The following is a 68760-nucleotide window of genomic DNA, read 5'->3' as shown; positions in this document are numbered from 1 at the left end:
AGGGAGGAGAGATAGGTGGATGGGGGAAGCAAAGAATGAAGAAAAAAGACAAAGGAAGAAATCCCTGGGTGGAGGAAGGGAGGTTAAGTAATAGTAAGCCAAGTTATGGAGCAGAATTTAATGAGTCAGCAGGGATAGGAAAGATGTGTGTATTGGGGTATGTGTGTGTTTGAATATATGTAGGTATGTATATATCTACATATGTATACATAAATGTATTTTTTTCTTAATTGTAGTTAAATTGGTGGGGGGGATGAAAGGGAAATATATATGTGCATGTGTGTGTATGTATATATCTACATATGTATATATAAATATATCCTTTTTAAACTATAGTCTGTTTGGGGTGGGGATGGGGATGAAAGGGGGAAAAATAATAAAGTAAAAAAGGTGTGAAGCAGAGAACAAAAAATTTTACAAGGAAGTAAAGAAAAGATGGACACTCATGAATATAATTTCTCCTACTAATATATATATTTAAATTGGTATTTGCTGTTATATATCTTTAATCCTTTCTGATATTCTGCTGGGCAAATGATAATGTTCTTTTTTCTTTTGGTTCATTTTGTTTTGTATTGCTTTTCTGTTTCTCTCTTTTTTTTATTCTGCTTCTTCAAATAAAATAAAATTGGAAAAAACATCAATCAATTAACTTTTACAAAAGGGATATTTACTGAGAAGCTATAGCAAGAAAACAGGTACAACACATCCTGCTTTAAGGGAGCACAACTTTCTCCCTTACACTACCATGATTTCTGGGGAGAGTGGGTTCAAAAAATTTTTTTGCTATCAAGCATTCTCCTCAAATCTTTCCCTTATTTCAATAAGTAAAGCTAAAAGCCTTGGTATTTAAGCCACTGTTTGGTTAAGTCAAGCAGTTTGCTAGATGTTTTATCCCTTTCCAGGCTTAACTTACCTGCAAACTTGGTTATGGATTCTAATTCCTGGACTTGTGGTAATCTCCTGACTTTTCAATGCTTATAGAATTACAGCTTAGTTGTTTCCATATTTTATTCTCCTTTACCTATGTCAGGAAAAAAATACATAAAATAGGGATAGAAGAAATGGCAGAAACGTGTTCTCTTGGCTACTTGTTGACCCAGGTTCAGAGAATAGGTGATTGCCATTGTCTCTTCCTCTCAGCAATGAGATAGCCATGCATTTTTACTTTCATGCTTGCCAGCTTTGGGTGAAAAATGCAGAAGGCCCCGATCCAAACTGGAGACTTATGGCATCTCACAAGTTTGACCCCTGAGAAGACCGATGACTAACTTGCACCTGTGGGAATATTTGGTATGCATTCTCAATTCTGGCTCAATTGCCAGCCAGAGAGACATGTAGTAAACAGACTGGAAAGTCATAGAATGCTTGTGCATGTTTGGAAGTAGACAGCTAGACCTGTTCATTCCACATTATTAAGCATTTCCAGAAATAGGCCTGCCAAATACACATACTCTTAGGACTCAGCTTTTTTGGCCAGTGCCACATTATGTCAGTTAAAATCTATTTTAAAAAAGGAGAAGAAATTACTCTCTCTAAATCTCCACTCATTGCCAGTACTTTTGTGACTCCCTTCCTTCTATGTTTCAAATTCTAATGTGAAGTGACCTGTTTCCTTCAAAGTTCTCATCACTTTTACAACTCATTTCCCCTTGTTGGTTAGAATTATGTCCAGAATAGCAGTTCTATTCATTGCTTCCATTACCTCTTAAAGAATTAAATTATCATTAAGTGAACTAAGAATTTATTAATTACTCTGCTTTTGTCAAGGAGATAATTCTAGCAGATGTCCATATAATTGAAGTTCCTTATAACTACCATATCTTGCCTCTTTGCTGGGATTATGATCTATTTCCTGAACTGATTATTTTCTTTTTTTCCCCGTGCTCCATAATATACTTTGATGTCAATAAAATTTCTGTTTTATGTTTCTTTTCAACCTTCACCCAAATGCTTTCTACTCTGTTACTCCATTCTAATACTATCCCATTGCTTTCTCTTACCTATCCTGTTTCTGATAAATAAGATCTTTCCTTATTCAAAAGTATATGTTTTCATCTCATTTTCATGTGTATATGTATGAGTGTGAGTGTGTGTGTGTGTGTGTGTGTGTGTGTGTATGTATGTGTGTGGGCTCATTGACATCATTTCCTCCAGATCAGAGAGACTTTATATGTGAACTCACCAAACCCAGTAAATTGCAGAAGACCTTTTAATTAGGGATGATTAAATCCTTGGATATAAAAATCTATTGGAATAAAGTGAATCCTGGATCAATAAATATAGGTTTAATTAGTTGCCTAAGGAAGACGTCCCTATTTGAAAAAAATGCTGGAAAAATTGAAAACAGTTTGGGGGAACTTAGATTTAGATCAACATCTTGTACCATATTCCACAGTAAGTTCAATATATATATATGACATGAATTTAAAGTATCACACCATAAAAATATTGGTTGTTTTGTGAAAAATTTATGAAAATACATCAGCAAGAATTACATGGGATAATAGTATATAGATCAATTGCAATCTGTACTAGTCAAGTAATATCAATATTGATATTGATATCAACATCAATATCAAAATATCAATATCTGTGAGATAAAGAATCCATTCAAATATTCCAAATATTGAACAAAATAAATTAATCATGGATAATACCTATGTCTAGTAGGTACTAAATACATGCTTGTTGAATGAAAGGCTTTTTAATCTGATCTTTTTTTGAGTGTCTATGAATCTCATTTAGGAGACTATAAAGTTCTAGAGTTTGATATAATTGTGGTACAATGCTATACATAAATAGCACAGTGCCTGGCACATGATGAATACTTAATAAATGCTTATTGACTAAGTTTTGGGGCTACCAAAAAAGACAAAATTGTGGTCTCTGCATTAAAGAAGCTCACAGCTGAAAGGAGGAGACAATATGCAAGTAACTATGTACATTATTAATAGGGAGGAAGAGAACAAGTGTTTATTGAGCACTTATTATGTACCAGGCACTATGCTAAGTGTTTTACAAAGTAAGCATCAATGGTGGGACTTGGGAGGAGAGAAATTACTGTGACTGATGAAACAAGTATTTATTTAGCTGCTGATATGTCCTAGGCTCTACGAGCGCAGAGATCTTCAAACTACAGCCCACCGGCCAGATGCGGCAGCTGAGGACGATTATCCCCCTCACCCAGGACTATGAACTTTCTTTATTTAAAGGCCCACAAAACAAAGTTTTATTTTTACTATAATCCAGCCCTCCAGCAGTCTGAGGGACAGTGAACTAGCCCTATTTTAAAAGTTTGAGGACCCCTGCAAGGATTCAAAGACAAAAAACAAATAAACAATCTCTGCCTTCAAGGAGTTTGCCATTAGTAATAATAAAAAATAAAAAGCATCAATAAAAGATTTAAAAATAAATTAATAGATTTTAAAAAATTGTGGGGGTCAAACTAAAAGACCTCTGGGACTCTTTTTAACTCCAGAATTCTGTGACTGTCAATTCTCAACTTGTAGGTAAGCTGAACCTTTTCTAATCACTAGCTCATTTACAAAGATTATCTCATTTGATCCTCACCACAACCTTAGGAGCTATTTTTGTAATTGTTGTTTGTAGTTTAGTTGTTTTTCAGTCATGTCTGACGTTTCATGACCCTTTTGAGGTTTTCTTGGCAAGGTACCAGAGTGCTATTCTCATTTTACAGATGAGGAATCTAGGCAAACAGAGACTGAATTATTTGTTCAAGGTCAGACAGCTAGTAGGTGTTTGTAGTTATTTGTAAACTCAGTTCTTCCTGACTGCAGACTCCATCCATTGTGCCACTAAGCTGCCTAGAGAATTAATTTTTTAAAAAATTTTAATAGCCTTTTTTATTTACAGGTTATATGTATGGGTAACTTTACAGCATTGACAATTGCCAAATCTCTTGTTCCAATTTTTCCCCTCCTTCCCCCCATTCCCTTTCCCAGATGGCAGGATGACCAGTAGATGTTAAATATATTAAAATATAAATTAGATACACAATAAGTATACGTGACCAAACCATTATTTTGCTGTACAAAAAGAATCAGACTCTGAAATATTGTACAATTAGCCTCAAAAATGCAGGTGGGCAAAAATATAGGGATTGGGAATTCAATGTAATGGTTTTTAGTCATCTCCCAGAGTTCTTTCTCTGGGCGTAGCTGGTTCAGTTCATTACTGCTCCATTGGAAATGATTTGGTTGATCTCATTGCTGAAGATGGCCTGGTCCATCAGAACTGGTCATCATATAGTATTGTTGTTGAAGTATATAAGGATCTCCTGGTCCTGCTCATTTCACTCAGCATCAGTTCGTGTAAGTCTCTCCAGGCCTTTCTGAAATCATCCTGTTGGTCATTTCTTACAGAACAATAATATTCCATAACATTCATATACCATAATTTACCCAACCATTCTCCAATTGATGGGCATTCACTCATTTTCCAGTTTCTGGCCACTACAAACAGGGCTGCCACAGACATTTTGGCACATACAGGTCCCTTTTCCTTCTTTATGATCTCTTTGGGATATAAGCCCAGTAGTAACACTGCTGGATCAAAGGGTATGCACAGTTTGATAACTTTTTGAGCATAGTTCCAAACTACTCTCCAAAATGGCTGGATGTGTTCACAATTCCACCAACAATGTATTAGTGTCCCTGTTTTCCCACAACCCCTCCAACATTCCGCATTATATTTCCCTGTCATTCTAGCCAGTCTGACAGGAGTGTAGTGGTATCTCAGAGTTGTCTTAATTTGCATTTCTAGAGAATTAATTTTTAACTTTATACTTTGATCATCACTCTTTACTTAGATCTTATCCTATCTTTAAAAAAAAAAAATCCCAGAATGGACATCTATGATCTTGTCAATGAAAGATATTTCTTCTCCACATTTTGCTATATCTGCATTCTCATCACTCTTGTCAGTCAGGCTTTGGTCACATCTTCCAATTCTAGCTCACTTCTGTCATCATGTGGTAGTTCACAAATCATTCTGAGAGAAGTATAATTTATAATATCCAGTTTGAGCTAGAGATAAGACAAGGTTCAAGTTGCCCATAGTTTTGGAATTGACAGTCACAGAATGCTGGAGCTAGAAGGGGTCTCAGAGGTCTTTTAGTTTGATATCCCCTCCAATTTAATTTAATTTTTTTTGCAAAGAAAAAATTTTATTTTAAAAACATTTTTAATATTTTTTTTTGTATTTTAAAAATACACGCAAAGATAGTTTTCGACATTCACCCTTGCAAAACCTTATGTTTTAAATTTTCTCCTTCTTTCCCCCTCACCTCCTGCCCTAGACAATGAGTAATACAACATAGGTCAAACATAGGCATTTCTTGTTTACATATTTCCACAATTATCATGCTACACACACAAAAAAGATCATGGATGTGGCTCTTTTCAACAATGAGATCGTTCAGGTCAGTTCCGATGATCTTATGATAAAGAGAGTTATCTGCATCCAGAGGGAGGACTGTGGGGACTGAGTGTGGTTCACAACATAGCATTTTCATTCTTTTTGTTGTTACTTGCTTGCATTTTGTTTTTTCTTCTCATTTTTTTTCTTTTTGATATGATTTTTCTTGGGCAGCATGATAATTGGAAACATGTATAGAAGAATTATACATGTTTAACATATCTTGGATTACTTGCTGTCTAGGAGAGGAGATGGGGAAGAGAGAGAAAAAATTTGAAACACAAGGTTTTGCAAAGTGAATGTTGAAAATTATCCATGCATATGTTTTGAAAATAAAAAGCTTTAATAAAAAAATTTAAAAAGAAATATCAGAACAAATAAGGAAAAAATGAGAAAGAAAAAAAGCAAGCAAATAACAACAAAGGTGAAAATACTATCTTGTAATCCACATTCAGTCCCCATAGTTCTCTTCCTGAATGTAGATGACTTTCTCCATCACAAGTCCCCCAATTTAATTTAAAATCTTTTATTGATGCTTTTTTATATTACTGATGATATACTCCTTGAGGGTAGAGATTGTTTGTTTTTTTGTCTTTGAATCCTTATTGTCTGGGACATATTAGACATTAAATAAATGCTTGTTTGATCAGTCACAGTAATTTCTTTTTTTTTATTTTTTTATTTAATAGCCTTTTATTTACAGGATATATACATGGGTAACTTTACAGCATTAACAATTGCCAAACCTCTTGTTCCAGTTTTTCACCTCTTACCCCCCCCACCCCCTCCCCTAGATGGCAGGATGACCAGTAGATGTTAAATATATTAAAATATAACTTAGATACACAATAAGTATACATGACCAAAACATTATTTTGCTGTACAAAAAGAATCAGACTCTGAATTATTGTACAATTAGCTTGTGAAGGAAATCAGAAATGCATGTGAGTCACAGTAATTTCTCAATATAACCTCCTACTCCTGACTATTGAACCTTACTTTCTCTTTTAACAAGCAAAACATTAACGTTAATTACTTAACGTAAAACTGGCAATGACCTCATCTGATGGTGTATGTAGCATTTCTCACTTTTAAATTCCCAATTTTTCTATTGAGAGCAGAGTGTACAGTTATCCTTTAATATCACTAGGTTTAGGGGCATGGAATCGCTGCCCATCCCCTTTCCCTCCATAAAATTTTTGGCCTTCCCTTCATGCAGGAAAAGAAGTTTGAATTATTATGGTATTAAAAGATGAAATATGTTGACATTATACAATACTATACATATATTTTATGTATTTATGAATTTCTAAACTTTTTCTTTGTCATCTATGGCTTCTGCAAAACTCCCCCAAAATTCCCATTTAATTTCTTATGCACAACTCATAATGTATCAAAACCTCAACGGAGTAAGTATATGGAAGGAATAATTGGATTCAACTGGTTTCAGCTCTCTAGTTTTAATTTTTGACACCTCAAATGGGAGTGTCTTTTATCTTCATGTCTTCTTCTATCTTCTTGTTTAATCTGGTTACAGGTTAATTTGACTTTAGCTAGCTGTGAATATTTTTTGTCTATGAAATTATCATTCTGTATATTATTTTCCTGGATCCACCTTATTTCACTCTGCATTGCTTCACATTAGCATTCCTGCTTTCTCCAAATTCCTTATATTTGTGTTTTCATTTAGCAAAACAATATTTCATTACATACATATATAAAATTTGTTTAGTCATTCTACAATCAACAAGTACCTATTTTGTTTTCAGGGGGTTTAATTCAAAAGAATTGCTATGGAAGCTTTGCTACAGAAGTTGAAGATCACATAGATAACAACCTCCCCATTATAGAGAGGAACAAGTTGAGATCTAGACCGTAAAGAATTTTGCCCACACTGATACACACCAGCAGTTCTGTAATTTGAATTCATGTGTCTTTTCATTGCACCAGATCTTTAATGGCCTGAGGTCAAAGTTAACTTGCATTCCAGATATGTTTTTCCTCCTTAAGCTTAAGAAAGGGACCATTTTCCTTGTCTTTTTCTATGGTTCCTATTATTCATTGTAGGGGAATCAGACATGGGGTAATAGAGAATTATTTACACTCATTATTGTTACTTCTGAGGTTTCTTCTCCACCCAGGTGAGTCAATAACATGCAAAGGCAGAATGGTACAATTGGCAAGTTGTGCTAGAGTCCTCTTCCTCTTTTTTCTTATTGTCTCCCTCAGATGTGACAAGTCATTAAAACCTAATGTGTTAAATGAAATGGACTGACATCCAGCATAACCTAGACAATAGACATTTTTAATTTGATATATTTTTTCCATGTGGCCAATATCTTTTTAGTGTAATGAATTTTCTTGGGACAGGCCCTATAAAGTTCTGGGACTTGATATAAGCAGCATGATGTAATTTACAAAAAGAAATATTTGGGAAACTTTATTCTTTGAACATTTATCTTCCTTTTTAATATACCATTAATAACTGTTTCCTTTTTCAGGGAATCATGTATGATCTTTTCATATGCATGAATGACTCCTTGTCAAAGAGATTTTAGTCTGTTTTACTCTACCAAGTCAAATGCTTTCTAATTTTTATATTCAAACCACAGAACACAACCAGATCTCATATTCCTTTTGCTTTTCATTCAGTTGTATGAAAGAAGTAGTGTACTCTAATAAATTGCTTGTGAAAACCTATCTCTTCCCTTCTCATATTTTTCTTTGGTATATATATAAATCATTCTCATGAAAATTTTATAAAATGAAGAAAACAGGTATATGAGTCAATAGTTATTGGTGCCCTCTGAATCATATTTGGGGCACAATAATTTGTGATTTTTTCCCCATCCTTTTAATAGATTTACCTTCCAGAGATAGGTTTCAATATTTTTAATATATTGCTTCCAACCCAGATTTCTTTGGTGTCTACTTTGCTGGAATAGCTCTTCTCAACCTTTAAATTATCAAGTGTTATTTGTATTTTTAGGTGAGTGTGAGAGACTGAGGTACTGATGATAGCGATTCCACTATTATAAATGATGAAAATAAATCATTATAGAGATTTTATAGTAAAGTACTAGAAGTAGAATGGGAACCCCTCAGTTGGAGAATAATTGATGAATTATGGCATATAAATGTTATTATCCCATAAGTATTTTTTATAGGATATAATACCATTCTATAAGGTAGTGGTATCACACTCAAATAGAAATAGATCCCTGTAGGATCTATTGTTGATTTCATGTTGATTTAGAAAACAAACACCTGTGTTGCATTGTATTTTTAATTTATTTTGTTAAACATTTTCCAATTATATTTAATCTGATTCACTGCACTTAGGAATTTTTCTGCCACTGGTAGCATTCTAGTTGTAGGTTTGATTCCTCTGTAGTGCAAGAAATGACAAAAGGCATGGTTTTGGAGAAATAGAGGGAGATTTGTATGAACTGTTGCAGTGAAATGATATGGAAGAATAATTTATATAATTACAAGTATAACATTATAAAAATAACTTTAAAAGATTTAAGAACTCTGCATCATTACATGTTGGAATCCTTACAAAGTGTTAACTCATTAGAGTTGATGGAGACGATAATTATCTAATTTAGCATGGTTCAGTATGATCGATCTGATCTTAAGAGGAGATGTTATGGGCCAGAACTTGAAACAAGGTACTAAGTGAAACTGATGGAAATGATGCTTGTGTTCACACCTTTAGAGAGCTCATATAAGCAAGAAGCTCTTAGGGCCAGAGAGCATTCTGGGAGATACAGAAGCCCACAAGCCTTCTCTCGGAGGCAAGACAGATTCATTCCAACTTTCACCTTGGTGCTGGCTGGAGAATGAGTTGAGCTAGAGGCAAAAGACTAGCAACGAGAGCTCTCGGAACCAAGGAAAGCTGAGGCCTCTAAGAAAGCTAACCGGGCTTGGAAAGAGATAAGAAATAAACGTTTGGATTTTATCAGCTGGCTGTATTTGAGGTGATTATTACTTTGAACTGAAACTGAGGCTGCCTCCAGAAAACCTCCCCAAGAAACCTGCTCCCAGAGAGAACGATTATATTATACAAAAGAAAAGAACACCACAATTACATTGTTCAGAGAATGCAGAATAAAGCATGCTTCCTGCTTCCCAACAAAGAAGTGAAGAGACAAACTCAAACTGGCACAATAATAACTTTTTTTTTTTTTTTTTTTTTTTTTTTTTTTTTTTTTTTTTTTTTTTTTTTTTTAGTGGGGGAGGATATGGTCAATGTAGAAATTTGTTTTACTTGAGATGCATATTTGTTTCAAGTGTTTTTTCTTCTTCCTTCCCTCTCTCCTTCTCCCTCCTCCCTCCCTCCCTCCTTCCTTTCCTTCCTCCCTTCTTCCTTTCCTACCTTTCTTTCTTCCCCTCTCCCTTATTTCCTCCCTCCCTCCCTTCCTTCCTTTCTCATGGAAGAAGAGAATGATTCCCTCTCTTTCAAAAAATATATCAAAAAGAACTATTAAAGTTTTGTTTTTTTTTTTTTTTTTTTAGCACAAATAGCAGAAGGCAGGGCAAGAGGGAACAGAAAAGCTGGGCATTTTTTAAGGTTACATGTTGAATTTATTATATACTTTAAAAGAAAAGCAAGCTGGACACAAGAAATTATTGATTTTATCTTTAATACATTCTGTTCTACTATATATATGTAAGTGAGCATTTTATTTGATGTGGAGTTCAGAATTTTCTAAAAAGAGGGAAAAATGTACAGAGGTAGGAAGGAGACTGGATAGAAGCAACAATGTCACTTCAGCAAAACTAATCAAGATATCAAAAAAAACTGTTTCTTTTCTTTTTTATACTTGATTATAAGGGGTGGATCTTTTGGAGAGGGAGGAATACACTGGAATAAAATATCAACAAAATTTAATTTTAAAGAAAAAACATAGTAAATTGAAATGCTGCCATTTTCCAAAAAGCTAAAATAATATAGTCAGCAATACACAGCAATTTTAGGAGATACATTTTGTGGGCTCCAGTTGAGTGCAGCACATTAGCAGAATGATTTACAGTAAGTGGTGTAAAGATATAATAAAAATGTATGGTCAGAATGTAAGGGGGAGGGAAGTCATGTAATAGGATTGAAGAAAAACAGAAGAACCACTTGAGAGGGAAGTCTCAAAGCATGTTGAATAGATTTTTTTATGGAGAATTTAGGGGAGGACCTGGGCAAGAATTAAAAAAGATTTGATATAATCTGAAATATGTACTGATCTTTAACATACTAGAGACTATGATAAAAGCTTAATTTAATTTTGCCATTTGTATTCCTTATTTTACTTTTATGATTATCTCAGAGTTTTAAAAATGGTGGTGGGGGAGGGGATATGGAATGAGAAGTTACTCTGAGCAGAACTAGGAATGGGAGGGTGGAATCGTGGAGGAGAGAAGTGGAGCGTGTGTATGAGCACGGCTGCGGCATCAAGCAGGAGCTGGGAGCCAGCCCAGACAGCTCAGAGAGTACCGTAATTACCCAGGGAGCAGGAACTCAATCCACACAAATCTTGGACCTAATTACTTTTCCTAGGATGGGACAGTTGGCTAATAACAATTCATGGCCCTCATCCTAAGGACCTAAGTGGCCCCATTCTGTGCTAAGAACTGGATTATAGGGACCTCTGTCATCAAACATGACTTGCAAGGATTTTAGGATCTGCCCTTAGAGATCTTTCTTTTCTAAATAGGTGGGTAAACCCATGGATGGGCTCAGGATTCACTTAATGAATACAACTGCTAGTTATTTTACTAAAGACTTTGGAAAAAAAAAAAACCAACCAGACCTAAACATACTTATTATCGTGGGGACAATTGACTTTGTTCACCATATTCCAGTGGAGTCAGAGGATCTGATTTTGCATATTAATTCATGCCATTTTTGAACAAGTCACACTGTTTCTTTTTTTTTTTTTTTTGTAAAATGAAGGTGTTTGGACCCTTTAGGATTCCTTCTAGCTCTAAAATGTGATCCAGTGAAATTAAGAGCACAAACATTAGTGGATAGAGTGCAGGATTTGAAATAAAAGACCTGCACTCGAATTCTATTTCTGATAATACTGTGGGGAAGTATTTTTCTATTTCTTCCTCTGTAAATAGAGGAGGCTGTACTAAATCTCTAAGGTCCCTTCCAGTTCTAAATCTATGATCCCATAACCCATACCTCTTTTCTATTTGTATATCTAAAATTATGAAAAATTGTCTCTGTATAATTATGTTTGTTTCTGCACCAGTAGTATCTCTACATATGAGAATATGTGGGTGTACCCATGTGTTAAGGAATATTATCTTTCTGAGGTTTGTGAAGGTGTAAGCATGATCCACCACAAATGTGTGAACACCAGTGTTTGCTCCAGGGAATCTGGAACACATTTGGCCCTTGAGGTTTAATGCTGGGCATCTCTTGCTTTTGGCCCTCAGTCACTGATGAGATTGTCAGATGTGCTTTTTGCCTCATTCATGAAAAAGTAAGGCAGTAAAACATTCAGGAAACATGGTAATTTGGTTATTACTTTTGGAGATGAGTGTGAATCCCAGGCTCTGGAAAGATCGGTGTGCACACTAGGAAAGTTTAGCCAGGACACTCTGGGATAACTGATAGAAATGATAACACTCCTGCTGGCTTTGGGTACCACTTCTAAGGAACGAACCGACCAATGTGCCATCTTGGAGGGATCTTTAGGAGACAATGATTTTCTCATTAAGTTTCCCCATCCAGCTGTCACGTTATTTTTTGGGGGGAGGGAGGCTGGATTTATCAAGTGCCTTAGAGGATGGTCCTCCTTTTCCAGGAGGAACAGAGTGAAAGAAAAAGAGAGGGAGAATAGTAGAGAAGAAAGAAAACTAGATTTGGAATTAGAAGGCTTGGATCTCAGCTCTGTTACTACACGGGTGACTTTGGGGGCCCTCATCCGGCTCTAAAGCTACAATTGCTGACTGGAAAAGACTGGCTAGAGGGGAAGACCGCTCTGGCTTGGGTCCCTCAGGGACTAACTTTCCTCATTTGACCAGACCTTTTGGAACCGGGCAAGGGTCGGAGGGCACTGGATTTTTTCTAGCTCATCTTGCAAGGCCCTGCTCGGGGCGAAATCTTGGGGGGTCTGGCTCTGGCGGCCCGGCTCTGCCCCCTGCTCGCTGCTCCCCGCTCCAAGGAATACGGGCGGGGCCGGGCAGCCTGCCCGGGAGGGAGGGAAAGCAGGGAGGGGGGCTTTACGTGGCCGCTGCTCCATGCGGGCGGGAGGCGGAGCTGGCGAGAGGAGGAAGCCCAGCGAGCCCAGGCTGGCGGGGCCGAAGCTGCCAGCCGCCGCCGCCGCCGCCAGGGAGAAGCCGCGTCGGCTCAGGTGAGTCGCTCTCGGGAGCCGGGCTCTGAGGGACGAGCGCGGCCCCTCGCTGATGGGGCGCGCCGGTCCCGGGCCCGCGCTCCCCCCGCCCTTGCCTCGACCCCCTGTGATGCCGGCGCCCCCAGGGGGCCTGCTGTCCTCCAGCCAGAGATGATCTCACTGCCGAGGCTCTTGGCCCGGCTTCCCGGACGGAGCCCACGAAACCGAGCGGCCGGCCGGCCCGGGATCTCCCAGCACTGCCTCAGCCCGGACCCGCTGAGCCGGAGGCTCCTGGCCGCACCTCGGCCCCTCGCTCAGACCCGGGGTCTCTGCGGGACCGGGGGCTGCTGCCTGTCCCCAGCCTTTCCGGGTTGCTCTGCGGGGGGGCTCCCCTGCAGCGGCAGTATTCCCGGTCTTCACTTCTGCCGATCTCCCTCGTTCCTGCCCGCGGGCGCAAGAGGTGGCGAGATACGTGGGCACCTTTTCCTTTTAGAGCGGAGGATGCTCGAAGGCTGGTCCTCCTCCCGCACCTCCACCAGAGGCATCCTCCCGCCGCAGCTTTGGAACCACGTATCCCTGTCCCGCCTGCACGTGTAACTGGGCTCTTGTCCAGCTGCAGGCTGCGTGAGTCTGTGCCCTCCTGACTGCAGGAAGGACCGTGGGGTGCAGCGAGTGGTCAGAACAGAATCAGACTTAGAGGCTCGAGTTGGAGCAAGTCAGTGAACTCCTTCGGGAGTTAAACCCCTCCCCTGTCACAAAAACAAGGGGCTTCCGAAGCTGGAAGTCTATGTAGAAATACCCCAGCAGGGGTGGGGGCTTTCTAGTGGGTTCTCCACATTTGGAAGCAACTTTCCCATTAAATAACTATGGGTTTGGAGATGAAATTCTTTTGTAGAGAAACACCCAGAACTGAAGCTGTCCCCCCTCATTTGTGGGGGTATTTCAATGATGAGTGGAACCCCTCGTCACTTTATTTGAAGTACCTTGTTCTTGTTGGAGGCTAGTGCCACAGGGAAGGAAGAGGTAGGGAGTTATCTGCACACAAACTTAGGTAGATGTAGGTTTTTTTCTTCCTGGGGTTGGAAGGAGGAAGAATGGGGTGTGCAGATGTAGGATTTTGTCAGTGTGGGGAACTCTTGGTGTGCAAAGTATTTTCACTGATGCACATGAGCAACTCATGCTTAATTTACAGTCAGCCATCCTAAAGCACTGAGAAATCAAGTGATTTGTTAGTCACGCAGCCCCCTGATACAGGTGAGATTTGAATCCAAGTCTCCCAAATCCAATGCCAGTCCTCTCCAACAAAAGAGTGTGAAAACACTGAAAAATAACACTAACCTCTTTTCTGGGTATCATCCTTGTCGCTAGTTCTCAAAAAATCCTGGTATAAGAAAGCAATAAAATCTTCGAGGTGCCTGAAGCTAATGTGTTGTGACAAGGGTTTAATAAAGTTTAAGCACTTTTAAACTAGTCAGGGATGACACTCTTTATCCCTCTGTGAGGGTCTGACGGGATGTTCTGGGACAGGGCAAGAATTGGGGTCCTTCTGGATTCCTCTAAAATCCTTCACTTTCTTAATGACCTTAAATGTTTTCACCTTTCGTTGATTACTGTGGTTATAGAAAGAAGAAAAAAACATTTGAACTGTGCTAAAACACTCTTTTATGGGATCCACAGGGCTCTCTCCAATTCTCATGATGAAGGTTTGATGAGCACTCCCTTATGTGATGTGGCAAGTCTTTAATCCTGTGCTTTCTTGATTTGGACTCTCCAAATTGAAGAGTCTACCTACACAGCTCAGCAGAGGAAATTTTAACCCTACACTGGAGAGACTACTTTAATCAATATAGGGAACTATATTCAAAGCTTGGTTGACTAGGGATATTCTAGGAAATTTTTATTTCCCAGGGAATAAACTGGCTGACTGAGCTGCAGAGCATCCTTTTTTTTTTTTTTAAATAGCTTTTTATTGACAAAACATATGCATGGGTAATTTTTCAACATTAACCCTTGCAAACATGTCTATTCCAACTTTCCCCTCCTTCCCTCTACTTCCTCCCCTAGATATTGCATGTTAAACATGTTAAAGTATATGCTAAATACAATATATGTGTACATATTTATTCAGTTCTCTTGTTGCATAAGAAAAATCAGATTCAGAAAGGTAAAAATAACCTGGGAAGAAAAACAAAAATGCAAGCAAACAATGCAGAGCATCCTTGATATGAATTGGGGGGAGGAGCTGTCTGTCTGATTATTCTGAATCTATTCCAGTGTGTTCGTGGTCCCAGGTAGTTTTCTTAGAGGGAAAAATGGTGTTCATATTTGACTTGATTGATCTATCAATGATGTGTTCATTCATTACTTCTTTATCTCTTAACTGTTTTTCCCAATTATTGAATGTCAGAGTGATAAGAGGAGACTTTCATACTCTCATGGGGAAGAGACTTATTTATAAAAAGAAACTAAATAAGACTATTGGGAAGTATTTTATAGGTGCCAAACAGATGAGAGATAGTAAGCAACTAAGAGTTCAGAGGTGGGAGACATCAGTCAGGGTATCAAGGAAGACTTTATAGAAAAAGTGTCAATGGAAAATGGCTTTGAAAGGTGAATAGAATTTGAAAAAGTATAGAAGATGAGACATTGTAAGTTCTGTTTCATTTCCCAGAGGGAACTGAAGAGACCATTGAGAAGCAACATCCTGACCAGGTTTACATGACCCTACACTCTCAGATGGGGAGAAGAGCCTACCTGAGAAATACTCTGTAATGATTCTTAGTTTGATCATCCGAGGACACGCAAAGGGACTAGTGTGCTCCCTGGTCCCTGAGTTTGGCAACAAATGTGGTGATATAGGCATAAAAAGAGATGTGTTATGTAGTGAGGCCAAAAGTGAGATAAAAAGGAAGGTTAAGTCCAGGCATTTTAGGAAGATAAAAGACCTTGGGAAGATTAATCTCTTCTCCCTAGGAAAAAGTTTTTTCAGACAGAATTGGCATTGGTAGGAATGGCCATAAACTTCAGCCATAGCAAGTGGGATGTTGTTTATTTGTTTTTAGATTAAATGTTTTATTTTTTTCCAATTACATATGCAAATAATTTTTAACATTACTTTTTTTTTTTTAATTTGAGTTTCAGATTTTCTCCTCTTCCCTTCTCATTCATTGAGAAGGCAGGCAATTTGACATAGATTAGGCGTGTGTAGATCATATCAACATGTTTCTATATCAGTGATATTCTTAAATAAAACACAGACAAAAAACATTAGAAAAGTAAGAAATATATATTTTAATTTGTATTTAGATTCCATCAGTTCATTATGAAGTCCATTATAAGTTCTTTGGAATTGTTTTGGATCTTTGCATTGCTGAGAATAGCTGTTATTCACAGTCGATTATCATACAATATTGCTGTTATTATGTACAATGTTAACTGGTTCTGATCACTTCACTTTGCATCAGTTCATGTAAGTCTCTCCAGTTTTTCTGACAGCTTGGAATGTTGTTTGTAAAGTTTAGGTTGAATCAGTATAAAAAAAATCGATGTGTGTCAAAAGGTCTGCCCAGGAAGCAGATTAGATAGAGACTTTTTTTTTTTCTGAAACTCCAAGAAAAGTAACTCATTGGTATCTAAGATTCCTAGGCTGAGAATCAGAACTATTGGAGAAACAATATATTCACTTAGAAATAAATACAAAATGTATCCCAGGTCAATTCAAGGTTATGAACTTTCAGGGAAGATAGGGTCTCTACAAGGTGGAGATGAGCAAGGACAGCATTCTAGTCATAAGCGACAGACAAACCCTAAATGCAAAGGACAGCCAAGGCAAAGAGACTGTCACCAACAAGTTGGGCCATCCGGAATGTTGGATGCTTAAAGAGGAACAATGAATAAATAAGGTGGTGTGGAGCCAGATCATAAAGGGGGTTTTTTACTGCCCAATACTATCAGGGCAAGCCTGGAATCTTTTGCATACCCAGTTTGGTTGCTTGTTTTCTTTGAAAACAAGTCCTGTCTGTAAAGGGAGGGAGGAGGGAGACAATATTTGAGGAACAACGTGGCGGCTGGGGGGTGGAGAAGCTGGCCAGAAAGAAGAGATAGTTTGGATCACCCTTGGCTCATTTTGGAATTAAATTGGAGAGAGGAAAAAAATCCAACTTAACAGCAGTTTATGTGAGAAAAAAAGAAAAAAGAGCTGGAGTTTTTACGTGACTAAAAGATCCCTATAGTCTGGCAGTGCGAAGTAGAAGCAGAAAGTTAATCTTAGTCTATAGTATTTGAATCGTTTTCTAGAACAAGGTAGCTCTGTGACTGGCCAGCCACATCTGGAGTCAAATGTCTTTTTCTGGATACCTTGCTTTAAGAGGGATATTGGCAAGGAGGACTGTGTCTAGACAAGAATCTTCAGACTGATCAGTCCATTGGGAAATGGGTGAAATAATATGAAGAAATATTTAGCTTAGAAAATAAGCGATTCAGAGGAAGAGATCGTGGCAATTATTTTTAAATATCTGAAGTATTTTCATATAGAAAAGGGAGTTTTACCTATAAGTCAAATAACAATTTTTAATTCTATGAAATTCTCTGAGGCTTTGATCTTGTTGTTGATTAGTTATTTTAGTTATGTCTAATTGTTCCTGACCCTATTTGAGTTTTACTTGGCAAAGATGCTGAAGTGGTTTGACATTTCCTTCTCCTGATCATTTTACACATGAGGAAACTGAGACCATTGGCGTTAAGTGACTTGCTTTCTAAGTTGAGTTTGAATTCAGGAAGATGAGTCTTCCTGATTCAAGGCCCAGTACTCTATCCATTGCCCCAGCTGCCTGGTTTTATAAAATTTATAAAATTGAGATGATTCAGTCCCTGAGGAAGCTGGGGAAATGCATTCTGGGGGAGCAAATTCCTGGAGCTAAGCTGGTCCTATGGCACCAAAGATGGTTTCCTTTTGTAGAGGTCTGAAAGAGCATGTCCTTGTAGAGTAGAAGGCCTGAAGCTGATCTAGAGAAAAAGTTACTACTGTGCTATCCAACAGCTTTAAGCTTAAGGACATCTTTTCTTCAGCATTCAGGAGGACTGGGTGGTCTAGCTAAGCCTGTGATGGTCAGTGGAGAGTGGGCTACCTGAAATTTAAGGGCCTACATTGTTCCATGATCTGTTGTTCTGGGTTTAGTTATTGGCTTCATTTAGCTTCTATTCTCTTTCTGTTTTTTTTTTAATCCTTAATTCAATTATTTGGTTTTGTCCATTGTTCCTAAGACAGTCTTAAGTTATTTTCTTTTTTCCTGAGCAATTGGAGTTGTGTCTTGTTTTTTAAAATAAAAAAAAACCATAAATAGAATAGAAGCTAAATATGCACACATGTATATGTACATGTATGTGTGTATATATACATATATATATATATATATATATACATACTTACTATTTGAAATAACCATTTGTGGTTGTAATGCTGATCTTTTTTTCAAGTGAAGCAAAGGGAGAAATCTTTATAGGATCATATCATAGCCTAGGAGCTGGAAGAAAGGTCAGAGGCCATTGGTCCCAATAATTGAGACAATAGTTTCAGTATCTCCATTTTACTTCCTAAATAAATTCCCAATATGGTTTGGAGGTTAAGGTCATTCATTATCTGACCCCATTCTTGGTGGGTCAGTGGCTAGAACTATGGACCTTGGAGTTAGGAAAAGCTGAATTCAAATCTCCTTCATATAATAAGTGTTACTTTGTAAATGAGGAGTGCATTTGATGGCTTCTGGGGGTGCCTTTTAGCTCTAAGTCTATGATCCTATGATTTTGCCCTTTGCTTCCCTTAAAAGATAGCAGTGTAGCTACATATGATTTTTGATCTCAGAATCTGCGTATCTAAGATAATATGACCTAGTGGCTCTATGAAACTACCTGGACTTTTTTTTTTAAAGGGGATTTTTAAGGGGAAATCGTTAAAATTATGCATAGTGTAAAAAAAAAAAAGAGAGAGAATGCACTGTTTTAGTACTCCTCACTAGAACAGTGCGTATTCTTTGGTTTATAGATACATATAAATGCATATTACAGATGCACTGAAACTCAGAGAACATCTAGTTCAATCCCCTTACATTTTACAGATAAGGAAACTGAGGTTAAATAATATTGCCAAGGTCATACAGAACTTGTCAGAGATGGGATTTGAATGTGATTCCCCATGTGTACTCTTTCCATTGTATAAATGAGCCTCAAGTAACTAGATCTTTCCCTGATGAGTTCTTAGAAGTATCTTGCATCTACATGGTGAGCATCTCAGATTTTTTTCTGATTCCTGTAATGGGGGTATGGTTCAAAACTGTTCACTGGAGTAACCTGAACACTTGTAGCTGCCCTATGAATCTCATTGAGAACATACTTATGAATGTTGCCCTTACCTACTGGAAATGGCCCTTACCTACTGTCATGGAGAAGACTGTTGTGGAATTAATACTTGCAATTTTCAAAATTGTTCATTTTTAGCACTCTGGTGTGGAGCAGAATTTGTAACGCTAAGGGATGTGACCTATTAGCTACCAGGAGAAGAACAGGGGAATGACTTGGATATGATGGAGGGATGATTTAGTGGACAGAGCCTTGGCCTGGAAATCAAGAGATTAGTCCCAGTTGTCCCTAACTCACTATATGAGCTTGGACAAGTCACTTCCCTCTCTGAAGCTTTTTTTTTCCTTATAAAATTCTTGCTATATTTCTTGCAGGGTAGGTTTGAGAATAGAGTAAAATAGTGGATGGATTTGACTACAGTCCTTTTGTGTTTAGGTTTTGATTCTAATTGGTCCAAGATACAGAGAAAGGTCTTTTCCGGTACTACTTTAAGAAGTCTGTTCTGACTTTAAAACTTCCTGTTTGGCATAGCTATTGCATGGCTGCCTCTGTTTCTTTTCTTTCCTTTTTGAAAAAATATCTATTTTATTCTGAACTTAAGAAATAAAACAAGCATTTCCATAATATAGTAGAATAAAAAAAGATGATTATTCATGAAGCTATAAATCTATTATGTATAACTTGTTACTCCTTTTAAATATATAGTAAAGTTATCATGTAGTTTTCTTTTTTCCCCTTTATTCTTTCTCTCCCTTCCAGATATGGTTACCATTACACACAGATACATATGCATATATATTTGTTCTTTGCAGTTAATTTGAGTATCTATAATAGTCAAAATGATATAATTACTCAAAGTTGCTTAAAATAATATTGCTGTTTCTGTAAAAAGTGAACATTTCACTCTTCATTCTTTCATGCAAGTCTATCCATGTTTTTTCTAAAACCATCAAGCTCATCATTTCTTACAGCACAATAATATTTCATCATGATCATATACCATAGTGTGTTCAGCTGCTCCCCAAATGATAGGCATCCCCACAATTTCCAGTCCTTTGCCACCACAAAGAGAACTGTTTTAAATATTTTAGAACATATAGGTTTTCCCTCCCCACCCCCAACCATCTTGGGAAACAAGTTTTCTTACATACATTTAATAAAGAGTAAACAAGAGGCGGAAATCACTGTGTGTCTATGGTCATACATCTATGTGTCTTGGGGGATGGATGTCAGGAAGGAAATAACTCATGATTGTGGCTTTAAATGAGTGTTTGAGTATTTCACCTGTAAAATCAATATTTCCACATATTGATACACATAGATTGATTGGCATACAAATCAAGGCTTGTCCATAGAAGGTCAGCTGGTGGTGGAGTGTTTACAATTTTGAAGGGTGTGGTGATGAAAAATTGCATGGATCTGGAAAACATCTGGCAGACATACTCAGAGTCTGCTCACAGAACATCTTTGAGGTAAGAGTGGGATGATAATTAGAAACTTAATGTATATTGTTGTGAGTATGGGCAGGCGCCAGTGAGACTCTGACTCCCCTCTTCAAAGAAAAAAAAAAAAACATGTCAATAAAGGGCCATGTTTAGTCTCTCATCACCATTTGCCTGAACTGTGATAATATCTTCCTGATTGGTTTCCCTGCCTCCAGAGTATCCCCTTTAGCACACCTACCCTTCTGTGCTTTGGCTGAGTGAGCTCTAGATCACAGCAGGAGCCTGGACGATCAAGGGAAACCAGAAGAGCAAGTGAAGTATTGCTCAGATAGCTGCACCTAGAGTATTTAGAAATAGGTGTGTAATTGCTCTTGCCAATGGATAGGAGACTAACTTTGCCCTTGGGAGAATTATTGTAGCAGTAGAAAAAACTGGCTCCTGTAAGCCTCCAGCACATATTGGATGTGAGTAAGTGCTTTCTGTCACAGATGGTATTGTGGGGGTGGAGTTGTATATATGTAGCTCCCCTCCTGTCTGCTCCAGATGTCTTATGTACTGTAGCCGAATTTTCTTTCTACTCTAGTGATATTCAGTTAAAGCTTTTTCTATAGTGTGAGCTGGAGCTCTAGGAGCCATAGGCCAAAAAGGATATTGGTGAAGTGGAAAAGGGTATTGATAAGGTGCCGAGAATCCAGAGAAGGCCAGTCATGTGAGGATTGTTAGAAGGTCCTTCCTAAGTTGAAGAAGAGAAAACTTTGGACTGGGAAAGGAGGAGAGAGAAAGGGAGTATGATGGCACAAAGTTTTGGACAGATTAGATTATTCTGTGATAAGAGGGATAGATTCTTCTGCTTTGTCCCTGAAGAGCACAGTTATGAATAATTAGTGAAGTTGTGGAGAAGCAAATTTAGGTTTGATGACAGGAAATGTCTCACCAGTACCACTAACTCAGTCTGTCTAAATCTGAGCTCCTCCTCCTCTCTAAATTGCCCCTCTTTTCAGTTACCGGACTAAACCTAAGAGTACACTTCTCCCTCCCCACCCTACTCCTATCCAAATACTTGCCATGCCCTGATTCTGCCTCCATAATCTAAATTACATCCATACTCTCCTTTCACCTCACACTACCACCTGATCATTAGTTTTTTAACTGGTCTTCTTGTTCTCTGTTGATTCTTTCTTGAATCCATCCTTCACAGAGCCGACAAAATCATTTTTAATGCATCGTTTCTATCACACGTAACTTGCCTGCTCAAAAAACTTTTTAGTGGCTTCTTATTATCTACATGAGAAATTATAAATTCTTTTGAATAACATTCAGGGTCCTCAATAATCTACCTCCAATCTACCTCCATGTCTATTTCACTCCATTCTACTTCCCCTATGCTATAGTCAAATAGACGTGAACTAGCTTTTCCTTGATCTTGTGCTACACTCTTCTGCCTTTACATTTTTGTACTGGACATTCTCCATGCTACGAATAAACTCTTGATTCCTTCTAGCTCAAAATTTTTTCTTTATCCTCAAATATAACCTCAAAAAATCTGGCTCTTCCTATCACTTTGGACTTTGTGTTATATTTTGCTGGATACATGGTGTAATCTTTTAACTTGCTTCCCAGACCCCCATCTTTTCTTCTGCTATTTTCAAGTCTAAAAAAATTCCCTTCAGTCTCCCCACATCCTATATATCTTCTAAGATCTAGCTTAAATGTTACCTTTTCCAGGAAATCTTCTTTGGTGGTTAAAGTTTCCAATGTTATCTCCCTTTTTGCAAATACTTCCTGTGCGGGAGAGTCCACATGACATCATTTAGTATTTGGTTAGATGAACTTTTACACACAGTTTTCAAGTTTTTCCAATAATAAATATTAAAATGATATTCTTTAGATAGTACATTGATTTTACATAGTATTTTAAAGTTAACAAAGTTCCTTACATGTTGTTGAATTATTTCAGTCATATCCAGCTCTTTGTGATCCCATTTGAGGTTTTCTTGGCAAAGATGCTAAAATATTCTGCCATTTTCTTCTCCAGTTCATTTTACAGATGAGGAAACTGAAGCAAACAGGGTTAAGGGACTTGTTCAGGATCACACATCTAACAAGTATATGAGACTGGATTTGAACTCAGATCTTCCTGACTCTGTGCCCTCTCCATGCACCACCTAACTGCTCTATTCCTTACATATATAATCTCATATGAACCTCAAAATAGTTCTATACACTGGTAGCATGGGGTAGTATTAGTTTCATTTCACAGATGAAAAAACAGATCTCAAGAGGCTGATTTGTCCAGATTGACATGGCCAGCAAGTGAAAGAAACAAGTTATGAGCCCATATCTTCATGACTTTGAGGCTAACATTTTGTCCATTATAACTCAGTACTTTTCTGGTGTGAATCTTATTGATTCAGCTGGATTGTGACTTTCTTCAAGCTCTCTGTAGCTTCTCCATGGTCACTCCCATAGAGTAGCTGAGCAAAGGGCTAGACACACAAGAGACATCATGCTCTGTTCAGAAGGGAGGCACCCAGTAAGCAGAACATAGTGAGCAAGTACAGCCAACTGTTTCTCCTGCTATCAACTGAGAAGTTAAGAATTTAGCACATACATATCCCTGAATTCCCCTAAATTGTATCAAGATCTGCTATGTGGGTAATGTGAGAAAACTCCCTCTCCCAATGCAGATAAGTGACTGCTGGGCAGCCTCTCGTCTTAGATAGTTGTCCAGGGCCCTGGTCGAAGTTGTGTAATTTGCCTTGAGTCGCACAGCTAGCATGTGACAGAGGAGAACTTTGAATTTTGGTCTTCTGGATTTTGAGGCCAGCTTTCTAATCCCCTGACACATTGTCTCTAGCCACAAATTCATCTAAATCTCTTTTAATGATGTTTGACTCAGGCTATACTACATCTGAGGGTGTCAAATTCCATTCAATTATTTCTAAATTTACATTTTTGAAGATTCCAGTGAGTTCCTTTATCCTTATGACAGTCAAATGTTTCCTTTCTCTATTTATTCCCTTTTTTATTGGTTAGATGTTGACCATAGCCCTTCACAAAATTACCACCTTTCTAAAACAAGGAGAGACCTCCCTTAGTTTTTTCCTCACTTTTCCTTCTACTTTGAGTAGGGCATGATGTCCATGTGATCTGGAAATTTGTATAAAACTTATTGACCTTTTTCTTGAAATCTGAATTTTTTCTTTTTTTTTAATTCAGTGATTTATTTAAGTATTTGGTCATATGCTATATTATAAAATACTATACATATATTTTATGTACTTGTGAGTATCTAAACTTTTTCTGTATCATCTGCTGGTCTTCATATGTCTTCTGTGACTTTTGCAAAACTTCCCCCAAATTTGCTATTTAATTTCTTATTATGATCTGTGATATATCAAAACTATAATGGGGAAAATTGCAATGTGGACATATTAACTGTAATGGTCCCTTGCCTTATATGAATCATTTGAAAGGTTTGAACTGACTCTCCCTGGACTTCTATTGATTCAGTGAGTTCTTTCATGAGATTCAGCTCCAGATGTGCCTGGTGTTAAAATACATGGATGCACATAAAAGTATTTGCTCATTGCTTTCCAGTTCCCTTGCTGATGGTATAAAGCATTGTTGGTTTGGAAGAAAGGGCTGTTGGGGAATAAAATCCAGGGAGGTGGGGAGGGAGTTTGACTTGGGACTCATACTTTTTGCTCAAGAAAAGGATCAAGAAAATGTTTGCTTTGAAAATTTACATGAATGAGAGCACCTTGTTCAGTTAGCCCTTGAGAAGGAAATTCCTAAGGAATTATTCACCATAGAAAGTCTGAAATGCCCAACTATTGTAAATTAAATGCCATGGAAATATCTAATAATCAAATGTAATAACAAGACTGTCTCCGTAGCAGCATTATTTGTTTTACCAAATGAACTGGAAACAAATTGGGTTGTCTAACAGTTTGGGAATAACTGAACAAATTATAATCTCTGAATGTAATGGAATATTATTATTCCAAAAGAAATGATGAAAAGGATGAATTCAGAGAAACCTGTACTTATTTGCATGAGTGAAACACCATCAATGCAATGACTAGTTATGCCTCTAAAAGACTAATGAAAATTGGTCTTCTCACTTCTTAGCAGATAATTTATTTCTTAACTATGGAGACTGAATGTGGATCAAAGCATAGTATTTTCACCTGTTTTTATTTTTATTTCTGCAAGATTTTTGTGTTCCAAATTTTTTCTCCCTACCTTCCTTACCTCCATCCTCCCCAGGATAGCAAACTATCTGATGTAGGTTATACATGTACAATACTTTTAAACCTGTTTCCATATTTGTCATGTTGTATAAGAAAAATCAAATCAAAAGGGAAAAAACTACAGGAAAAAATAGGAAAAAAGCAAACAAACAAAAAACAGGTGGAAATACTATGCTTTGATCCACATTCAGTCTCCATATGTTATAGGCCAGAACTCTTGTACTTGAAACAAAGATTCTTACAAGGTGCTAACTCAGTGGAATTAATAAGACAATGGTTATCTAGTTTAGCATGGTGATTAATAGTTCTCTCGTTCAGTATATGTACTTAGTACTTAATATAGTTCTACAAGAGACAGATTCATTCCTATCGTCCACCTTTGTGGTGGCTGGAGGCTGAAGCACAAGCCCTCGGACTCAGAGAGATTCAATTCCATCTTCATCAGCCTTATAGTGGCTGGCCTGACCCTGCTCCCTCCACTGAGACCAAGGGCCTCAAGAAAGCTAATGGGGCCCCAAGCAAGGAGACAATAAAGAATTTTGACTTTGGACTTTAACACCTGGCTTTACTCGTGGTGATTACAAAACTAAAAAGAAGGCTGCTCCAAAGACCTCCAGAAAACTAACAAGAATACTACATCCATAGTTCTCTCTCTGGATTTGTTATTTTCCATATCAAGTCTGTTGGAATTATATGAGATCACATTGCTGAGAAGAACTAAGTATATCATAGTGGATCATTACATAATCTTGCTGTTATTGTGCACAGTACTCACCATCATAAATAAACAATTTTAAAGGGCGTTAAAGATATTATCCCTTCAGGGGAACACCTGGTATTTTTTGTTAGAGAAGCTGAGAACAGGGCATTTTGTCCTGAATGTTCTGAATATGTCAAGGATGAAGTTCTCCCTGAGCTGATATAAATTTGTTGTTGCACCCCAAGCTTGACTCCCTCTGTGTCCTTGGGAGCCAAGACAGGCTCCAGGAAGTCTGTATCAGGCTGGAATAATGGAAGCCTTTATAACCTGTAAACTTTGAAGCTTTGTATAAATGTTAATTATTATATAAGTAAAATTTTGCACTTTGGTTCAAAAAGTCAGCTACTCACATACAGAATAGAAAGAAGCTGGGGGTTCTTTGCAAATCAACTAACCCTGCTAACTTTGTACTCTAATAGTTCCCAAGGGAAAAAATGTGGCTTTTGCCATCACCTTGCTCCCCACCATGGAGAGTGGTCTTGTCTTTTTCCTTACCTTTGCTGCACCATTTCACCTCCTATGTCCCCTCCCCCTCTGTATTCCCCCCTTCCTTTGTCCTGTTATAAAAATGAAATCTTCTGTAAGAATTGGGAACTCTTTGGGTTCTAACTGCAAGTTCATTTCTCTAGTAATAAACCTGGTTTTCACATCAGTCTCTTAAGTTTTGTGAAGTTGATTGCTTGTTGACAATGTGTATATTTGTTTTGGGTTCCCCATACCGTCAGGCATTAATGCCTTTTTTCAGAATCCCTTTCTTTAACTCTGACTTTAACTTCCAATCTACTATTTACATGCATTCTCACTTATTAGAACTTAAGCTTTTTGAGGGCAGTTCCTGCATTTTTTCCCCCTTCCTTTTTATGCATAGTGCCTGTCAGATAGTAAGCCCTCAATAAATGCTTGTTCACTGACATATATGTACATGTTCTATCTCCCTTTATAGAATATAAGCTTCTTGAGGACAAGAGACTTCATGTCATCAACTCCTAGCACAGTGTTGGCACATAGCAGATACTTATTAAGTGTTTGTGGATTGATTGACTGGAAATATAACCTGTCCAAGATCACAAGTTGTTGATGTAAAGCTCTCTTTGGCTGAAATATGGATCTGACCATGTCTCCTCTTTAGAAGATTCAATAGATTCTATTAGCTCCTTATTATTTCTAGACTCAAAATATAAAATTCTTTGATTCCCCTCCTCCCCAATTTTCAAACCTTTAATAGTTTTGAGTTCCAAATTCTATTCCTTCCTCTTCTTCCCCTTTTCTTAGATGGTAAGTAATTAGATACAGGTATATGTGTGCAATTATGTGAAACATTTTCACATTAGGTTATTTTATACAGGTAGACATAAAAGAAAAAAATGAAAAAGTGAAAAAATAGCATGCTTCACTCTATAGTCAGTCAATATTAGTTCTTTCTCTGAAGGCAGATAGTATACTTCATCATTAGTCCTTTGTTTTAGGTCATTATATTGCTAAGAATAGCTAAGTCATTAACAGTTCTTCATTGAAAATATTGCTATTGCTATGTGCAATGTTCTGGTTCTATTCACTTCTGATTCTATTCATTCAGTTAATGTAAGTCTTTCCAGGTTTTTCTGAAATCATCTTGCTTGTCACTTATTATAGCACAATAATATTCCATTACAATCATATAACAAAGCTTGTTTAGTTATTTCCTAATGAACAGGCATTCCTTGGATTCCAGTTGTTAGCCACCACAAAATATTTTTGCTATAATATTTTTGTACAAATAAATCCTTTCCCCCTTTGCCTTTGTGTGTGTGTATGTGTGTGTGTGTGTGTGTGTGTGTGTGTGTGTAGCAATATAGATCTGGCAGTGGGATTGCTGATCAAAGGATAGGCACAATTTTATATCCCTCTGAGCATAGCTTCAAATTTCCTCCTGAATGGTTCTATCAGTTCACAAATTTGTCACCCCTTTTATTTTGTTTTTGTTTTTTGTATCATCCCATCAGAATGGATTCTCTGTCTACATATAGTCCTTCTGATTGCTCTTATGTAATAAAGTTGTTAAAAGTTACAAATATCTTGCCACGTAGAAATATAAATAATTTAACCTTATTGAATTTCTTATGTTTTTTCTTTTTTATCTTTAACTTGAGTCTTGTTTTGAAGGTCAGATTTTTTATTTGGCTCTGGTCTTTTAATTAGAAATGTTTGAAAGCCCTCTTTTGTTAAATTTCCATTTTTCTCCTGAAAAAAATTATATTCAAAATTTTGGGGTAGGTGATTTTTGGTTGTAATTCTAACTTCTTCCAAGCCCTCCAATTCTTTAATGTGGAAGTTGCTAAATCCTGTGTAATCCTGATTGTAACTACACAATATTTGAATGGGGGGGGGGGGCAGTTTGCAATATTTTTTCCTTGACCTGTGAGTTCTGGAACTTGGCTGTGATTTTTTTCATTTTGGGAATTCTTTTAGATGGTGATAGGTGTCTGTAGAGGGCTGAAACTCCAAAAAGGTGTGCTTGAATCAGACAACTGAGCACTTAAGGCTAATTACCCATTCAATATGAGACAATGACTCTATTAGCATATATTTGAATAAATGGCTCTTCTCACTGTTGGTGCTTGCTGAATGTTTGGTGTTAAGATAATCATAGGCAAGAATTGGAGGGTGGAAGGAGAGAGGCAGAATCACTTGGCAGCAGTTCAAGGAGGAGAGAGGTTGATGACCCTGGCTGGACTCCAGAATCCAGGATTTTGCTTGTCTGCCTCCTTCACTTCTCCCTCTAAAGACCAAGGACTTTAATTTATTCTGACTCTGGCTGACCCTAAGGCCCTTCAGGGAGCTAGCCTGTACTTTACAGGTGTATTCTTTCAATTTCTATTTTGCCCTCTAGTTCTAATATGTCAAGGCAGTTTTCTTTGATAATTTTTTGAAAGGTGTTGTCTAGGCTTTTTCTATTTTGATCATAGGTTTCAGGTAGTCCAGTAATTTTTATATTACCTCTCCTGGATCTGTTTTCTAGGTCACTTGTTTTTCTAATGAGAAATTTCCCATTTTCTTTTATTTAAAAAAAAAAAACTTTTTTGATTTTGTTTTATTGTATTTTGATGTCTCATATAGTTATTAATTTCTACTTGTTCAATTCTACTTTTTAAGAAATTGTTTTCTTCAGTGAGCTTTTGTAATTCCTTTTTCATTTGGCCAGTTCTGCTTTTTAGGGAGTTATTTTCCTCAGTAAAGATATATCTTTTATCATGCTATTGACTTTTTTTCCTTGATTCTCTTACACTTCTTTCATTTTTTTCTTCAATTTTTCTTTTGCTTCTCTAATTTGTTTTTTAAAATTGTTAAAAAATTACTTTCAGGAACTCCTTTTGGGCCTGAGATCAAATATTTTTTGCTGAGGCTTCACATGTAACCATTTTGACACTATTGCCCTCTTCTAAGTTTATGCCTCTACCCTCCCTATCTCCATAGTGACTTTGTATAGTCAAGTCCTTTAAAAAAATTTTTTTGCTCATTTTCTGCCTTTTTTTTTTTTTGTGACTTGATGTTTTTATGTGAGAGTTAGACTCCAGTTCTGTGCTATCCCAAGCTTTTTATCCTGGGGCTCAGGTTTTAGTGCTGGTTTTCAGAGGCATTCTGAGCTAAGCTGCTTGCTTTCTTTGGAGAGTAGGGTTCCATTCTGGTTTGTATTGAGAGACAGGCCCTCCTACTTCCTTCCCGGGTGGGAAGTTTAGTTTCTAGCTGGCTCCATAGTTGGGGTCTTGATGCCTGGTTGCTGTGATGGTTGGTTGGCCCTGGAGGAGAGATATTGTTTCTGGTTTGCCCCAGGGATGCAGTCCTGCTTCTAGGTTGCTATGGAAACAGGTTCTCTCTGCTGATGAGTCCCAAGGGCAGGGATTTTCTGTTGGCCAACCTCGAGCTTCAATGCTGGTGGCTTGCAGGAGGGTGACATATCCCGTGGATTGCCCCAGGCCGGTAGCCTTCCTACAAGTCTCCTGCTGTGAGGCTGGCTGCTATTGATGCTGCCTTTAGATATCCCTGATGTAGGATCTTGCTGTGCTGCACAGATTGCTCAATTGCCTACAGAGCTGGTGGCTTGCAGGAGGGAGGTGCCTTGCTGGTAGATTGCCCAAGGCTTGGAGCCTTGCTGTATACAGGTTCCCTGCTGTGAGGTTGCTGCTCCTCTTAAAACTGAAAACCCTCTCACTCCAGTGAGACCGACTTTCCCTGTGGGCTGGTAAGCTGCTTCCTCCACCTAAATCAATTCTGAGGGGACTTCCTCTGCCATCCTGGCATCCAGTCTTTTGACTTTTAAAGCACTTCATAACTTGACCTATTCCTACCTTTCCAATCTTTTCCCTTAATCCCCTCCATGTCCTTTGAAATCCAGTGACACTGGCCTTCTTGCTGTTCCTCACACACAATCCCCTGTCTCCTAAGGGTATTTTCACTGGCTGTCCCTGTGCCTGGAATTCTCTTTCTCCTCTTTTCCATCTCTTGAATTCCCTGGTTTCCTTCAAGTCCCAGCAAAAATCTAACTTTGTAAAAGAAGTCTTTCATGATCTCCCTTAATGCTAGTGCTTCCCTAAGTAAGGACTGAACAAGAATTATTGCCCATAGTTTCTGTTCTTTCCTTGGTAAATTGTTTGAATCTTCCTGTGTATTAGAAAGAAAAATCTCTAGTCACTGGAAGATTTGGGGAGTTAAACTATGGTTTGATTGACTGTAGAAGCTTCTGTTGTTCTTTGGCCACTCAGCTGAACGAATCAACAAGCATTTATTTGAAACTAAGTGCTAGGAATAAATTTTTTTAAAAAATGTGAATCTTTGTCCTAAGTAACTTATTAGAACCTCTTAAGCTTTGCCTAGAATCTCCTGATTTCTTATTCTTTCTCCTGCTTAGACTGTTAGTGCTGCACAGGTTTATTCTTTCTTGCTAAGGCCAAGATCTGCTTCTTGCACTCCTAAGTCTCACCTGAATATACTCCATTTGCTGCTTATTGCTTGGGGCGGAGACCCAAAGATCAGTAAAAAAATCTTCCTCTAACCAGGACACTGGCACCACTGAGGTGGCTGGTAAAGTATTTATCTGCTCATAACTGCTGATTAAACCCTGAAGATGACAGGAGAGCGGTTCCAGACACTAGAAATTCTGCCTCTTGCTCAACCCACTACCCTATTTAAAGCCTAAATAGATATCAGAGTCTAGCAGAGGCTTCTAGGGAAGGAAGAGTCCTTTACATAGGACTTGACTATTTGTTTTTTGCTTATAGAGCCTTCCAGTGTCTTCCTGAAGTGAAGACCAGGGTAGATTTTAATTTTTGCTGAGTTTTTATATCACAAAAGGCTTCTTTCTGGGTCCCCATCTTTCTACATGTGAAAATAAGACATGGCGCTAAATGATTCTTATTGATATTATGAGTTTTTCATTTGATTGTGACCATGTGTGCATCCCTGCATACTTGTTTCACCCTATTGGTGTCTTAATGCCAATAATAGATTTGTTTATTTTTTTAACTGTCTTACAGGGTGACATCAGTGATCATGAAGCCTTGGATCTCCTCCTTGCTGCTGGCCTGGATCAGTATCTTGCACTGCACATGGGCTGAGTTCTTTACCTCAATTGGTACATTCTAGTCGAGCAATCCCAAATGTTAGGCCTGACCAGAATCCTGGTTCCTTGTTGGAGGGGGATGGGAGGACTGACAAGTTTCCATCAGATTTACTCTTGGAGAGAACATTAGAGGATGGGCTTTGGAGAATGATGACATCTCTTATATCACTAAAGGACCTAGTAATGGACTGAGTCTGCAACAGGGATCCCAGTCAGAAGATCTCTTTAGATACTCTAGAACAGTAATGTCAAAATCAAATAGAAACGGGCTGCTAAGGAATATATAAGAATCTCTATATGCTACATATTGACTTAGTGACAAATGACCATTATCTATGTTTTATTATACTTTTACTTTATTAAATATTTTTTCAATTACATTTAATGTAGTTCAGGTTCCATTTGAGAGTATTGTGGGTCTACAATGCCCAATGGATGCTGTATTAGATACCTCTTTTTTACAACTCTGACAGCCCTACTAAAGTTGGGTTCACCTAGACATACCATTAGTCATTTAAATTCCTGGGATCAGGGCTGGAATTCACTTTGAAGTTATTTTTTTTTTAATTGTCATTTAGGTCAGATGACAGACTTGATTTATGCAGAGAAAGACCTGGTTCAGTCTCTGAAAGAATATATCAGAGCAGAAGAAGCTAGACTGTTCAAGATTAAAAGGTAAATCATATATTCCTTCAAAAACTCTTATTAAGCAACTTTGTTGGCTGGGTTAATATAAGAAATATAAGAAGATGAATGAGATTCAGTTTCCACCTTAGGTAGCTTATAATTTGTTGAAGTGGTGGTGCTACTGAGTTGACTATTGAGACATTTATCTGCAAATAGTTTTTGATTCATCTGCTAGAACCCTGGCCATGAGCAAGTATTAGTTAAAACAGAGGTCTAAGTAGTTTATTCAGGAACATAAAAGTACTAATGAGGAACTTTGAATTCCAGGGAAGGAGATGAATTTCCTAGTTTGGGACATGATGAAAAGCTTCATGTGAGAGCTATGAATTAGGACATTTCAAACAATAGAAATGATGAAAGCAAAAGCATAAGAACAGAAATGTATAAAACAAGTTTGGGGGGCTGGGAGGGGAAAGTAACCAAGCTGGAGTGAAAAAAATTATTACTATAGACTCACCTTAAAATTTTTGTGACACATATTCTTATGCCTCAATTTATTTTTAGTCATTCTTGGAAATCTTTCTAGGCCCTCCCAGGTATATCTCATCCTGACTTAATTCATTTCCCTCTTTGCCTATTCCTTCTGTCCAAATCTTACTCTTTTTTGGAGAGTGTACTTCAAACTTCATTTAATTAGTGAGACCTTTCTCAGCTTCTGCACAGTGCTTTTAAGCTTCTGTAATGCCTGTGATGCCAAGAAAACTTCCAAAGACATCATGAAGTGTCAGATATGACTGAAAAATGACTGAATACCTAAGATGACTTATAACAGACACAGCCACACACACAGTATCTATGACTTCAACTCGTTCTTTGGGACAAATTTTCTCATTCCATATGATAATCCTTCAGGTGTCTGATGAGGAGTGTCATGTCCTCTCTGAGTCATTTATTTTATAAAGTAAATCTCTCTAGGGTTTTCAGTGTTTGAATTCTCTTTCCATCTTTGGTCACTTCCTCTGGACATTTTCTGTCTGTTGATGCTTCTCTTAAAACATGAGGCCCAGACATGGACGCTATTTTCCAGGTTGATGGTCTGATTTTTCAGTTCTTGAGTAGGTAAACAAGTCTATGTGAATCTGGTGGAAATGAACACGTTTGGAAAGTCAGTCTGTTTGAATTTAAGGTAGAAAATTATCTTTCTTGTGTCTCCCCCTAGCTGGGCTGAAAAAATGGATATTTTGACAAGCAAATCAACTTCTGATCCTGAGGGCTACTTGTCTCACCCAGTAAATGCCTACAAACTAGTGAAGCGTCTAAACACAGATTGGCCGGCTTTGGAGAACATGGTGTTACAGGATTCAACCACTGGTAAGCAGAGAAAGTTCTGAGTGTAAATGAGGGTGTGTGTGTGTGTGTGTGTGTAACAGATAGACAGATTGTATTATATCTTTTTGTCAAGCCAGTGCATACATGTATTTGTGTATTTAACAAACGTTTGTTACATACCTGGTCTAGGTCCTTGGCCTAGCAATAAAGGGAATTCAGAAAAGAATAAGCTGTTCTTGCCCTTGGGAAGTTCATAGTTTAATAGGATTTGGAAGCCTTATTGAGCAAGCAGCCCCAAGATTAGGTCCAGTGAAAGACCGTTTAAGACCAGAGCAAAGAGATCACAGCTCTTTGTCACTCTTATTAATATTTAAATATAACATATAACATGTAGAATCCTAACTCCTTATATGTGTTTAGTGATTTTGTTTTTAGAGCGCTTTCTACACTCTCATAGTATTCTCACATTAATCTATGAAGAAAGTAAAGGAGCTACTGTATACCTTTAATAAAGAAACCAAATGACTTAATTCATCAGCATATTAGGACAGAACTTTAGAACTTTGTTAATACAAGAAATACAAGAATGAATAAGTGCAGTAAATAAAGACAGTAATAGCAATAGAATGACAAGGGAAAGAATACTATGTGAACCCTTTCTAAATGGATAGAAGGAAACAGAGGAAAAGTCAGAATTCTGGTAGGGCTACTAGTGAGAACAATCCTATAGCCATATACTCTTCACTAGACTGCTATCCTTTTTGGGTTTATAGGACATATGAAAATTTAAATTTGGTCAGTTTTGTGTTTTTTAAAATTATTGATGCATTTTCATTTTGAATCACAATTATTTCTTCAAATACCTCCCCAGAATCAAACTCTCTTATACCAACAGTTAAGCAAAAACAACCAAGTACAGTGTATCTGACAGTGTATGTGGCATTCTGCTCATACCATCTTCCTGTTGTCCACTCTCAAATCTGCCTCTATTGCCTAATCTCTCTGTTGACCTTCAGTCACACATCTCCAACTGCCTTTCAGGTACCTTGTGGTGGATTTACAGTAGCCATCATAAACTAAATACGTCCCAAGTTAATATGGTTATCTCTCCCCTTAAAACTCCTCCCTCCTTGTGCCCCATTTTATTGTAGAGGCAACAGCATCCTTCTAGTCCCCTAGGCTCACTTAGGTATCATCCTCAACTTCTCACTCTCTTTCACCTTCTCCCCGCCTCATATTGACTCTGTTACCAAGGCCTGTCAATTTCATCTTTGCAACACCTCTCATACAAGCCACCTTCTCTCCATCAACACTGCCACCCCCCTGGTGCAGACCTTCATTACCTCATACCTGGAGGATTGCAATAGCCAGAAGGTGAGTCAGCTCTCCTCAAGTCTCTCCCCACTCCAATCCAATTTCCATTCCGCTGCCAAAAGGATTTTCCTAAAAAGCTCCAGGCATTTTCTCTGGCTATCCCCCATGCCTGGAAAGCTCTCCCTCTTTATCTTCACCTTGGCTTCCTTTAAGTTCCAACTAAAATCTCCAACTAAAAACCTTTCCCTATCCCTTCTAATACTATGTATGTGTTTTGTTTATATGTATATTATATATGTATATACGTGTGTATGTGTATTATATATATAAGCAGAGAAAGAGAGAGAGCGAGCGAGAGAGAGAGAGCGCGCGCTTATTTGTAACTATTTGTTAGCTTGTCTTTTGTCCTTTTTTTTCCCTACCCTTGGCACTTAACAATGTTCCTGGCACAAAGAAATTACTTAATAAATACTTATTGACTGACTATAGTTCCCTGAGACAAATTTCAGTCCTAGTTCTCTAGTACTCATTATTGGTTTTTCAATTATTCAAGAGTTCATTTCCTTTCAGTGTTCTTTTAATTTATGTATTTGCCATCATTATGTCTATGGTTCTTCTATTTTTGCTTATTTCATCTTTTGCCAGCTCATTCAAAACTTCCCGTGTTTTTCTGAAATCCTTATATTTGTCGTTTCTTACTGAATAATAATGATCATTTACATTTATGTATCACAGTTGAGCTGTACCCTATTTGATGGGGACCTACTTAGTTTCTAGTTCTTTGCTACCACAAAAAGAATGACTATGATTATATGTATTTTGTGGTTTGGTTGTTACAGTCATGCCTTTATGACCCCATTTGGAGTTTTTTTTTTTGGGGGGGGGCAAAGATACTAGAGGGATTTGCCATTTCCTTCTCCAGCTCATTTTATAGATGAGGAAACTGAGGCAGATGGGGTGACACAGCTAGTAAGGCCAGATTTGAACTCAAGATGATGAATCTTCCTGTCTCCAGGCCTGATACTCTATCCATTGCATTACCTACTTGCCCCATGATTTTATACATATACAGGAACATGTATATGTACACTCTATCTATCTACCATCTTTCTATGTATCTATTATCTATCTTATCTATGTATCTATGATCTTTCTATCATCTATCTATGTATATATAATCTATCTACCACCTATCTTTCATCTATCTATGTATCTATGTATACATGATCTATCTATCTTATCTTATTCTGAATCTGTGATTTCACTGGGGTAAGGGGCCATTTGCTGAGGAAAAGACTTCTGACACTGCAGATCAGCAACTATTTCTCATCTACTCACGGTGACACAGCTAATAGGCTTTGGAGGCAGGATTTGACCCCAGAATTTCCTGACTCAGAAGTTGCTATGTGTTATACCATGCTGTCTCTCCCTACAGGGATTAAGAGTACAGGGAACTGAGCAGTGACTCCAGAATGTTTTTATGCTGTTTAGATGGTTTGGGTTAGGATAGCAAGATTGTCCCACCTTGCTTTCCTGACCTGCTGCTTATACACCTTGGGGTGTGGGCCAGCATTCTAAAGCAAAGAAAACAACTTTGGTAGAAAGCAAAAAGCCCTGGACAGAGAGGCAGGATGTCTGAATTCTAGTCCTTGTTTTTTCATTTTTAAAATGAAGGGCTTAGTTCAGATGATTGCTGAGGCCCTTCTCTGTTCAAATAGTATGTATGAATTTTTCCTTCTCTTCTAGCCAGTAGCATGAAGTAGGAAGATTTCCTGGTGAGAAATTCCATGCTTAAAGCCAGAACAAGCAGAGAAGTAGGATTGAGGGGGATACATGTCCCTAGCCACTGGCTTATGTGACTGGTGAGCTCATCCTGGTGTGGGGACTGTGCCACTGGTGAAGTCACAGACAGTCCAGAGTTTTGACTAGCCTTTTTCTAGATCTTTCTAAGGTTTCTGACTGAGCTAGTTATGAGGACAGGACAAAAGACAAAACTAAATCCCAAACTCCTCTGGGATGAAACTTCTTCTCTGCACTTTTGTCTGGTTTTATTCTTGATGAGGGCTGGTGCTGAACTTTTAATCCCTCATGTTTCTGAGAGAGAGAGAGAAAGAGAGAGAGAGAGAGAGAGAGAGAGAGAGAGAGAGAGAGAGAGAGAGAGAGAGAGAGAGAGAGAAAGAGAAGAGAGACAGGGGACACAGAGATACAGAGAAAAAGAGACACAGAGAGAGAAAAACAGAGAGGTGGGGGAGAGAGGAAGGGAGATACACAGAGAGAGAGAGAGAGAGAGAGAGAGGATCCTCTACTGCCTTAAGATAAAACCATGAACAGCAAAATAGAAGGTTTGCGATAGAAGGGACCTTCAGTATCATCTAATCCAGCCTTTTATTTGATAGCAAAGAAAACTGAGGACTGGATTACACAAAAATGACATCGCTAACTTACAGTAATATTTAATTTTTTATGAAGTTTTTTTAAAAGAATAAAAAAAGAAAAAACATATCACAACTGAGGTTATATGAGCAGTACTCCATTCCTGTAGCAAAAACAGGAGAGAAGCTCATTTTCATCTCTTCTCTGTAGCAAAATTTGGTCATTATAATTAATAGTGATCAGTTTGTTTTTTATTTTACATTATTACTTTTTTTCAAACAGTGTGATATTGTGGAAAAGTGTGCTGGATAGGAGTTGGGAAAAATTCTGACTCCCTTAAACTATAAAATAAAAGAGATTAGTCTAGATAACACTAAGTATGATAATAATGATTAAAAGTAACATTTATATAATGTTTTAAGGTTTGCAATGTACTTGACAAAGACTCCTTTTCCTACTGCTACTTTGTATTCCTAAGGCCACCCAAACCACCATTGATTTGATGAATCAAGATGTGTTCCAATCCTTTCCATAGTGGCTATTTTCTGGGCTTGGTTTTTCTACTTGGTTTCTCTTCAGTTCTTTATTTCATATCTAAGTCGGTAGTTTTTTATTTCTATTTTTTTTCCTTTCAGGTTGTCTATTAAATTGTCCCTGGTTGTATTTTCCTCAATATTTTCTCCTAATATATTTTAAAAACACCTTTTAATTCTAGAACTAGTACTCTCTGGACTTTAAAATTTATACAAACTGCTTTCTTTACTCTCATGGCTTCTAAAGTATTAAATATTGCTTAAATTGTTCATATATCATTTATCCATTGAAAATATAATTTGGGATATCTTATAATCTTTATTTTCTCATCTACATCTCTTTGGTACTTTTTCATATTTTACCTATTTGCTCTATCTTTTTTTTAAAATTGCATCAGTACTATTTTTGTTTGTTTTTTATTTTGGTAGATTTTTATTATCTTATGGACTTTTTATTTTTTTTTCTTTGCTGTTAATATTTTTAAAAAAATAAAGTGAATACTGTGACTTCCTTAGAACCAATTACAAATTATACTGTCTTGAGAAGAAAGTCCCTTACTTCTACTTATCTCTTATTTCTTCTACTTTCTTAATAATGTTATTCTTCAGACCTCAAGGTCCTTAGTCTTTTTTTCCCTCCTTTACTCTTTTATTTGTTATTTTCACCATAGAGTCTTATCACTTTTATGCAAATGATTAACAAATCTATATATCTAGCTCTGATAAAGCAATATATTCTAAGGAGTAAATGAGTTATAAGGTTAATATATGTTTTAGAATTTCGTTGCAGGGGAAGAACACTGTGTTCATTAAAAAAAGGCTTCCCAAAGGAGGTAGAAATCCATCTGGAAGTAGGACATTTTATATGTGCAAGGGTTACCTTTTTTGATGTCCTCAAAATATGCAAAAATCAGTTTCTGAGTTGTTATCTCTTTTTCTTCTCCCCTCTGTATATGGAAAGGTTTTATTGCCAATCTTACCATGCAGCGCCAGTTCTTCCCTACAGAAGAAGATGAGACAGGGGCAGCCAAGGCATTAATGCGTCTTCAGGACACATACAAATTGGATCCTGACACTATTTCCAAAGGGGACCTGCCAGGTAATGGTTCTGAATTTCCTGTGTTGAACATTTCTTTGAAAAGCAGCTTTTCAGATCTGGAGAGAATTAAATGAACTGATGCTAAGTGAAGTGAGTAGAACCAAAGTATCATTGTATATAGCAACAAGATTGCTTTGGTGATCAACTCTGACAGATGTGACTCTTTTCAACAATGAGGTGATTCAGGCCAGTTGTGATGGAAAATACCCTCTGCATCCAGAAAGAGAACTGTGGGAACTGAATGTGGATCACCACATAGTATATTCACCTTTTTTGCTGTTTTTTTGCTTGGTTTTTTCCCTCATTTTTTTCCTTTTTTTGATCTGATGTTTCTTGTGCAGCATGATAAATGTGGAAATATGTATAGAAGAATTGGACATGTTTAACATAACATTGGATTTTTTGCTGTCTAAGGGAGTGAGGTAAGGGGAAGAGAGCAAGAAAAATTTGGAATATAAGGTTTTCCAGGATGAATGTTGAAAACTATCTTTGCATGTATTTTGAAAATAAAAAGCTATTGTTGTTTAAAAAAAAAAGCAGCTTTTCAGGGACTTTCTGATTACTGGTTCACTACTCTTTCCCTTGTGCTAGTGAGGGTCCATTAACTTCTAGAGCTTCAGGGTCTTTCTGCAGTCTAAAAGGAGGTAGGTCCTATTGTCATGGAACCATTCTTGGTACGTTACCTCCTGGGTACTGGGAATGACACTGTTAGTATTGTGGTCATATACTCATTGTTGGTTTGCCCTCCAGGGACCAAGTACCGTTCTACCCTGAGTGCGGATGACAGCTTTGGCATGGGTAAGACAGCCTACAATGATGGGGACTACTACCACACTGTTCTGTGGATGCAGCAGGCACTGAAGCAGCACGATGATGGTGAGGATGCCGTGACATCTAAAGTTGAAATCTTGGACTACCTCAGCTATGCCGTCTTTCAGCTTGGGGACATTCACAGGGCAGTGGAACTCACTCGTCGCTTGATTTCTCTTGGTAATTTGCTGTGGCATGTTCTCAGGGACTAGGGAGAGATGGCAGGGCCATCCACATGGTTGCTTCCCATAGCATCCTATGGAGAATGGACAGAGCCTAGGATCAGATCAGACATTGCCCTTGCAACATGGGCAAAAGATGTGGTCTCTTAATCCAGTGACATTGTGACTCTATACCTCTGACCTCTGATCCTGATGTCCTAAATCCCAAAACAGTCTGACTCTTTGATCCCTTTAATCAAAGACTGAGTCCTAACTCTAGCCATAGCTATTATTTAGTAGTCTTTTTTAGTAGCTAGAAAAAATACATGATGTGGGGCACTGTGGTTAATGGAGGTATCCTGGGAAGCTGAAGTGTCACATGTGTTACAGGGAATCACACCGGGTGGCAGGGTCCCTTTTTCATGGGGCAATTGCAATTTAAACAAGAATTTATTAGATAGACATGCATCTGGGCTTTGAGCTCAGGCACTGCAACAGACACTTGACATACTAAAGCAAAAACAAAACAGTCCTTGCCCCCAAGGAGTTCACAATATATTGGTATAAAATTGAGGCTGCTGAGTTGCTATCGTTATTTGTCTGTTTGTCCTTCATTCTTAAAGAGGATCAATGTCCTTAGGAGGGGGATGGCTTGAATTGGAGTTAAATGAGGCAGCCTGTGCAAAGTTATGAGCTTCATCACAGTCACCAATCTAGTGGCAAGATATAGGTCAGGATGACTGACAGTGGCCTTGTATGCAGTGAGGGGACTTGGCCTTTTTTAGCTACTGAGTAAGCCTGAGAGGGACAGCAAGAGAGACAGACGATGCTGGTTCATAAGGATGCTTCCAAAGGAATCTGGCTAAATCTCTCTTGTTCTTCCTCCTCTGCCCTGGTGACAAAATAATAGCAACTCACTTCTGGCCCTTTAAGGTTTGCAGAGGGGATGGCCTCCCTCCCTATAGAGGTGTGGGAGCTGAGGGGTCTATTGAAATAGTTGATCCTTCCATCATTGTCCCAAGCCACTGTCTTTTCATTGCCTGCTGCCTTACAGAGGAGGAGCCTGGGTGCAGAGGGAGCTCAGTCAGCCTCCTAGTGTTAGCATGGGCCACAGTTGCTACCGTTCAGGTGCATTTGGGTCACTTTCTAACCTGCAGCAAAAACACTGGGGACAACCAGGTCCTGGGGAGTTACTGCCGAAGGATGGCCCTGGAGGACATCTGCGGTTTCCTCATCCTTTTCAATTTCTTTCTTTTCTAGACTCTAGTCATGAAAGAGCTGGGGGGAATCTGCGGTACTTTGAGAAGCTGTTAGAGGAAGAAAGGCTTGGAAAGAGGTTAAATAAGACATCAGAGACTCAACCAGCAACACAGGGAGGCATCTATGAGAGGCCTCCAGACTACTTGCCTGAGAGAGATGTCTACGAGGCTCTTTGCCGAGGGGAAGGCATTAAACTGGTGAGGCTAAGTTATGAGATCGAAGGAGGTGGGCCAGAGGGGACCTTGGGAAAAGTCCGCTTATGTTATACAGGAGAAATGTGAGACCTAGAGAGCTTAAGTGATTTGCCTCATATCACACAATGAGACAGTGGAAGAGCTAGAACTAAAATCCAGATTTTTTGATTATGCCACCATTGTATGATAGGGCTGAGATTTTATTTTATTTTTTACAAGGGACTGCAAAATTCTGGTTCTAGGGATAGTTACAACATTTGGGCTGTGAGCTTTGATATGGAAACCAGACTGTCCCAAGAACTCTCCAGTTCGGTAATGTCTTTTTGAATTTAGTTTTGAAGGCTTCTGGGAGAAAGAAAACAGCCAGAAGAGTTAGACTACACATGGGATAGAGTATTATTAGTAGCATCAAAATGTCTGTTTTTTAGAAGCTTCTAGGTGGTACTGCAGGTAGTGCGTTGGCTCTGGTATCAAAAGGCTCTGAGTTCAAATCTGGCCTAAGACATTTGACATTAGCTGTGTGATTCTGGACAAATCACTTAACCCCAAATTGCCTCTCAAAAAAAATCAAAACAAAAATATGCATTTATTCATTGTTGTTTATCTCTTCCTATTTCCTGGAGCATTTTTCTCTCATCCTTTTTATAATGAAATGAGCTTGCAAATAAACATACAACATGTACCAACCACCAGTTTTGTCCATGGATATCCTCCTGCTAGGAAGCCCATCATTTTAAAAATTGATTCAATTAGAGTTCAGTTTTTTTTATAGAATTATAGATTTAGAGCCAGAAAGGATCTTAGAAGTTATCCAGTCTATATAAATAAGGAGACTGTGGCCTTAGGAACATGTGATACTGGGCAAGTCACTTGAACTTGTTTGCCTCATTTCCTAATCTGTAAAATGACCTGGAAATGGAAATGGCAAATTGCTCTAGTATCTTTGCCAAGAAAACCCCAGATAGGGTCATGAAGAGTTGTACGTGACTGAGCAACTTCTGACTCCAAATCCAGTTTCCTTTATATCAGAGTTTATTTCCTTTCTATCAGAATTTCTGTTTTGTCCACATATTTTCTTTGACTCATTTCTAAGGGTGCTTTACTTCCTGAGGCTGTAACATAACTGGAATGGTATATTTACAAAAAGAAACTCCTTTGTGTTATAGCCAGTGAACTGTTAAATTGCTTCATTTTGAAAATAATTGTTTTAAAACTTTAAAACTTATACACTCAGTTGTTTTGAGACATTCCCCTGTAGTCACTAGTCTGGTATTGAAAAAAATTACTTTGAGCTTACAGATGAATAAAAATTACATTAATATCTTGTAATCATTCCTAGACAAGGACAGCTGAGGTGATTGTTTAAGACTTCAGAAAGCTCCAAGTATCTGTCCTCTGAACATGCTAGGGAAGCCAGACTTGCACAAATCTATCTGGTATATCCATTAGTCTTTTCAGATTGCAATGGAAAAAGATGTGTCTTCATTGGCACAGGTTGGAGGGAGAAGGCATTTCAGTCTTTTAGAGCAAAACTTCTTAAACTGTGGGTCATGACCCCTTATGGGATCATGTAAATGAATGTGGAGGGTCATGAAAAATTTGGCAAAAACAAAAGGTTTCAAATATTCTGCCAAGATTGAATTTTTATGTGAAAATAAACAAGCACATCCATCTCATTAGTATCCAAGTATTATTTTCATCTTTAATAAATGATAAAATTATATGTAACGAAAGAATTGTTTTAAAATAAATTTCTTTATGATTTATTGTCAGTAATTGTTTGATTTGTATATCCCTTTTATGTACCTATGTACCCAGAAAAATGTCTCAGGCAAAAAAAGAATCATCAGTGGAAAAACTTTAGGAAGTCCTGTTTTAAAACAGAAGCTCAACCATGGAAAGTGGTCCATTAGCTGACCAAAGCTTATTCAGCATGGTACTTGTTTCTCTGTGTTCCCACAGACACCGCGGAGACAGAAGAGACTTTTCTGTCGATACCATGATGGCAACAGGACACCCCAGCTGCTGATTGCACCCTTTAAGGAGGAGGATGAATGGGACAGCCCACACATTGTAAGATACTATGATGTCCTATCAGATGAGGAGATTGAGAGGATCAAGGAACTTGCCAAGCCTAAAGTAGGTGCCTTTGTCTTTTCCTCATTTCTCCTTTTTGTTTCCAGGATCTTTTCTTATAATAATATTAGCAACTCCATGTTGGAAAAAATTAACTCTAAGGTAATAACAAAAAAATTAATAACTTAAAAAATAAATGTTTTCTGAAAAACTGGAGAGGTAGCAGTGGTATACTGAGTAGAGAGAGCTGACCTCCATCCTTCCTATGACACCTACATGCTAGATGACCAGAGAAATCACTTAACTTCTTAATGCCCTAGGCAATTCCCTAAGCCTATGAGTTGCCGAGAAGATGCTGATTTGCATTAATAGACAGAGTTTCATCACAGAAAATTCTCTTTAATCAATTAAATTACAGATTTAAAAAAGAGAGAAAAAGTTAAAAACGCTGAACATCAGTTCAATTAAATTTGCACAGTAAATATTTACATTTTAATTAATTTATTTAAATGAAACCTAAATTCTTAGCAGAGGATGAGAAACTGGATTCATTATTTTCTGCTTCATGAGTCAACAACTTGATTTCCAAAGCAGTATAGAGATTTTTTTTTTAAGTCCCCATATGTAGATATATCTCAAAGGCAAGATAATCTGAATTCTCCCTCTGTGTGATCTTGGGTCCCAAGCTGAGCCTTGGGAAGGTGTTTTGAAACAGACACGCTTGGCACAAATCACACCTATTTGTGTGGTCAAGACATAGTTATTGCCAGGGTTCTGTGCCAAGGGGCCCAGTGGGATATTCCTGTGAATGGATGATGGTCCTCTTGGAGTCAGACAGTAGTAACAAGCTCAGTCACTAGGGTCCTTCTAAATCATTCAACTCACAACCTTTGTAAACAGATCCTAGAAAGGAAAGCAACTAAATGCATGTTTCTGGGACTGTGAGTTATATTTGGATATTTGGATGTCCCCACAGCAAGTTTTCTTTGAGTGTTAGCCAGAAAACCAGTCCCCATCTGCTAAAAGAATCACACCCTGGTGAAGCTGGATGTATTCCCTACTACCATCTCACAAATATATGACATTCATTCCAGGGCCTGTGTGAAATAAACAGATAGAAATTTAAAAGGTTGGTTTTATAGGAGGTTTCCTCTCAGGCCAAGAAATAAGTCAGTGGCAGAAATAACCTATTTTTAACACCCATTTGAACATGCCCTTAACACTTTCACTTTTCCTTTCTAGAGATTTGTTTTGAGAATTAACAATGAGTTTCTAAAGTCTCTTCCAGCTTGAACATTCCCGTGTTTTGTCATTTGCACTCAGCTTCATGCTGTGTGACAATATAATATCCCAGAGGTCAAGTTTTCAGGTTCTGTTGGGAATATTCTGATTGTGTGTGTGTGTGTGTGTGACAGAGAGACAGAGAGAGGGAAATTCAGATTTCATTGGTTTAAGGCACCACTCTGGGGTGCTGGCAGGTAAATACTTACATAGTTATATATTATATGCCAGGCACTGTTTCTAAGGGCTTTACAAATATTACCTCATTTGATCTCACGATAGCTCTGAGAGACGGGTCATGTTGTGTAACTGCTGAGGTTGTGGTTAATCCTGTGTACTCGAAGAGAATCATGACACAGGGAGGGGATGCTGTGACATGCAAGGGAATTGAATTTGAGTGGCAAGACCAAGGTCTCCTACTGAATCCAGGGTCATCTCCAGTCACCCTGGTCTGTATCTGACCACTGGACCAGATGGCTCTGGAGGGGAAAGTGAGGCAGGTGACCTTGCCCAGCCCTTCCTCCCTTAAACCCAAACCATTTGCATGTCATGGTATCACCTCCCTGATGTCATGGTCCTCTTCAAGAAAGAAGGACAAACAACCTCTGTGAGTAGGAGCAGGAGTTGCTTTACTGGGAACCCAGCTGGAACGGGCCAGTTGGGCAACACAGCTCTTTTTCTTTTTGTTTTTTTTTTCTTCTTTTCTTTCCCTTTCCTTTGTCCACATTGGGTATCATTCTCTTACCTGTATGTACTTTGCTTAAAAAAATGTAAATTTTGATCACTGAAGCCTTGCTACATATTTTGAAGTTTATGGGCTTGTACCTTCCCTTATGTGTTTGTGTGTGTGTGTATTTACATGTACATATGTAATTGTTTTTGACTATATGTATACACACATACATATATATGTATATGTAACTTTTTTTGATTAGGTAAAAGAAACCATTCACTTTCTTATTTCTTACCTACCCTTAAATATTGATTGGGTGTTGCCTCTGTCATACTGAAACCAGTTACAAACTTTAGCTTAAAAAACAGTTAAGGAAACTGAGGCAGAAGAAAGGTAAATAACTTGCCCATGATCACATAATAAATGTCCAAAGCTAGATTTAAACTCTGATTTTCCTGACTCCGGATCAAGTGCTCTATACTGAGATACCTAATTGCTATAGCTTAATTAAGAGACTTGATTAAGGTGATATACATTTAATATATGTCAGAAGCAGGACTTGAGTTAGATTTTTCCTGACTCTGAGGCTAGTCTTTCCAAAAATTGAAAAAAAAAAAACCCCAAAAAACCCAGTTCCCTACCAAAAAACAAAAAAATCCCAGCAAATAGAACTAGAGTCTGTATAGTTAATAACTAGTTAATAAATATTGTGCTAAATGATAATTGTGGAAATATGTTTAGAAAAATTGCACATGCTAATATATATTGGATTACTTGCCATCTGGGGGAGAAGAGAGGGAAAAAATTGGAATACAAGGTTTTCAAGGGTGAATATTGAAAACTACATATACATGTATTTTGAAACTAAAAAGCTTTGTAAAAATAAATAAATATTGTTCTACGTACCAGAGATGAAAAGTACAAGGCAATTTCTTTTCTTAAGAAGCTTATGATTTAATGGGGAAAAAAATAAGCAAATGGCCATACAAATAAACTACATATAGGATAAAATTGGAAATAGGCAACAGAGGGAAAGCATTAAGAGAAGTTGGGAAAGGCTTCCTATAGAGGGTATAATTTTGTTGTTTGTCTTTCATTCCCATTTTAGCTAGGATTTGAAAAAAGCCATCAGGCAGAGATGAGAAGGTAGAGCATTTCAGGCTTGGGGATAGTTAGTGAAAGTGCCGTGGGTGGCCATATGGAGGAATAGCAAGGAGGGTTGAATATCAGTGGGTTTTAAAAGTACTAACTAGTATATAGGGGTGGAGATGGGGGGAGAGATAGTGTGGGGAGGATAATGGGGGTAGAAAGATTAAGAAGACCAGAACAGACAGGTTATGAAGAACTTTGAACACCAGAGGATTTTGTATTTAATTCTGGAGGTAATAGGGAACCCCTGGAGATTATTGAGTAGGTGGAAAGTGCAAATCACTTTTCACAAAGGAAGATCACTTTGGAGGATAGACTGGAGAGCTTGAGGCAAGCAGACCTACCAGTAGACTATTGTGTAGGCCTGAGGTGATAAAGACTTGCATCAGAGGAGATAAGGGAGATTGTAAGAGATGTTACAAAGGTATAATGAACAGGATGTGGCAAATGATTGGATATGAAGGAGGTGGAGGGAGTGATGAGAGAGAGTGACTCATCAAGAATCACATGTTGGTTGTGAACCTGATTTCATAGGGGTTTTCTTTTAGACCAAGGAGTGAGTTGGTGGCAGCTAACAATCTGTTTTTTAAAATTTTTTTATTACAGATTTTTATTTTCAAAACATATGCATGGATAATTTTTCAGCATTAATCCTTGCAAAACCTTGTGTTCCATATTTTTCCCTTCCTTCCCCCATCCCCTCCCCTAGAGGGCAAGTAATTCAATATATATGTTATTAATTAATTATTAAATTAAATTAATTAAAATATATATGTTAAATCCAATATATGTATACATATTTACAATTATCTTGGTGCACAAGATAAATCAGATCAAAAAGGAAAAAAAAATGAGAAAGAAGACAAAATGCAAGCAAACAACAATAAAAAAGTGAAAATACTATGTTGTGATCCACACTCAGTTCCCACAGTTCTGTCTCTGAGTGTAGATGGCTTTCTTCGTTACAAGATCACTGGAACTGGCCTCAGTCATCTCATTGCTGGAAAGAGCCATGTCCATCAGAATTGATCTTCGCATAATCTTATTGTAACAATCTTTTTAACACTCATGAAAGATGTCTTTAACACTCTTATTTTTCCCATGTTATGTTTTGTTTTGGGAACAAGCTGTGCATTTCTGAGATCTCTTCCAGCTCTAACCTCCCTTCCTTTGGTCATCTGTCCTCTTCGGGCTGGGGGATGATGTGGCTGCTGATGTGTGAAATTATTAATCTAAAATCATGTTTACCACCCCCATCTTTTTACTGATGAGAATATTGAACAGAGTCACACAGATAAGTGTTTTATATTTATATATATATATAACACACAATAGTTATAGTGTTATAACTTGGAGCTTCAGAGAACTCCAGAGTCAGTGTTCTTTCGGGCTACTGCCAAAGGCTATGTCTGGTAGTAATTTACCCTCTGGAAATCCTTTACACTCCATGCTTCCGGTGCCTGAGTGCTAAGAATGTTGCTGCTTGTTCAGTGAGCCAAGATGTAGCTTTGAATTATCCCGCACTAAATGACTTCACACTCTGAGGCTCCAGATGCAGCTGGGGAGATGTGCTCTAAGTTGACTAAGCTGGTAGGGAGGGTGGGCTTTGAGTCCCATCAGTATCACAGCCTCGCACTGGAAATAGCCCTAGCAGAGTTGGGCAGAGCGCTGCCTTCTGTATTACATCATGCCTAGGGATCAGAGATGTTTGGTCAGAATGGGGAAAAGACTGGAAAATTAAAGGGTATAAGGAAGGCGATGGTGGCAGTCAAGCCACCATTTTACGAGTATCAGGTTATTGAGAAGGCTGCCCAGTGGCCTTGAAGGGGATGTAGGAAGTTAACAGAAGCATTATTTTCCTTTCTCAGATGAGCCTTGTAGCCTTGCAAAGTAGGTTTTACAAGGTTACACAAAGTTACGTGGAGGATAGCAGGAAAAGGGAATATTGTATATATAAGTGTGAAGAAAAATCACCAGGATTGTAGATGTCTTTGGTTATTGTCTTAAGCAGATTAACACTAAGCCAGAAGTCTGCTATGATCAAGAGAGACTTTCCAAATATTTGGAGAAGTAGGGCTGGCCCAATGTGCCTGTATCTAAACCAGGAATAATTAAGCTCATTCCTGGGAGGTAAAACTGCTGCCCAAATGGGGACAGCTAGAAAGTGGCTTTATTTGTATTTCTGTATTACTCATAATTCTGCATTTGAGCTTGTGAAAACTCATACATAGGGCCAGGAAAACTATGTCTTGTTTTTCTTCCTTCTGTGATGCAGTGGAGGACCATCTGTAGTTACCAGTGTTATCTGTTAGCTGATGTTGGGGTTATCCTTTCCCAGGTTAGGGGATCCCTGATGGTTTCAAGTCGCATAGACTTCATACAAGACATGGGGGCAAGTCACTTTTCATTCATTCTCACCTTTTTTGTTTTTTTGCCTCAGTTTCTCCTTTTTCTCTAATGAAGTTAAAGATGAATCTTATGACATACAGATTTTGTTTCCACTGGGCTACCATGGAAACACATGGTTTAATTTTTGCAAAAGAATCCAGGTTTGTTCCTTACAAATAGCCATTCTTTTTACATGGACATGAGTCATATTCCTAATTCTGGAGAAAGCATTCTGTTCCTTGTCCTCTGCCTGCAGGAACGGGGTGGAGGAGGAGACTCAGGATCCAGCTGGCAATGAGAGAAGGGGAGTTGCAGTGCCTGAGTGAGATGACTATAGATTAACTTGGATTTAAGAAGAGAAAGTTGTACAAATGGAAAAAAAAATAAGCCAGTTCTAGGGGTCAGAGAAGGGCTTTTGGGCCCATTGACAGTAACTTTTGGAATGGAAAGAACCTTGGAATCCTGGCTTTGTTTGAGTTAGTAGTGTGAAAAGCTGTCTTACAGAGAACAGATGGGAGGTTTGGGTGGAGATGAGCCTTCTGAGTGAGCTTGTATAAAGAAAAGGAGTTGGCCACAAACACTACCTCCCTCCTTTCCTCCTGCAGACTCAGTCCCAAAGAGACAGAATATTCAAATTTTTTTTTTTTTTTTTGTATGTGTGTGAGGAGATTGTGATGAGATGCCAGCAGGTAGATTATATCTTGGGTATTTAGGGAAGAGTCAGTAACGGGAAGTTCTATGTATCATCAGGGAGCATTGGCCAGCCTCAGAGGAGAGCTACGGTTTTGAGTAGTGGGGCTGTTCTCTTCCTGGGGATTTCTTTCTAAACTGGCCACCCTTGGGGACTTACGTGCCTCACAGCCAAGCGAGAGCTGGGAGGAAATCTGAGTGTCACTGCTGAGTCCTCTCTTTCCCCTTTGCATCATAAATGGGCATAGGATAAACTGTTCTCTGATCCCATCTTACTTTCCCTATAGTCCTTGGTGTTTAGTTATGTCCTCACTTCTGTTTTTTTTTTTTTTTATTCTTAGCACTTGGCACAGTGCCTGGCATATATTAAACATGTAGTCAATGTTTTTTCATTCATTTATTTTCTTCCCCTATAATTAGGAATATGCCCAGGAGTTCTGTTAGGGAACTGGCTGGTGCCTCCTTCTGGTGGTTGGTGGGTGGCAGACATCTCTGTCTCTGACACTTGGTGCATGGTGGTGTTGTGTGGAGCATCTCCTTCTCTGAGCCAGGCTGAGGCTCTTGAACCCACCTGCTGCTCTCTGAACTTGTCCCCATGTCTCTGAATGCTGAGAATGCCCACCCTCCTCACCACCATCTCGTGGGCTTCCTATTTCCTTCAAGCTTCAACCCAAGTATCACCCCTTTTAAAAGGCCTTTCCTGTTATTCCATCCAAAATAAACGTATCTATTTTGTATACTTTTTGTATTTATTTCTCTATGAACATGTATCCTATGAAGGAGATGTTTTTATTACGTTTGCATTCTTACAAAAATACATAACAAGCTCAGTGCCTGGCACATAATGATTGTTGATTGATTGATTTGGGTACTTCATGCTTTCAGGCTAGAGCAGCTTAAGAGAGGTACTTTTTCCCTACTTTACTATGTAAAGTGGAACATGGAACAGAGTACTCCACTCTGCTTTGTTGCATCTAGTGCAACCCAATTGTGGGAGGGGGCAAGTGATTAGGAAAAAGAGGAAAAACTTCTGATCATGTGGTCCTACCCTTTATAGCTGGCAAGAGCTACAGTCCGTGACCCAAAGACAGGTGTCCTCACTGTGGCCAACTACAGAGTTTCCAAAAGGTAAGATAGATGCTTCTCTGCTCAGTGGGCTCTCCACTGTAAACTTAGCCCCAGGGCATCCTGACAGTTGATTTATACATCTTTCCTATTTTCCTCTGTCCCTGTTGCATATTGTTGGGAACAAGTGGGTGGTGAGATGGGATATTGGACATTTCTGGATAATTGCACATGCTTGTTCTGTACTTGTGCAATAGATTGTAAAGAGGCAAGGTGGAAGGGGAAGAATGCAGAATTCAAATCCTTTCTTCTCAGCTTGGCATGGAAAGCCCTTTACAGTCAGGCTCCAGCCTACCTTTCAAGCCTCCTTCCACGTTATTCCCCATTTTGCATTTTAGCTAAACTGTCTTCCCCAGTTACCCAAATTCCATCCATGTCTTTGCACAGATGGTTCCAAAAGTCTGGATTATATCTTTTCCCTTCCCCCTTACATTCATCAGCTTTTATCAGGATTCAGTTTTAGTGCTTTCTTATCTTCTATGGAAATCCTTTTTCCATCCCTATAGATCAGGAATTTTTAAACTGGGGTCTGCAAATTGAAAAAATAAAATAAAAAAATATATATAGTTTTATATTTATAACTAGAAAAAATATATTATATAGTTGAGTTTTTTAATATCTATTTTTCCATTTCATAATCCTTTGCATTTTATTTATACATTAAAAAACATTATGAACTTTGCCAGGCTCTGCTATAAGATTCCATGACTCCAAAAAGGTAAAAAACTTCCCTACTTGTTGGTGCTCCTTCTCTCTCTCTCTCTCTCTCTCTCTCTCTCTCTCTTTCTGTGTGTGTGTGTGTGTGTCTCTGTCTGTCTCTCTGTGTGTGTCTCAGTGTGTCTCTCTCTGTCTCTGTCTCTCTCTTTCTCTCTGTGTCTCTGTCTCTATGTCTGTCTCTCTGTCTCTGTGTCTCTGTCTCTGTGTGTCTCTCTTAATTTTCTCTCTCTCTCTCTCTCTCTCTGTCTCTTTCTCTCTCTCTGTCTCTCTCTCTGTCTCTTTCTCTCTCTCTCTCTCTGTCTCTCTCTCTGTCTCTCTCTCTCTCTCTCTGTGTGTGTGTCTCTGTCTCTCTGTGTCTCAGTGTGTCTCTCTCTGTCTCTGTCTCTCTCTTTCTCTCTGTGTCTGTCTCTCTATCTCTGTGTCTCTCTGTGTCTGTCTGTCTCTCTGTCTCTGTGTGTCTCTCTTAATCTCTCTCTCTCTCTCTCTGTCTGTCTCTGTCTCTCAATTATCTGGAATTTATTTCTGTGTATAAATATCATACCCCATATGGGAACATAACCTTTTTGAAGGCCTGGATCATATTTTGGGTTTGTTTTTGACTTGAAATTTTTTCATATTGTAGGCACTTAATAATAGCTTATTGAATTTAATCAAGGTGAGCCCTTATTATCTTTGCAATCCCTACTTAGGCAAATTGCTTAACCTCTTGAGCCTCAGTTTCCTCATTTGTAAAATAAGACAGTTGGACTAGATTTTTTCTTAGGTTCCTTCTGCCTCTAAATTCTATAACTTAGGTTATTATCGATGATACGTTTGTGTGTTTATGCATAAGATGTCAAGGACATTTCTGTCCCTGTTGTAGGGTGGGATTGTTTGTTGTTTCCCATGAAACCCCAGGTGTAATGAAAGTGACCTGATGAGATTATGGGAGCTGGTGATTTTGATCAGCTGGGGTTGTGGTAGGAGAACCCCCTGGTAGTCCAGGGCCAGTATTCTGATCCTAAGCCGCCTTTGTCCAGTTTCCCCTTGAACTTTCCCCCATGCCCCTTCTTTCCCAAGCTGGGCTTCCCCATGCATCCTTAAGCACCCACTCCATATTCCTTTCTTCTGTTTCCCATGCTTAGCTCATGGCTAGAGGAAGGTGATGATCCTGTCATTGCCCAACTGAACAGAAGAATGCATTACATCACGGGATTATCTGTGAAGACAGCCGAGTTGCTGCAGGTAGGGATCAGAGCTGGGGAGGGGAGGGGAGAGAATAAGAGATATGTTCTGTGGGGTCTGGGGTGGCAGTCTCCAAGAGAGTTAAGGGAAGAGTGGTCTCTTGGGAGATGCTAAGTGATGTGGGGAAAAAATGAGGGATGAGGGATCTCAGTTAAAAAATGCTTATTAAGTTCCTGTTATGTGCCAACTGCTGTGTGAGCTATGAGAATACACAGACACAAACAAAACAGTACCTACCTTTAAGAAGTTTACAATCTATAGGGGGAAATAATGTGTGCACTTATATATGAATAAAAAATAAATACAAAATAAAGACAAGTTCTTTTCAGTAGAGATGGAATTGAGGAAAATTTTCATGGAGGTGACTGAAATCATTGGGGTGAGAAGAATCTCGAGAAATGATATAACTTCTGAGGGCCGTGTCTTTTGAATCCCTCCAACTGAGGAGCCATGATGCCCATCTGTTAGAATGAAAATATCTGGTTCAGGTAGCTGCGATATTGGGTGGAGCTAACAAAGCAACGTTTTCAGCCTGGCCAGGTCTTGGGTTTCCCATTAGTTCTTGTAGGTCCGTCTTTGAGAAGGCCTCATTCTGCCGTGTCACTTCTTCCATAGGTTGCTAATTATGGAATGGGAGGACAGTACGAGCCACATTTTGACTTCTCCAGGGTAAGCTCCAGAAGTTTGTATCTGGCTAGCAGGTCCCAGGGCCCACCAGATTCCAGCTCCTGAGGGCTGAGAGAATCTTAGCAAGAGAAGGGCTGTGGGAGGTGAGAGGGCCCCAGTTTCTGAAGGGCTTGGGCTTTATACTACAGCTAAGCAAGGGTAGAATTCAGAGCCCAGATTGTTTTAGAAATAGAATTATCTCAGAGTCACACTGCGTATAACTGAAACCATAACAAGGTGGGACTCTATGTAGATTCCCAGATTCCAGACAGCCCAGCAGAATCAAGGCTAGAACCCCCTTAATCATGTTCCTTTCCTCCTCTGTCCCCTGCCCATCACCTGTGTTCAGCATGAATCCCTGATGATGTGCCCAGCTTCCACCAGTTTCATCAGCCTGTTAAACTACTCCTTTCCTTTTGTCCATACACAAGTACATGTCATACATGTATGTACACATTTACATGTGTGTGTGCACCCATGTATTTGTGAACCATACTGGGGCTTATTCCTGGTCCTAGATTTCAATCTTAGCCATAAACAAACCTCTAGGTAGGTTTCTTCTCTCATGGAAATGTAGCGTGCTGTAAATTCCCAGATACATGCCCTGCTGCTTCTTCCCTGCTCTCATACATTTACCTTTCACCTTGTCTGTCCTCCCCCTGCTCCTTCTAGAAAAGCTCGTAGTGTGTCTCTTGGTGTGGGCAATACTGCATGTGTCCTGGATTTCTTGTGATCCCAGAGGATTTCCCCATGGGCAGAGTCTCCTGAGCCATTTGGGTCCCTAGGGTTGCAGAGTGGGCTCTCTGGGTTCCTTGATCCCTAGCAGTGCTTGGTCCCTAGTTCCAGACCATCCTCATGCCAGTCATGCCTACAGGCCTCTGTGCTCACTGGCTCTAAAGGTCTCCCTGATACCTTGTTGCCTCCACTCCCTGCCCCCCTTCCCTTTGTATGATGGGCAGGACTGATCATTCACTCAGGTGGAAGTTGTTGTTTGTTACAGCGGCCTTTTGACAGCGGCCTGAAAACGGAGGGGAATAGGTTAGCGACATTTCTAAACTATGTAAGTACTTGGGCCTTGGCCCTCTTCTTCACTCTTACTTAATTTTTATAGAAAGGTGAGCAGGATGCTTTCAAGCATTTAGGGACGGGGAATCGTGTGGCCACATTCTTAAACTACGTGAGTATGACGACGTGTGCACAAAACCAGCACAACCATGATTTTGATCCGAGAACTTGCCCTCCTCCCAGCTCCTAACCCCAGGGCTGGCACACAAGACAGCCAGTTTTCAGTTATCCAGAGCCTGTCTTGCACCCTGTCCTCCAGCACACTCCTTTCCAGTTCATAGCTGTCCAAAGCAGAAAAGTAGGAGACAGGATAAAAAGGCAAAAGGGAAGGATGGTCACTTCTGGATCTCAATCTATTATGGATTGTCTAAATTGTCTAAGTACTCCTATAAACCCAGGCTGACTTCCCCGGCAGGCTCTGAACAGCTTTCCTTCTCCACAAGATTGAAGGGGAGGGGACTGCCTTATTTTACAGATGAGGAAACTGAGTCACAGAGGGGAAGCAGTACGCAGCTGAATCTGGTATTTAAATCAGGCTCTTTGACCCCAAATTTAGTAATAATGATCATCAAAAACTAATAGCTAACACATTGCATTTTAAGATTTGCAAAATGCTTCACATGTTTCATTTGATCCTTTATAACAGCCCTTTGGGGTAAATGCTATTTTATAAACTGAGGCTGAGGGTTGTGGAGTGTCTCATAAGCTAGTAAGAAAGTGAGGCAGGTTTCAAGTCCTTTGAAATTTACCCATTTTCCAAGTTCAATATTCCATCTGTTTTGTCACTTAGACGCCTTTTGTATGCCCATCGGATACTAAGTAGAACAAGGTTGTTCCGTTTCAGATCCAAGGAGGATGCTACATCATGGCACCACCATGCAAAATCCTTCAATGGATTCTTTGGGAGCACCCCTTGTTACCTATGTGGGGATTGAGGAGTAGAAATGCAATTTGGGATACCTTTCAATTGTTACTGTCCTGATGGGTGTCCCTCTTATCCCTAAATGCAATGGATAACTGAGAGCTGGCTGGAAGGGATGGTGTTGCCCAACCTTAGCTTCTGTTCCCATCCACAGAGCCCTCCTCAAGGGTTAACAACCCAGATTCTTTCTGCATAACCTCAGATGTATATCAATCAGGCCTTGAAAAACCTGGAGTCATGGTGGAAGGAGGCTTTGGGCTGGGAATAGAAGGGAATAACCAATAGATGATTTGCTTTTAATCCCAATCTGCTTCCTGCATTTTCTCTCCCAGGGATAGGGAATGCCCATTGCCTAATTCCTCTGGGCTGCTTTTGACATTTTTACAATTACTGGAGGCCTGGGGGGCAGGGCCCCAGTTTACAGCAATGACTCACTTAATCTTCTAACCCAAGGGACTTTTTTACTTCGCATTTATAGGTGGGACAGGTCTTATCTTGTTCCAGGGAAACTAAAGAGATTTCTTCCTCTGGAAAAAGAGTTTTTGGGGAAAAGAAAATGTTTCTTTGGTAAAGCTTGCCTTTTATCTCCAAGATTTATTGCCACAGTCTGAATGGCTTTGAAGCCATTTTTGGGTCTAATTTTGATTCAATTAAGGTTTTAAGAAAATAGCTGTACAGAACTCCAGATGTAGAACAGCTGTTGGCTCCTTTCATAGACCTTGGACTAGATGTTCAAAGGGCCACATTGTAGAGCTAAGTCCTAATGAGTTTTATTTGAAATGACTTATCTCTTTACATGAAGTGGAGAGACAGGAGTGTGCCCCTCCTGGGAGCCCAAATATTTGGTGTTCATTTTTTTATTTGTCTCTGTGTATTTAAAGAAGACACTCTTCTCTGGGTCTCCTCCCTATACAGGGACAGTAAGAAATGGGTAGACTGGAAAGATAGTATATAATATGTTCTCTACAAACTGCTCTAACTCCAAAAATAATAAAAAGTAAAAGAAAAATAGAATTATAAACCAGATAAAGAAAATGAAAGCTTACTCCATAGTTGTTTTAGGCCCAGTTCCTGTTTTCCTGGTAATATTGGAACAGAATGCAATATTCATAAATCATTCAGCTGTTATTCCTGGTGCTGGTGCGTGCGTGCGTGCGTGCGTGTGTGTGTGTGTAATGTTTTATTTATAATCTTTTCTTTATAATCTTATTTTATTTATTTCTAATTTTTATTTATTTGTAATTCATTTATGAGCTTTATTTATAATCTTTTCTTCTTTGCTTAAAGAAAGGTGCTCTCATATTACAAAACAATCTCTAATTTTTTTTTTAATTGAGAATACCTTCATGTCTGTTATTGAGGATTTCTTAAATTCTCTTGACTGAAGAAGTTCAGGGAGCTTTGTTAAAGTGCTCTATGTGAAATTCTGCATTGCTTTTCTTCTGGGTCAGCCCTTTACCTGAGATATATATTTCATGTGCCCAGCTTACACAAAAGAACCTTCTGTGGGTCCTTCAGGCTGGTCCATGGCACCAGCTTTGGGTTTCATTCTCCATTTTAAAGGAGGCAAGAGGAGGGATGGAGCCCAAGAGACCAAATGGCTGCTTGCTCACTATAATACTAAGGCACCCTCCCTCCAACCCAATCCAGTTCATTTTTTTTTTTTTTTATTAACAATGCTGACTCTGTAACACACTAGGGATATTAAGACAAGATGAAAAAGAAATCCTGCCTTCAAGAAGCTTATACTCTGCTTGAGGTAGGGAGTACAACATGCACACATGATAATTTGAGTTTAGAAAAAACACTCACAACTACGGGGAAGCAGGAGAAGCTCCCTGGAGTTGGGGAGCCTTCAGGAAGCCAGAGATTCTGAGAGGGAGTGGTAAGGAGGGGAGTACATGCCCTTCACCACCACTCACCTCCCATTCCCACCATCACCACCACAGGCTGATTTGTTTCCCTTTTGGCCATCTGTCCTTTTTGCTTTTTTTGAGTCTGCTGAGTTCCATGATTCCTTGCCATCCTTGCATCCTTAGGTGGAGAATTTTAGAGTACATCAAGCTAGAAGGAAGTCTAGCATTTTTCCTTCCTTTTGACAATCCACATGTGTCACTACTGAGTCAAGGAATTGGGCTGATGTCAGAGAAAGGAATCCTTTGCTGGAGAGCTGCTTCTTGTCAGCTAGATAGGTGGCCAAGCCTCCTGGCTTGTTCTGTTCATCCAAAATGATGGTTGTGTTTATTCTGGAAGGTTTGGGCTATGCACAGAATGATATTCTTGAATTACTAATGATAACCTTTGTACAAAGGAGTTTATTTTGTAATAGGGGAGTACCTACCTTTAAATCAATCCACTGTATGAAAACAGAAATTTAGGAAAAATATTTGGGGATGAGAGGAATTATTAATTATTATTGTTAAAGACTAGAATTATTAATGTTAGTGATTCCCCATAGGAATCTTTTTAACATAGAATCCCCCACCCATTCATTTGGGATTTTAAAAAAATTCAGTATATCACTAATCAGCCATTCTGGAGAATAACTCTTGCTTAAGAAGAGGGCTGATCTTTTTCGTCTGGCTGGCTTTTTGAGACTTTCTTGAAATATTTTTTAACTACTATGACTTTTTTTTTTCCCTAGATGAGTGATGTTGAAGCTGGTGGGGCCACAGTATTCCCAGACTTTGGGGCAACAATTTGGCCCAAAAAGGTAAATTGTTTTGTTAGATGAAGCTATGCTGAGGCCTAAAAAACTGACCTTATTTTCAGCTCAGCCATTAATGAACTATCATAGATCCAGAGACTAGTCATTACCCACACTCCTTGACCCCAAAGAGCCTCCAGTACTATTTGTGAAATTGGCTTGAGTCATCTCCCCCTGCCTTGAATCTCAGACATACTGGCTGAGTTCCTAGCTCCGGGAACACTCCTGCAGACAAAGATTAGCAGATTCTTTAAAGAAACAACTTCACAGAAAGAATAGGAAAAAAAAATCAGGTAAAGAGAATCTCTGACTCTCTGGGCCCCATGGGACTGTCATCAGAGCTCTGCTGCCTGCTTCTGGTTCAGAAGACCATATTAGAAGCTGCGGATAGTAGAATTCAAGTTACTTTGTCCCAGAATAGCCAAGGAAAAGATGACACCAAATGATCTCTAGTTTCCAAGGCACTGAGAGAGTTATGGCCCATGTTCACCTCCTGAATTACTTAACCAGATTTGTCATGTCCAGAGAGTTGTTCTCCGCCACTGAGAAAATTCCCTTTCCTCCCACTCTCATTTTTAAAATCCTCCATGCTGACCCAGACTCATTAGATGAAATTATGAGGGCAAACTTCCTCATCTCCATCGTGATCGGGTCCTCTCTCTTCTAGGGCACGTCAGTATTCTGGTATAATCTCTTCCGCAGCGGGGAGGGCGACTACCGGACACGACATGCGGCCTGCCCAGTGCTTGTTGGCAGTAAATGGGGTGAGTGACTGGCCTCCAGTTTCTTTGACTCCCCGAGGGTAGCCTAGTGTTGGTGTGAGCACAGGGGCTGAATGTTTCCTATCAATCAGACTCTTATTCTGGATGGAATTGATACTGTCCAGTATTTTTTAACCAAAGTTCCGACCAGGATGTCCCAAGGCTTAGGTTTTCGACACTAACCTGCAGTGTCTGTAGCTTCAGGCTCCTTGGGTAGAAGCTCACACACACTTGGATATGTCCTCAGGAGGGGAAACAGCAGCATTATTTTGGGCAGTGCCATTTAACTGTGTTTGCCACCAGTGTGAATGGTTTGGATGTAAAGAAATCGGACCTGTGGAGCACAGTGGCGGCAGGGTGTCAGGAAGAACCTCCTCTGTAGGATCTCAGAGAAGGGGAAGGACTCTTGGCCAAATTTTGGATTCCCTTTCTGCCTGAAATAGTGCCTAGTACAGCACCTTGCATATAAACATTTCTTAAGTACTTACAGAATTTAAATGAAATAAATTGCATCATAATGGATAAAGTACAAGGCTTGGAGTTACAAAGAATTGGGATTAAAATCCACTGTGTGAGGATGGCTAATTCTCTTAATTTTTCTGAACCTCAGTTTCCTCATAAAACAGGATTAATACCACCAATAGTACATACATGGCTAGGATGCAGCTAAAATAAGATGTTAATAATAATAGCTAACATTTATAAAATACTTTAGGGTTACAAAATGTTTTATAAATGTCTCATTTTATCCTCACAACAACCCTGGGAGGTAGTTGCTATTCTTATACTTATTTTACAAGTGAGGAAACTGAGGCAGGCAGAAATTAAGTGACTTGCCCAGAGTGATAGTAAGGCTGGGTTTGAATTCAGGTCTCTCTGATTCTTGGTTGAGCACTATCCCCTGAGCTACCAAGCAATTTGGATATTATATTATCCAATATAATATAATATAATCCAAATAAAGTCTTTTGTTAAAATCTTTGCATACTGTATAAGCAGTTCTGATTATTTTCATGCTGAAGAGGAACTATTGGGAAAACAATGAAATATATAACACATGTCTCTGTTCTGGACATCTTTCATGATGATGGATGCTTAGCTCACATCATTCTGGGGCCCTCAGTTTGCCTTTAGCCATTTCTTAGATAACGTGATTGTAATAGTTTTTTATTTAATTATTATTATCAATAGTATTTTTTTACATTACATGTAAAGATAGTTTTCAGCATTCATTTTTTTCTCTCTTCCTCTCTCCTCAAGACAACAAACAATCTGATATAGGTGTAACTCACTGTTTTACTTATTCACAGTTTCCAATAAGTGGTTCCATGAGCGGGGGCAGGAGTTCTTGAGACCATGTGGATCAACGGAAGTCGACTGACCTCCTTTCCAGCTCCAGCTACCCCAGTGTTCCTTCAATGCCTTTCCCTGCCCTTCTAGATCAGTTTTTTGGCTAGGGCAACACAGGATCGTCTCAACCAGTCTTTCAAGAAGTGACCATTTGTGAGCAAAGTGAAGGTAGACTGGGAAGAGAAGGGGAGGTGTCATTATACTCCTTCTCCCTATACACAAAGTGACCTCCACTTGCCTCTCCCTGCTAGCCTCTGGCTGTCCAGTGGTGATGCAGGATGTGTGGCTGCCAAGCCTAGTCTATCTGGTTCTGTGACGATATTTCCCAGATGGTTTTGATACTGAATATTTCCTCGAACCAAAGTTTTGAAACATTATGTGTTCATTTAATTTTATTGTGTTTCTATGGCTTGTGGACTTTACCTGGAAATAAATATTTCTAAACAAAGGCTAGAGGGATTGTCTTTGTTGTGTGTGTGTGTATGAGAGAGACAGACAGAGACAGAGAGAGAGAGAGAGACAAAGAAAGAGAGAAACACAAAGACAGAAACACACAGAGAGACAAAAAAACAGAGACAGAGATAGAGAGAAAAGAAGGAAGTGGTAAATTGGCAGGTATTTCCTGAGCCTGAGGCCCAGTCTAGGGCAAGATGATGGGGGTTGGTCTAGAGGGGCTGGGTGGTGGTCTAGACTTCTAGGGCCAAGATCTTCAAAGTGTAGCCTGATCCCAGGGGTGTCTGATCAGCTAATCAGAGATAAGGTGGGTTGCCTCCCACCCTCCTTGATAGCCAGTTAATTGCTGGTTTATCTCCAACACAACTATACCTACTCTTGTTTCCCAGTAGTTTCCTACTCCACTTCTCCCTTTCCCCAAGCAAATTCCTAATTCTTCTGAGCTGGATGTTGTCCTATAATGTTATAAACTACTCTCCAGTTAGTCATCTAGCATGTATCAAGTGCCTACTGTGTGCCGGTCACTCATAGCAGCCACTGAGCAGGTGTCATTGGCAAAATTCCACCCTCCACCCAGTATGTGTACCCTGTATGTTCCAAATCACTTGATGGTTGTGGCAGGCCCTCTTCAAAGGCAGCTTCAATGTCAGTAAGCTCCACTGGCCTTTCTCATTTTGGGTAGTACAAAGGGAGTCACATAGGTGAGTTGTGATCTGCATCTAAAATTCCATTGTTATATTTTTCCTTAAAGTCACCCATCTTCCTAACTTCTCTGCTTTTTTTTTTTTTAGAGAGCATAGCCATCCTTCTAGTCACCAAGGTTTAATTTCTGTCATCTTCAGCTTCTTACTCTCACCTCACAAATTGCCAATCTTGTAATTTTTACCTCAGTCATATCGCTCTCATCTGCTCTCTTCTTTCTATTTACACAGCCAACTGCTTTGTTCTCTTATCATTTCTTGCCTAGACTATTGCAATAATTGGTCTTCCTGTTTTAAGACTCTCTTTCCCAATCGATTCTGTTTAATTGCCTAACCTAGTTTTCTAAAGCTCAGTCTGACTTTGTGCTCACTATATTCTCAATAAATCTTACTGGCTCCCTCTCAAATACTATTTCATCAAAGAATTTTGGGAGTCTTAAAATTTCTATTTTATGTAAGTTTTATGATATATACTTTGTACATTAATACAGTATATGTTAGCATAGTAATATATGAAAATAAATAAATAAACATGGACATTGGAAGATGGATTCAACATTTTTTTACCGATAGGTATTCATGATCAAAAAAGTTTAGAGACCAACTGGTCTACATACAGTTCAGTCATTTCTCAGTGGCCTTAAGTCAAAGTTTTCAACCTGTGGCAAATGTGCTATTTTTGATCACAGCTCAGAATGAGCCAACTCTTTGCAATCAATCACCAATAAATTAAGAGGCATTTATTAAAGGCATACTATATTTCAGGAGTGTTAAAGATCACCAATACAAATGTGAGACAATCCTTTCCCTCAAAGTGCTTACATTTTGCTAGACAGAACAAAAGGGTATTGGGTTTTGTAGACATTTTTGCCTCTAAGGAGGACCTATTTCAGTGGAGTCTTCACAAATTCCTAAGGATCACTCAATCTTCTCTTTATTTTATTTTTTTATGAGGGTAGGGTGGCCTCTTCCTTAGTCTTTTCTATGAGCCAATCAGTTGGGACACTCTGGACAGCTCATTGGTAACATATCTTGTAAGATTTAATGATCTTATTTATAGACCATCCCTTTCACATCCCAAGAGTTCGTGATTATGGTCATTCTGGACCTCCTGGAGTGCTCTTTCTTTTTCTTTAGGTCACCAGTGTTCAGATGCTCGGATTTTGTCCCAGAATTAAAAACTGAGATGAACTTAATGATAGACCATAGAGCTGGAAGGGATCTCAGAGACCATCTAGTTCAACCCTCTCATTTTTATAGATGATGAAACTAAGGCTCAGAGAGATTAAATGACTTTTCACAAGCACAGGTAGTAAGCATCAGGCATTTGGACTCAGGTCTTCTGACTCTAGGAGGTGCTTTTTCTACTTTATTTTGCAAAGGCCCTACCTTCCAAGATGAGAGAGCTTGAAATTATTGCCCCAGGAGATCCATGTGTCATCTAAGGACCCTTCTAGGTAAGTATGGAGAAGTTGATCAATAGAGCATTGTTGGCACCTGAATTTTTTTAGGTTTAGAAATTACTATGCTGATAAACTGGGAAAATATTTTTACAGTCAAAGGTTCTGATAAAGGCCTCATTTCCAAAATATATAGAGAATCAACTCTAATTTATAAAAAATCAAGCCATTCTCCAGTTGAAAAATGGTCAAAGGATATGAACAGACAATTCTCAGATGAAGAAATTGAAACTATTTCTAGTCATATGAAAAGATGCTCCGAGTCATTATTAATCAGAGAAATGCAAATTAAGACAACTCTAAGATACCACTACACACCTGTCAGATTGGCTAAGATGACAGGAAAAAGTAATGATGATTGTTGGAGGGGATGCGGGAAAACTGGGACATTGATGCATTATTGGTGGAGTTGTGAACGAATCCAACCATTCTGGAGAGTAGTTTGGAACTATGCTCAAAAAGTTATCAAACTGTGCATACCCTTTGATCCAGCAGTTCTACTACTGGGCTTATATCCCAAAGAGATCATAAAGAAGGGAAAGGATCCTGTATGTGCACGAATGTTTGTGGCAGCCCTATTTGTAGTGGCCAGAACCTGGAAACTGAATGGATGCCCATCAGTTGGAGAATGGTTGGGTAAATTGTAGTATATGAATATTATGGAATATTACTGTTCTGTAAGAAATGACCAGCAGGATGATTTCAAAAAGGCCTGGAGAGACTTACAGGAACTGATGCTGAGTGAAATGAGCAGGACCAGGGGATCATTATATACTTCAGCAACAATACTATATGATGACCAGTTCTGATGGACCTGGCCATCCTCTGCAACGAGATCAACCAAATCATTTCCAATGGAGCAGTAATGAACTGAACCAGCGACGCCCAGAGAGAGAACTTTGGGAGATGACTAAAAACCATTACATTGAATTCCCAATCCCTATATTTTTGCCCACCTGCATTTTTGATTTGCTTAACAAGCTAATTGTACAATATTTCAGAGTCTGATTCTTTTTGTACAGCAAAATAACGGTTTGGTCATATTAAAAAAAAAAAAAAAAGAAATTACTATGCTGGTCAACTAAGGCATATAGCATCAGTGGCCTTCATCAGTGGAAGAGACCAATGGATTTATGTCAGTGGACTCCTTGAAGTATTAAAATGGGTCTGTTTGTTGGTCATTGCTTGTCTCTAGATATGTTTATGAGTATTTGGCTCTAGGATATAAGTGAGAAAGACTGATTATGGGGATATCAGTGAGAAGAGCTTGCCCAAGGTAAATATGTCTTACTTGACTCTGTGTATGTGTGTGTGTGTGTGTGTGTGTGTGTGTGTGTGTGTATAGTATGTCTCTGTCTACTTGACTGTATATACATATATTTACATATGCATATATATATATATATATATATATATATATGTCCCACCAAAGCAGTCAGGACTCTTAAAAGAATAAATGATTAGATAGGTAGTTCATAGACAGTAGCTATCAGCTCCAAGTTATAACATCTAGATGTTCAGGAAGAGTTAAGAAGGATGGTTTGACCAGTTGCTGTACATCTGTCTTACTTTCCCCAGAATGTCAGCCACATTCTGGATGTTGCCTCCTGCTAAGGATAGCTTAACTGTTTCTCTTTCTCATCTCTGATCTCTTCCTATGGCTTGTAGAATTTTTTTAAACTTCTAAAAACTTAAGTGAATATCTAATATGTGACAATTTAGTTGAACAAGCATTTATTAAGTAACCACAACATGCCAGCACTGAGGTAAGTGCTATATTTATAAATAGCCAAAAACATTCTCTGCCTTGAAGGAATGTGCATTCTCCTGGGAGGAATCAACATGTGCACAGATAATTAGAGACAAAATATATACACATCAAAATAAATACAAGATGACAAAAGAGGAAAACAACAAATGTTGGAAGGGTTGCAGGGAAATAAATACTGAACTATTGGTGGAGTGACAAATTGGTTTGTCCATTCTGGAAAGCAATTTGAACAGTGCTCAGAAAGTGACCAAGTTGTGCACACCCATTCAGCTATCACATTATTAGGCTTAAATTCCAAGAAGATCAAAAAAAGAAAAAAAAACATATAAAAATATTTTCCACATCTCTTTTCCAATCTGTTTTCCATTTAGCCACTAAAATGATTTTCCTAAAGTGCAGGTCTTATCATGTCATTCCTTTATTTAATAAACTTCAGTAACTTAACTATTGCTTCTAGGATCAAATATAAAATACTCCATTTGGCATTTAAAAGCCCCAGGAGCCTGCTCCCACTTTTCTAGTTTTCTTAACACCTTACTCCCTAATATATATTCTTAATCCAGTGACACTGGCTTCCTGACTGTTCCATGAATAAGACCTTCCATAGCTTCATCCTGGGCTTCCTTTAAGTCTCAACTAAAATTCTGTCTTTTACTGAAATTCCTGTTAATTCTAGTGCCTTCCCTCTATTAATTATTTGTTATTTATACTATCTATAGTTTGTTTGGTATATATTTGTTTGTATGTCTCCTCCATTAGATTGTAAGTGCTTTAAGGGGAGAAACTGTCTTTTATTTCTTTTTTTGTATCTTAAGCACTTAACTCAGTGCCTGATACACAAATGCTTAATTAATATTTATTTATTCATTCTCTGGTAGCCAGAGATTGAAAAAGAGCGATCTGTGCTCCTATTGGGGTAGGTTAAACAGATTGTAGTATAGGAAATGAAATAATGCCAGAAGAAATGACATTGATAATTTGAGAGAAAACTAGAAAATGTTTGAAATCTAATAAAAACTGAACTCACGTGGAATGAAGTAAGTAGAACCAGGGGACCAATTTATTCAATGATAATATTATAAAGAAAAACAACTTTGAGAGACATTAGAACTCTGATCAATGCAATAATAAACTGCAAGACCAAAAAAAAAAAAAAAAAAAAAAGGAAAATAAAACACATCATTCACCTCCTGACCAAGAAATAATAGCTTTTAAATTACAGAAAGAGACATACATTTTTGACCTTGACTGATATAAGTATTTGTTTTTCTGGACTATGTAGATATATACTAAGAGATTATTTTTAATTGCTCAATGGGAGGGACAGATTCACTAAAATTTTTTACTTGAAAATTAAATTATTTTTTAAAATAAAAGAAAAAGAAACAAAATAATTTTGGGGGGAAAAGTGGAAAACTGACAATTTGGGAGCATCAGGAAAATTTCAAAAAAAGTTAACATTTATGCAGAATGAACCCATTTTTCCCCCACACAACAGTCTTAGTGTATTGTAGTAGAAAGTGCAGAATTTGGAATCAGAAGTCCTTGGTTTAAATCTGAATTCTGCCATGTGTGTGTCTTTGGACAAGTCACTTAGGTCCTTTAGCTCTCAGTCTCCTCATTTATAAAATAAGGGACTTGAACTGGATGTTCTCTAAAATGTGTTCCAATTTTAGATCTATGATCCATAGAGAGGGGCATAAACTTGGAGACAGTTCCTATAAAATATATGTCATCCTTTCCCCAACTCTTCCCCAGGATTGTTTTTTCTCCTTCAACATCCCTCATCTGGACACTAGCTTTTTTCTTATCGTTCTTTTTAAAATGAGTTCTCCAGAAATGCACACAGTTATTTTAGATGTAGTTTTACTGGAGTAGATGTAGCAGGACATTAGCTCCATAGTTGTGGAAACAGAGATTCTCGTAATGCAGTCTAAGATCACATTTATTTTCTTGACTAATTAATGTTGACTTTTCAAGCAATCTGCTAAAACCCCCAAATCTTTTTGATGTAACCTAAGTTTCATTTCTGGAACATTTTGCATATAATTCTTCTATTTGGTGAGGAACAGAATTTTCCAGAGAACTTTGGGGAGGAAAGATTTGTTTTTCTTGCTTTGAAGCATGCACACATGGTTCCAGACTTTCTGGGAGAGACTCATAGAGAGAGAAAAGACTTTGGAAAGTAGTAGACATATAGTGGAGCTGTTGCCTTAACATGTCTCTAATTTCCAGTTTGCTTCAGGGAATTTCCTCTTGGGTGAAATCTGGAGTTTTCTTTCCATTAAAGGAGATTTTTAATTCACTCCCATTTAAAAATCTTATTCAATCTCATATATTTTCTGGTATATTCTAATTTGTAGAATTCCATTTTCTGTTTGCTATCTGTCTGGGTACATGAGTTCACTCACTATTCACTATTTGTGAGAAGTCATCTCCCCATTTAAGAGGATAGTGAGCAGGGAACATCAGAATAATTTTTGGTGCTTTTGGACCTAAAAAAAAAAAATTATGGTCTCCAAACAGCCCTGTGAGTACAGAGGTTTACTGAGTGCATAAGAGACCTGAAATGGGAGGGTGGGGAAGGGAGAAGAGTGTCCTGGGTGACTCTACCAAAGCAGAAACAAAACATTGTGGGAAATCAGAGGAACAGAGCATTGGAAGGGAGCAAGGAAACCATCCAGTCTGACCCCTTCATTTTATAGATGAGAAAAATGAGTTTCAGGGAGGTGAAATCAGCACTTTTGAAATCAGCACTTTCTACACTGTACCATGATGCTTTGGTCATAGGCAGAAACTGTCTCATTTGCCTGAGAACCTGCGAGATGGTCACATACTGGTGATGGCCACACAATGAGCCTCTTGCTGATAGGAGCTAAAATAAGATGCTTATCAGCTTTCATAGGCGGGGTAACTGCTCTTTTGGGAGACCATTTAGATCTCATTAAGAGGTTCTGTGATATCACAGAAAGGCATGCTTACTTCCCTGAATCCTACAGGAATTTTCCCTTAAGAGTTTACATTTTGGAAAGGCTGCCTTGTATAGGAATTCTTGGTTAGGGAGGGGCACTGGGGTTTTTGGAGTTGTGTTAAATTGGCTCATGCATCTTATTTCCAGATAGAACCTGTGGGTTCCCCAAGTAACTCCATCACTTGATTTAGGCAGGCAAATGAGAGGTATGAGGAAGCTACTTATAGGGCTGAATGGCTTTGGGTTTCTCCCTTTCTTAAACAAAATTAAATGTTTTGTTGATGCTTTAAAAAAAGATGCCATCACTTCCCAAAGACTCTCCCTCTCCTCCCCACCTTCCCCAACAAACTCCAATTCTCAAAACACATATGTACAGTAAAGCAAAGCAACAAAGTAAATTAATACATTATGTCTAACAATGTATGACTCATTTTGCTCTACTAATATTCTATCACTCTGCCAAAAGAGGGAAGTATGGTTCACCAACAGTTCACTGAATTCACCATTCCCTTTCCCTTTCTAGACTGAAGGGAAGAAGCAGGAAGATGATAGAATACTTTGATCATAGTTTCTTGAAATTACAAACTTTCTCTCTCTTCTCGCTTCTAAACTTTCATTCTCACCTGACCTTCACTTGCCTCTATTTTTCTCTATTGTTCCAATCTATCACTTCTGCTCTGATCTGACAGTTCGCTGTTTCTCAAGGTATGACTATACCACATCCTTCACTTGATTTCCTGAACCCGTTCTTCGTCACTATTCAGGCTCATAAGTGTTCAATTTAGAATAACTTCCCATTTGCCTTTTCCTATGTTGAGCTGCTGAATGCTATTGAAAGAAGTCATGGAAAAGGCCCCTTTTTGGGTCCATCATAGAGTCACCTTCTCTAATATCATCTAGATCTTTTACTGATCCAGAGAAATCCTTTTATTCTTCATTGCCACTGTAGTCATTGGCTCTTGTTTCTCCTCAAGCACCTAATACCATCTCCAATCTCCTTTTCCTCAAGAGATACTTTCTGCTTTATTAAGAATATCAAACCAAGACCATTTGTCATGAATTCCCTCATCTCCCTTGTCACAGTACTTCAAACACCCTCTACATTTTCCCCATTTCCTCTGCCCTCTGAGTCTCTGAAGAAGGTTCCTTGTCAAAGGTTTTATACTAATGCTTTTGATTCCATTTCTTTCTATGTTCTATGGGAGCTTTCCATTTCAAACCTTCCCTCTTTTTAAACTACAGTCTTTTCCTTTCTCCCGGGCCCTGTACAGACTTCTACTATCATGGTCAGATCTTTCTCAAACAACAACAAAAAACCCATACTTGACCCTGCAGTTCCCTCTAACTAGGTCATCTTGACAGGGGTGAACTCTGAAACTGTCCTCCCTGACTATGGGAGTGAGGAAGCCATGGGGTGAACTCTGAGAAACTCTCCTCTGGGAGGGGCCTGCCTCAGGGAATTGAGATAAGTCTAGCTGCACCCTCAATTGAGCTGAAAATTAGTCCAGGACCACTCCTAATAGCTGGAACTTAAGTGATCTCATTTAATTGGAAATCTAGGCCTGGGGGCAGAGACAACATTGAAGGAATCTCATTCAATAGAAACCTCAGTCTCAGCTCTCTTATAAAAAAGACAATTTTAAACTCATATCTTTGCAGAAGTCTGAAGTAGTATGCTTTGCCAAGGGACCTCTCCTTTTGGCACAGCTGCCTACCAGGA

At 38.6% G+C, this 68760-nt stretch overlaps 1 protein-coding gene across 4 annotated transcripts; it reads left to right on the top strand.

The window, feature by feature from the left end:
• Positions 1–12679: 12679 nt before the first annotated feature.
• On the top strand, positions 12680–60133 carry P4HA2 (prolyl 4-hydroxylase subunit alpha 2). 4 transcript variants are annotated; one of them, XM_012540774.3, is made up of 16 exons: positions 12680–12800; positions 31105–31202; positions 31769–31865; positions 33037–33188; positions 38328–38465; positions 39216–39455; positions 40697–40893; positions 42853–43029; positions 50205–50275; positions 52114–52213; positions 52829–52882; positions 53880–53939; positions 53991–54056; positions 57511–57579; positions 58241–58337; positions 59645–60133. In XM_012540774.3, the coding sequence occupies exons 1-16, from the start codon at positions 12688–12690 to the stop codon at positions 59713–59715; spliced, it is 1800 nt and encodes a 599-aa protein (XP_012396228.2). In that variant the 5' UTR covers positions 12680–12687; the 3' UTR covers positions 59716–60133. The 4 variants fall into 4 exon arrangements, with proteins under 4 accessions (XP_012396228.2, XP_003758980.2, XP_003758979.2 ...); XM_003758932.4 differs by lacking the exon at positions 53880–53939 and having other exon boundaries at positions 12681–12800; XM_003758931.4 differs by lacking the exon at positions 53991–54056 and having other exon boundaries at positions 12681–12800.
• Positions 60134–68760: the final 8627 nt, after the last annotated feature.

This window comes from Sarcophilus harrisii, chromosome 2 (assembly GCF_902635505.1).
Source record: "Sarcophilus harrisii chromosome 2, mSarHar1.11, whole genome shotgun sequence".
Classification (NCBI taxonomy): Eukaryota; Metazoa; Chordata; class Mammalia; order Dasyuromorphia; family Dasyuridae; genus Sarcophilus; species Sarcophilus harrisii.
This window is presented reverse-complemented; position numbering and strand designations above follow the sequence as displayed.

What these genes read in the sequence shown, in the direction of transcription:
- P4HA2 (XM_012540774.3), top strand. Translation starts at nt 12,688, where the DNA reads ATGCGGGCGGGAGGCGGAGCTGGCGAGAGGAGGAAGCCCAGCGAGCCC. An exon ending in AGACTGTTCAAGATTAAAAG is followed by an intron (nt 31,866 to 33,036) that starts GTAAATCATATA and finishes GTCTCCCCCTAG; the next exon opens with CTGGGCTGAAAAAATGGATA. An exon ending in TTCCAAAGGGGACCTGCCAG is followed by an intron (nt 38,466 to 39,215) that starts GTAATGGTTCTG and finishes TTTGCCCTCCAG; the next exon opens with GGACCAAGTACCGTTCTACC.